General features: G+C 40.5%; 1 protein-coding gene, 1 long non-coding RNA gene and 1 pseudogene across 2 annotated transcripts; 2 read left to right on the plus strand and 1 right to left on the minus strand.

Annotated features, from left to right (window-relative positions):
- Nucleotides 1–9,347: 9,347 nt before the first annotated feature.
- Nucleotides 9,348–42,600, minus strand: LOC131486747 (guanylate cyclase soluble subunit alpha-2-like). Its single transcript, XM_058686627.1, has 2 exons — nucleotides 42,539–42,600; nucleotides 9,348–10,059 (listed from the first exon to the last, which is right to left on the minus strand). The coding sequence occupies exon 2, from the start codon at nucleotides 9,975–9,977 to the stop codon at nucleotides 9,507–9,509; it is 471 nt and encodes a 156-aa protein (XP_058542610.1). The 5' UTR covers nucleotides 9,978–10,059; nucleotides 42,539–42,600; the 3' UTR covers nucleotides 9,348–9,506.
- On the plus strand, nucleotides 32,756–33,533 carry LOC131486746 (RNA-binding protein Musashi homolog 2-like; annotated as a pseudogene).
- LOC131486749 (uncharacterized) lies at nucleotides 36,982–40,692 on the plus strand. Its single transcript, XR_009249431.1, has 3 exons — nucleotides 36,982–37,160; nucleotides 38,316–38,612; nucleotides 40,319–40,692. It is a non-coding gene; the product is annotated as an uncharacterized LOC131486749 (long non-coding RNA).
- Nucleotides 42,601–62,248: the final 19,648 nt, after the last annotated feature.

Raw genomic sequence — 62,248 nt, forward strand, 5'->3', positions numbered from 1 at the left:
ACCCCAGAATTTGGCTGAGGAGAGTATATGGGTTTGGAACCACTGAGTGTAAGGAAACAGTCACTTTGTTAATGGCCCTCAAATCCTGTACTGGTCAGTATCCTCCTCCTCACTTCTTGACTGGCAAGAGCGGGGTATTCCAAGCTGATTGGCACTCAGTTAGAATACCTGCTTCTCTGAGTTTGGTTAGGTGCTCTTGTATACCCATTCTAGCCTGAAGTGGAAGGGGGTACTGCCTTTGTCTCTGAGGTTGGGCTCCAGGGATCAGGTCAACAATGATGGGGGCCCAACTCCAAGCTAGTCCAGGTGGGTTATCTTCAGCCCATACAGAGAGGAATGTAAGCCTGAATTCTGAGGGGCCACAGGGTAGGGCCTGGGCACAGAATAGTCTCTATTCTTCTTCCCTTGGCAGCGTAATCACCAAGACCAGGGTTTCCTTCTGCCTTGGGTTTAATTGGAGGCTAGTGTGTTCAGTGGGTTCAAAAGTTATCTGGGCTCCAAGTTTGGAGAGCAGATCCTGGCCCAGGAGAGGAATCGGGCAGTCAGATAAGTAGAGGAAATCATGCCGGACCTTGTGATCCCCAAGTTCACATTGATGAGCTTGACAGAAGGGCTGTTGCATTGCCCATGTCCAAGTAGCCCCAAGTATGGTTGCCGTCTTTTGGCTGTAGGGCACCACTGGGGAACTAACAATGGAGTATTCAGCCCCAGTGTCAACCATGAAAATTATTGTTTGGCCCCCTACCTTCATTTTGTCTGTGGGCTCATGCGGGCCAAGAGAGAAAGAGCCCGGTCGCCCTCAGTCCGATTCTATCCCGGCCAGACCAACAAAGTTCTCGCCTTGAAGATCCTCCTGATATTGGCTGGGTTTTGACGTCCCTTCCAATTCAGACATTCATTCTTCCAGTGTCCTTTCTCTTTGCAGTATGCATATTGCTAAGGGGGCTCTGGGCTTCCCCCCTTTTAGTGGTTGGGGTCTTCCCATCTTTGTACCATCTGTTTCTTTTAGTGCTGCTGTGAGAAGGGTGGCCTTATTTTTTAGTCTTCTCTCCACTTCTCTTTTGGCTGCAAATTCTCTGTTCATGAAAACTATTGGCAACCTCTATCAGCTGAGTGATATTCATCCTGGCAAAGCACTCCAACTTCTGGAGTTTTCTTCTGATATCTGGGGTAGCCTGTGCCACAAAAGAGGTATTTACCATTTATTGACTTTCTGGTGCCTCAGGGTCAAATGGGGTGTATACACAGTATGCTTCACATAATCTTTCATAGTAGTCTCCAGGAGACTCCCCAGGGTGCTAGGTGACTGATGATATTTTAGTCATGTTCATGGGCTTTTTGGCTCCAGCTCAGATTCTCTGAAAGAGGGCTTCCTAGTATCATCAGATGTGGGCTTGTCCTTCTTCTGTGGTGAAATCCCATGTTAGGCGTTCTTCAGGTACAGCAGCTTGAGCCCAGACAGCAGGGTCATTAATCCCCAGAGGTGCGTGATCTTCTAGGTACTGTTCGTGTTTCTCTCATTCTTCTTCTTTCTTCTGTATTAAACAGAGTATGGAGTACCTGTTGACAATCTTCCCAAGTTGGTTGGTGGGTCTGGAAGAGGGACTCCATCAAGTTGACTATTGCTTGTGGCTTTTCAGAGTATGGTGGAGTGTTATGTTTTCAATTGAGGAGGTCGGTTGTAGAGAAAGGTTGATAATACATCATGGAACAACTGGACTGGACTGTTCCATCCTCATTATGTCTTTCAGGCTCTCTCATCTCCCTTACAGGCATTTGGAGAGCGTTAGATCTGGGTCTGGGGTGCAGTCTGGCTGCTGGCCCCGGTGGGGGAGGTTTCTCTGGGTCTGAGAGGGGCGGGGAGATGGGCGGTGGCAATTGCTGCAGCAGTGGCTGTGGTGGCAGCAGAGAGACAGATGGGGGAGGAGTTTCAATCTCAGGGGCAGTGGGGAGGGAGCTTGAACAGTCATAAGGAGGCAGAAAGACAATATCTTCCTCCATGTCTCCTTTAAATATTAGAGGAGCAGTGCATCGTTTCTTTGGCTTCCTGTGTGAGCCTCCAGATGAAGTGGCAAAAACCTTTGCCTGGCTCTGTTTGCTAAGGATGAATCACACCCAAGGCAGGGGATTTTGGGCAATTTCAAGCCAGGAGTTGATGTATGGAAATTTATCAGGGTGGCCTGGGTTCCCAGTGACTATTAGCCAAACCCGCTGCACTATTTGAGCATCTAATATCCCTTTTGGGGGCCATCCTACATTGAATATGGGCCATTATAGTTCACAAAAGGTCCTTAACTTCCTGGGTGTCATTTTCACCCCATAATCACCTGAAAATCCCTTTTTAAAATATTTGAGCATGACATCTAAAATCATAGGTTTACTCTGTTTTGATCCCATTATTAATTTCTTTCTCATGTTCAGTGGCACAACGACAGACAAAGGGAGGGTATCCCCTTGGATGAAAGGACCAGATACTCCACTGATCGTGTTTCTGAGGGAAACTTTAGGTGAGGTTTGGCTGTTGTGGACTCAGCTTTGTGACTTGCAATCAGAGTCTGATCCGATACTGCCCTAGACCTTATATGCTCACCATGACACAGGAGAGCCCATTCAGACTCCGTAGACTTTTGGGGACCTTAAGAGTGCCTGCCTGTGAAGCGACAAACTCGAACTCAACTGGCAAGCCTGGCTGAGCTGTACATTCACATGCAGACACACACCAGAGTCTATTACACTCCCTCCTGCAAAATTTTCTACCTGTGAGACTATTAAGGCTTCTGGGGATTGATTAGGTCCCCCTTCCACCCTTTTGGGTAGGCCTGACTATTTTATTTATTTATTTATTTATTTTTAATTTTTTTTTTTCAACTTTTTTTTTTTTATTTTTATTTTTTATTTATTTATTTTTGGGACAGAGAGAGACAGAGCATGAACGGGGGAGGGGCAGAGAGAGAGGGAGACACAGAATCGGAAACAGGCTCCAGGCTGTGAGCCATCAGCCCGGAGCCTGACGCGGGGCTCGAACTCACGGACTGCGAGATCGTGACCTGGCTGAAGTCGGACGCTTAACCGACTGCGCCACCCAGGCGCCCCTGGCCTGACTATTTTAAGGTCCCGGCCTTACTGGTTCTGACATCGGGTCCAGGTCCTCACCTTCCAGGTCTCTTTGAGTCTGGTGGGAACAATGCAGCAGGGCTGGCCTGAGGTGAATGAGTGGGAGACTGCCGAAATTCAGGCAGGACGGGTCTTCTCCCTTGTGATCCCTTGCTCCGTCACTGCCTCGCCATTCTTCCAAACCAGTGGCAACAATGGGCCAGTGTGGTTGGGTTTCCTAGTCAGGGAACCAAATATGTTATGGAACCATGCTGGAACACTGGCAGAAAAACCAGGCAGCACTCAAAAATCTTGGTCAATCGGAGATTTATTTAACACTGGTGGGCTCAGAGGAGACTGTTTTTCCAAAGATCTGAGCCCCAAATGCAAGTGGGGAGGGTAATTTATAGCTGTCAGCTTCCATATCTGTGGGGATCTTTGTGCATGCAGCAAACAAAGGAAGAAGAACACAGAGGAGGGGTCTCTAAGCTAGAGACCAGAGTTTGTTTGAGCCCCATCGGCCATCTTGGGCATACTTTATTCACCTATCCAACAGTAAAATGGGCACTTGAGGCATGGAGGTCACTATACTGAATATATACTTCACCATGTAACAAATACCTTGTCCTCTTTACAGAATACAGTAACTATACAGTAGCATGGCACTATGCAGGCATTTTAACATTACAGGCATTTAAAGATTGAAAGAACCAGAATGAGCCTCAGCAATACCAGCGTCAGAATCCAAATTTGTCCAACCTACTTTAAAAGGCAGTTTATGGGCAGGAAGCAGTTCCAGAGAAAAGACAAACAAGCAAACAAACAAACAAACAAAAAACCCACAAAAATTGAAGATCTCATTTATAACTACAAGAGCAAAGCAAACTGCAGATAGTTGTGACTCAAAGACATAGTTACATCTCTGTTGTATAATGCTAATTTATAGAGAAAGACCTAATGTCATTTTTTCCATCATTAAAATTATCGTCCAATATTTGAAATTGTCTAACAGAATGTGTCAGTCTGAAGAGAGAGAAAAAACCTCACATTTTCCCACACTAACCTGAAATGAAGTCAAGTGATGTATTCTTGGTAGGTGAAATTTGTCTTTCAACAATGTCATTACAGCATGGTAAGATTAATAAATATATTTTCAACTTTTCAATCATTGTGTCAGAAGAAAATGGGCACATGTCTAGGAAAGATAAAGAAGGCTGGAAGCTGATCTGATCACAGAAAATCAGAGGTTAATTCTGTATTCTTTTAAAATTATTTCCCAGAATTTGTTTTGTGACTTCTAATTAATAAGACAAATGTGAGGATATTTCTAGGGATTGAAAAAGAAATGTGTTACTGTTCATGCTTTTCCTCAGTTCCAACTCTGGGAACACAAGTGAAAATGCCATTTCTCTGTTGTAGGGATGATGTATTTCAAAACCTGGACTCCTTCCACAATATTATTAAAGTTCGTTGAAGCGTTGCTACTAGGAAAAAAAATGTCAAAAGAACTCATGTTATTTATTGTTTCTCAAATCCACTGCTATTTCAGGTTGTGCCTAAGCTAACCAACTGGTTTTATCTTGGAAGCCACTGGCACAGTAGAGCACTATAACGTGTGTACATAAAAGGTATTAGTAGACCCAGGTAGTAAAAACTTGATTCCAAACTCTAGTGACTCTGAAAAGGAGACTCGGGATTTTAAAACAAGAACAGTTTATAAAGAAAAAAGCAGATCCCCAAGTCATATTTTAGGGAGATGTTATACCAGCAGGTTTCATATTTCTTTAAAATTATTAAACCTACTGATGTCCAGTACCTTCTTTTCTAAGGCCATAAGTGAGGAGAAGAACAGATAGGAAGGAGGTTACAAGTGTGAAGAGCAAAAATAATAATCATGGCTTACACTGAAGCTGAAGATAGAAAAATTTTACATGGATTGTCATTTAATCCAAACAAAAAAGTGTTTGAGGTAGGCAGCCTAAGCTGTCAGAGAATTACTTTAAATTGGTCCTGATAAGAGGATGACTCTTCATGGTTGAAAAGTCAGATTCCCCTCTGCTTCTCTTTGAAATTGCCTGAATTCATTGAATCAAAGGGATGATAGCAACTTTCATGACCCATGGACTTCCTATAAATTTACACATGTTAAAGATGACTTAATAAGGAGTATAAATACTAATTATTCATCTGAGTTTCTTAATTTCCAGATGAATTAACCTGAGGCTCAGATTACAGGGATTTACTAAAATCACGGGTCTGAGACGCCTCTCGCCCAGGCTACCTCCACTTTCCCACACACTATTACCTTATAATGTGGAGAAGGAAGCCATGGGCCATTCGTCCAGTTTCTAACAGCCCTCTTTACACACATGGCCCCTTTCATACAAAGAAGCTTTGGAATCTATGTCAATACATTAGATTCACAGGACTAGATGTAATGCCCCAAGCTGCACATTGTACTACAAGAAATTTCCTCTAAAAATCACCAAAGACTGATGTGAAAAACTTCCAAATTCTCCAAATAGTTAGATTTGAATGACCTAAAGATGCATGCACAAATTAAAAGAGATTCATAATTCACCCTTAATTACCAATACTGAATCTGTTCTTTTTTTAAATAATGAACTAATTCATTCATATTTAATGCCTGACATCTGATAAAGAAACGTGATGAAAAGAAAGTGAGCTTTAAGGAAAGATAAAAACACAGAAATGCCACATGGGCAGAGAAGAAAAGAGAGAGAGGAGACTATGTAAGGCATAGGTGATCACTTAGAAGATGCAGAGGGAGCCAAATAGAGGGACTCCAAGTTGGATCAATCCACCTGGAAGAGTCCCTCCTGACCTCTAAAGTCTGCTGAATTGAAGCCTGCCACTGATGACTGCATATGATGCCTCTCGGTGACATTCTCCCTTCTGGTCTCCATAACTCATTACTGCACAATCACGATGCAAGTTCTCTGGAACTAGGATGATGGCTTTCTGATCCATTAGTATTTCACCAAACTGCACACAAACACATTCTGCCTCTAATCATATGGGTAAGCAATGGCTGACAACAGAAAGTGACAAAGATCCTGTTTAGCAGAAGCATTACAGTTCATTCTGCAAATGATTTACTGTCATTCAGTTACACAATTAGCTCTTGGTTTTCACTTCTTGGGTATTTGACTTTTTTTTTTTTTTTTCTTGGATGGCCGGCATTAAGTGCACAGCCAAAACAGTGAAATTATCATGAAAGCCTTCACCTTTGGACCAAGGAATATCCTAAATTATTTAAAAACAGCACTTTCTTGAGGTGCCTGGGTGGCTCAGTCTGTTGAGTGTCTGACTTTGGCTCAGGTCATGATCTCATGGCTTGTGAGTTGAAGCCCCACATCATGCTCTGTGCTGACAGCTCAGAGCCTGGGTCCTGCTTTGGATTCTGTGTCCCTCTCTCACTCTGCCCCTCCCAGGCTCACGCTCTCTCTCTCTCTCTCTCAAGAACAAATAAAACATTAAAAAATTAAAAAAATAAATAAAAATGAAAATAGCATTTTCTTATCAAAGCCCCATAAAAAATTAGAAACTTCAGACAACATGGAATTATTCATCAACAAGAAAGAACACCTATTATGGGGAAAATAGTGAGTAACAGGTCAAATTTATCAAGAGAATCCTAATTTTTAACCTTGGTTTTCTTCTTTCCATGTGTTAAGAAAATACAAATTTGGGATATGGAAACATAGTAACTCAAAAATGTTATTCACCTGGTTAAGACTCCATGCCATAAAGTTACTGACCACAGTTCCAAATGGGGCCAAAAGAACTTCCCAAATGTCCCCTTCTGGGAAACCCAGGTGAATAAGCAGAAATATAAGCCTAAGGATGAGAGGATTGCTGTCCTATTCTAAGTAAAAATCCTGCCTATTGCTTTATTTTTAAGCTGTCACTGCCATGTTTAAGTTATAATGGCATTTCATTCATAAGCACATTTTCCTATTATCGGAACCGGTAGGGGGCCTTGACATGTGAATCATCATTTCATTATGTCTATTCCTCACACTGGTATGCAAATTAAACAGAAATACAAGCCAGATGAAATAGAGGGGGGAAATCTGAAGCAATAACTATAAATTGAATTAATTTTTCTAAAATCTACAAAATATATAAAGCAATTAACATTGGTAATAACATATTCTACTTCAGGCACATTTTCAAAAATATTAAGTTCAATTTTAAAGGCCAACACTGCTCACACCCTTCTAGCCAAACACTTCACTTCTGTAAAACAGAACTGACAGTTTTAATATTCTCTAAATTAAAAGGACAGAATAATTCCAATTTTAAGTCAACTAAAAATATGGACAAAAACATACACTAAACAATTTCCCTCTTTTGCAAAGAGCTTCAAGAAAGGGTAGCAATCATTGAACATATAAATATATATAATATATATGTAAGAAATATTATTAAAACACCATGTGTAATCAAACAGAAATAATAACAATTCATTCAGACTAAAATATCCAAGCATGCCAAGTTGGATTTTTCAGGTTTATACTTAGATGCTTTCGAATCGCTGAATCTAAATGTTGACAACAACACTGGATCAGTTTTCTAAATCACGGGATCCAGTCATCCTGAATAAATGGGTATTGTTCCCTATCTCTCAAGTATTTTGTTTAAAATGTTTCCATTGAATTTCAAAAATATAAAAAGCAGTTCTAAAACGAATGCTGCAGAAGATCCTCAAAAATGTCTTTGGCTCTGCTTTCAGGGGGCTAGTCCCTTATTTATTTCTCATGGCAGGCACACCACAATAAATACATGAGTACTCATTCACTAAGGTTTTTTAAAAAAATTTTTTAATGTTTATTTATTTTTGAGAGACAGAGAGACAGAGTGCGAGTGGGGGAGTGGCAGAGAGGGAGGGAGACATAGAATCTGAAGCAGACTCCAGGCTCTGAGCTGTCAGCACAGAGCCCAACGCAGGGCTTGAACTCATGAACCACGAGATCATGACCTGAGCTGAAGTCAGATGCTTAATTGACTTAGTGACCCAGGCACCCCTAATTCACTGAGATTTTAATCATCTCTGTAACTAATCTTTCCTTTAGCCCACAGCAGCCTGTTCATTTCCAAAAGTCAACAGCTTTCCCTAAAATGCTTGTGAACAAGCTGAATCACCTAGAAGAACTTCACTTTACTTTAAAAAAGTTTTTTTTTAACATTTATTTTTGAGAGACAGAGACAAAGCATGAGAGGGGAAGGGGCAGAGAGTGAGGGGGACACAGAATCTGAAGCAGGCTATAGGATCTGAGCTGTCAACACAGAGCCCCACATGGGGCTTGAACCGGGAGATCATGACCTGAGCCAAAGTTGGGTGCTTAACCAACTGAGCCACCCAGGAGCCCCATACTTTTCTGGTCACAAAATACCAAAAAGCTCTACTGGAAGTTGATACACACAAAGGTCTACTGCAGAAGAGTATCATTTATATCATTTATTTTTGTATTTAAAATAATAATGACTAATTTTTCTTCACATTTCTACTTAAATGTTGACTTCCCCTAAAAAAAAAAAAAAGCTTTACCCATCTTTTCATTTGTTAATAACCAAGATTTTCCAAACAGGGATTCAAAGAAATTGATAATTCCTAGTGTTGACACTGTTCTCCAAGCAGTGAGCCTGTTCTAAAGGAATGAGTCCCTGTGTCAATGCTACAATCTATTGAGAAAAGCACTCGTGAGCCACTTAATTTCCAACTCTTAGAAAATCCATTATTCTGCACACTGAGACAAAAATAGGATGCAACCAAGACGTTCCTAGATTATGACATTTAGAACAGAGCATATTCAAAGTGGAGCTAGCTTTCCACCCATAGTTATTTAAGGAGAAGGTGAGCAGGCCCCACACTGTGGGAATCCGCCTTTCCATTTCTCTCCTGTTTGCCTTCAATTGGTGGAAATATTCATGGCTTTACAGGATCAGGTTCTTGGTGAGTCCTATCATTTTTGTAATTACTGTGGCTGGTATTAGTAAGTGTCTTCCTTTTATATGCTGAAATAAACTAATGGAAGAGGCAGACCCTATGCAAAATGGCTGGGAATAAGGCCAAATCTTTTTCCATACATTCAGGGACCAGTAATTTTCTAAACGGCCCTTTAAGCTCTGTAGCCTCAATAATTACAACTACCGCCGCATGTAATTTACAGAAATAATTATGCACTCTTCCAGTCCCCATCACCCATCTCAAGCCCATGGCCACTCACCTTGTCTTTATTTTCAGTGCCAGAAGCCTCAGGCTTGGTTCTGATCACAAACGGGGTGGACAGTCACAACAGGACCCTCTCAAAGGCGGCACTGACCTTTGGAGAAACGATCTCGAAGCAGTCCTCAAACCTGAGCATTTTGTGGCTGTTGCACCACAGCTATTTCCGCAGGCCTTCCCCCAGCTGTAGGATGGACATGTGGATGTCAAACATCAAATTGGAAAACGAAGGCCCTGCAGAAGGTACTGATGCTGATTCTGAGGTCCGCAGGGACTTGGGAGGCTCCCCGGGGAAGGTTCTTCCTGGTGTTAGTATTGTCACATTCTTTGATGAGGAAGGTAAGACAGCTACAATTGCCTGGGTTCTATCGGAGCACAGTTTCTCATTGGCCACCTGCTCCATGGCCACATCAAGCTGGTAGATCTTCTTTCCTGCAGCCTTGATCATGCCCAGCATTGCAAAGCCCACAACGTGGTGAGGACGGAAGTAGTGAAGCAGAAGGGTGCCCTCCAGGAGCCCCTTGCACAGGAACGATGGGGACACCAGCGTGGCCTGTTTCCCAAAGGAAGTTCTGATGTGTTCCAACAAAGCATCAAAGCCATTACAAAAGTCCTGCAATGTGCCACCCATGGCTCAAAGGACTCATTCTCATCAAAGAATATATTAAAGAACTCCTCACCAAATCTTTCTTGAACTTCCTCAAACTTCAAACCTAGAGGTAAATGGGAAGCAAATGTTAGTCAAATGCAATAAAATAATTGAATTTATAGCTTTTTAAAAAATGCTCATCAAATGAGATAACTAGTGAGTGAAGCTAGAGAGATATTTCCCTTGGGCCCAGAAATTCTCAGAGAGATTAATTCATTTTGAATTAGAGAAAGAAAATTTCAGTTCACCTTCTGGGGGCTTCTAAGATGTTGATGAGCATAAGCTTCCTTTAACTTTATGTTTTTTTGTTTTTGTTTTTGTTTTTAAGTAGACTTTATTTTTTAGAGAAGTTTGAGACTCACAGCAAAAGTGAGCACAAAGTACAGATATTTTCCATAGAACACTCTTCCCACAAATACACAACCTCCCCCTTCACACACACACACACACACACACACACACACACAAACACACACACACACAATCAGTCATGCACTACAGTGGTACATCTGTTACAATCAATGAATTACAATGACACAACACCATCACTCAGAGTTGGTAGTTTACAGTAGGGTTCACTCTTGGTGTTGTATGCCCTTGGGCTTGGACAAATGTGTAAGGATACGTGTCTACCATTACAGCATCACACAGAGTAGTTTTGCTGCTCTAGAAATCCTCTGTGCTCTGCCTGTTCATGCCTCCCACCTTACCTCAGCCCCCTGTAGCACAAACTTTCTAAATGCTGCTAATTTAGCTGCCCAATTTTCTTTTCAATACCCTACTCCATTTGCTACAATTAGCACAAACAAGATCTTTTTCTTAATGGTTTCCCTCATAGGTAAAGAAACTTTCCAGAAGCAGCTATCAAGTTGTTTCTCTATCGGGCCCATCCACTATTACTATCTGACTTATCAAAATTCTTCTGTTAAGTGGGAAATGTCAACCAGAGAGGGAATTTATGGTACTTGAGCAGAGAAAGGTATCGGATTATCTAGTGTCAACAGAAGGAATGAAGTTAGAATCCCGGGAGAGAGGGACAAAACAAGAAACTAAAATGGCAGAATGGTGGACTGATTTGCATTCTTTGACCCACAAAACTGAGAGTAACCAAGAGTCTGGAATCTCACCAGAAAGGGTTAAAAGTCTTTGTCTTCCTGGTCTACATTCACTCCCACTTGACATGGCAAAAGGAACTCTATCTTACAGTAATGGAGGTAAATAAAAAGTAAGTATATACACACACACATACACACAACACATTATGTAGAAACTAGAACCAGTCACACGTGATCTAGTTAGAGCCACCATTAAGGACGATCTGAGGGAAAATATGGAGGGAATTTACGGTCCATACAGGAAGGATACAACACCTGTGTATGAGCTGAGTGTGTACACTAAAGGAAACTTCTATACAGAGTCAGTCTGTTGCTTCTCCTTTGACTTTGGCTGAAATCAACATATGTAAGTTCATATATTCATATTTTCTTGCCCTGTCTACTCCATCTCATAAGGAGGTCCTGAAGATAAGGCCTGACTGGGAAAGAAACAGAAGGCCACTCTGCTAGTGTCCTGTCCAAGGGCAGAGCCATCTGGGCTGTCTAGGGCTTGGTTTGCTATCTATTCCTACCTTTATTATTCCCTAAGCGTTCTCCCCATGCAGAAATCAGGGAACAAAGCAGAGTCAACACTACTATTTGAAAAACACAGCCAAAAGACATCAAATATTTTTTGAGACAGCACTAGAGAGTATAAATTTTTTGATAGCCAAGTGAAGAAGTCAGTTGGACAAAAAAAGTTCTTAAAATCAACGTGAAATGAAAAAAAAAAAAGTAGAAAACCTAAGAGAAAAAGAGTCATTTTATTAAGAAGAATTTCATATTAATTTTAGTTTCATAGGTTTGATATTTGAGTCAAGCTGACAAATTCACCTATCAAGATAAAAACATGAGCGCACATCTTACATGGTCATGGTACAAGATTGCCCTTCAACGTAGGCTGCAATCACGAACAGTAAGACCAGCTCAACTGATGATAATAGCATTTATCTGTCCAGTTCTCCAGTGTGGAAAAAAAAAGGTGGACGACACTCACTGCAATTTGGCTCCTGTCCCAATGGCTCCACTGAAACTACTTTTGCAATTGCTTAAAGCAATACATACTGTTTCATCCCTACCTTAGTTAACCTGGTTTGTTGTTTTTGTTTTAATTTGACTGTACTGATCATCTCATTCTCCTAAATCTCCCTTCTCTCGGCTTCTAAAAATATACCCTGTTGGTTTGATTACTGACTGTCTGAAGACTCCTTCCCTAAAATGTATTCCTAGACCAAATCCTTATATCAGCATCGATACATAACCAAAAAGTCCTAATACAAATTAAATGTATATCCCTTCAAAGACAGTGTTCTTGGTTGTTATTAAATTTTTCAATTATAAAATTCTAATTAAAACTAAATTCAAAATAAATAAAAATTCCTATAAGCTGATTATACTCCCTGAACTACAAAATTCCATGGGTCACTAAAACATCCCACGAATTGCTTCTATACTTTGAAGAGTTTTATCTTAAAAGGACAGAGAGTCTTTATGCAAAAAAAAAAGAAAAAAAGAATTTCTTCTAACTTGCTTTTTGTTTTATAACATTGAAAACACCCTCAGAGGTATTAAGAACAGAGATTAAACATAATAAATAAGTTTATGTTCTATTTTCATTGCCAGAATCCCAAAAAATAATCCAGAAAACAACTCACCAGGAGCACAAAATAAAAACTATTCTGTGAGTACAGCATTCTATCCACTAGGAATCCCTGCTGTCTTACAAAGCACTTCTGTACTTAAGGGTAAAGAAGAGTTGTTAATTCTCAAGCAAAGACACCGAGGTCTGCCAGGGTGCTAGAGTGACTTATACCAATAAAGAAAAGCTAGAATATTTTGAATATTACACCCAAATACTATACATGGTAATTCTATAAAATCACAGTACTCAGTTAACTAATAAAGATCTTTGGGGGGTGCCTGGGTAGCACAGCCAGTTAAGTGTCTGACTCCTGATTCTGGCTCAGGTCATCATCTCATGGTTTTTGGGTTCCAGCCCAGGACCAGGCTCTGTGCTGACATTACAGAGCCTGCTTGGGATTCTCTCTTTCTGTCATTCTCTCTATGACCCTCCCCCACTCAATCTCAATCTCTCTCTCAAAATAAACATTAAAAAAAATTTTTGTTCTCACAATTATTAAACTGTACAGTATCATAAAAGACAAGAAAGTTCTTCAAGTTGTAAACATGTAAACTTTGGGAAAGATCACTGTAACTTTTACAAATAGTTTCATTTTAAACCTCATCTCAAAATTCAGAAAGCACAGAGAAAGTAGTTCAGCTGAGACAAGTGGTACAGTTCTCACTTCCAATATCCCACTTATGAGGATGCAAATCCCCTACTTACAGCAAATCACATGAAACATATAGACCATGCTCATGTGTTCATGTCAGAAGATGCTATGACAGTTTGACCTTTGGGTCTATAAGAATATGTTCCTCTAGAGGCAAAACTTAAAATAAATCTGCTTTCATTAACAAGTTAAAATTTTAAATTATTGTTGGGGCACCTGGGTGGCTCAATTGGTTAAGCATCCAACTTCAGCTCAGGTCATGATCTCATGGTTTGTGAGTTCGAGCCCCACATCGGGTTCTATGCAGACAGCTCAGAGCCTGGAGCCTGCTTCAGATTCTGTGTCTCCCTCTCTCTCTGCCCTTCCCCTTCTCATGCTCTGTCTCTCTCTCTGTCTCTCTCTCAAAAATGAATAAAACTTAAAAAAAATTAAGTTACTGTTAATTCACTTCTTTAGAAAAATGAGTAGCCTAAATGTGACATCCTTTATCTCAAAATGTAATAACCTATCCATTGATGACATGAATCTTTGTCCTTCATTTGCTATCCATCTGACTTCACATCGTGCACCTCTTAAGGACAAAGACATGAGCTCATTTATGTCTGCACACCCATCACTAGTGTAATGCCTGGAACATGGACACAAAGATTTCATTCATAGAAACTAAGCTTTCAGGGTGCCTGGGTGGCTCAGCCACTTAAGCATCCAAATCTTGATTTTGGCTCAGGTCATGATCTCACAGTTCCTAGGTTCGAGCCCCATATCGGGCTGCCAGCACAGAGTGTGCTTGGGTATCTCTCTCCTTCTGTCTCTCTGCCCCTTCCCCACTCATGTTCTCTCTCTCTCTCTCTCTCTCTCTCTCTCTCTCTCTCTCTCTCTCTCTCTCAAAATAGATAAAAACTTTAAAAAATCTAAGCTGGGGCACCTGGTTGGTCAGTCGTTTAAGTGTTCACCTTTAGCTCAGGTCATGATCTCACAGTATGTGAGTTTAAGCCTTGCATCGGATTCTGTGCTGACAGCTCAGAACCTGGAGGCTGCTTGGGATTCTGTGTCTCCCTTTCTCTGCCCCTCCCCTACTCACATTCTGCCTCTCTCAAATGAATAAAAGCATTAAAAATAAATAAATGTTTAAAAAATAAAACTGAGCTTTCATCTAAATATTTGTTTGGTAAATATAATCAATCTTTTAAAGCTACACTTGTGCCAGGACACCTGGGTGGCTCCATCAGTTAAGTATCCAACTTCAGCTCGGGTCACCATTTCCTGGTTTGTGACTTTGAGGCCCACATTGGGGCTCTCTGCTCTCAACATGGAGCCTGCTTCAGATCCTCTCTCCCTCTCTCTCTCCCCCTCTCAAAAATAAACATATAAAAAATAAAATACTAAATAAATTTTTAAAAAGTACCTTTAAAACCAAAGTTGTGCCACATTTAAGGGCACCTAGACACCTAGACACATTCTTTTCTGATATGAGCCTCTACAGATAATTAATTCACAGTGTGATTAGGCTGTGACAGAGGCAAATGGGAATACTTATGGACAATGGAGAAAACAAAGTATGACTCTCTCATCCACAGGTTTTCCTGTTTGCCTCCGTTAGAGCCTAACAGAGGCATGGGTTTGAGCCCCATGCCTGTGATAGTGTCTGATGAAGAACTTGAATAAAAGTGGGTGTTCAAAAACCCAACAAGGAAGGCACAGTCACACTGACAGATGGACAGTAATGGAATACAGATGAACCAGAGAAGTGGGAGAGCCCAGCATGGTCAGGGATGGGCAAACTGTAAGTGGATAGCATCTGGGGAATAGGAATGAGGGGGTGAGCTATTAACTGATGGGCAACACCGAGCCTGGACTTTTGAGCACCAAGACCAATGTCAAAGGCACCAGCCAGAGATGCTATAATGTCTTTAAAAGCCTACATTGACTGAACTAGAGAGGTCCCAGTGAGAAGAATGTTAAACAATGTGCCAAATATTTTCATAGATGACTTTAGACTTTAAAAAATTCTTATCAAGTAGATATTTTTAATTGTCTTTGTTTTACAGGTGAAAAATGTTAAGACATTTGCCCAAGTTCCACAACTATATGTAGCAAAGGTAGGTCTCAAGGTGAAGTCTGTCTGATACCACATCTTGTGAAATAAACACAGAGGAAAACATCTGTGCGAGGGAAGAAATGCACATCTTGCCCACTGTTATTTAATCAATACCTAGCATTTTGCCTGTCATTTAGGAGATGCTATACACGTATTAGCTGGATGGTCAATGAATTAATGTATCACTGAAGTCAACAGAAAGCAGTTATAAGGAGCAGTCAACAGCTATCAAATGTCACAGTGAAGTCAAGTAAAAGAAAGACAGAAAACTGTAAAATGGATTGGTCAGCACTTTGGGGACCTTTGACAGTAATTTTAGTGGAGGAGTGGGGCAGACTACTGGGTGTAAGGGGTTAAGGAGTGTGTGACAAGTAAAGAAACAAAAAGTTTTCAGCTGAATTAATATTATTGGAGAGCTAAAATTACTTCCTTTATAAAACTGTAACAAATATGACCACTATACTTGGAAAAGGAAATATTACCTTCATTGAGAACCAAGTAATTAGAGAGAGATAGCACCAAATACACAGCATTGTACATTTGGGGTCCTGGGTCCTCTAGGGGAAGATGTATCAATAAAAGAGTACAATTAGTGTTTTTTAGATCCAGAGACCATCCTTGCCACCCAGGAAGGGCACGGGTCTCCATTAACACAGGAAAACACCAAAGCAGCAAATGTATCCTTATGTGGACCAAATATCAACTGAGGAGGTGAATACCTACCAGCTACTCACTTCTGTGAGCTGCAGATGCCCCATAATTATCTTTTAATTATTTAGCTCCATTAAATTCACATTTAAGTAATGTAACTCAAGCACAACTATATCTCAAGTCCATATTGTAAAAAGATTCCAATATTTTAAGGAGATAATCATCCTCTTAGAGAAACCATTTTTTCAGCTTTCCTTCCTCCGCTATCAATGACATATAATATTGTATAACTTTAAGGTGTACAAAGTGTTCTTTTGATACATTTATATATTGCAAAACAATTACTCTCATAGTGTTAGCTAACACTTTCAATACGCCACATAATTTTGTGTATATATATATATATATATGTAATTTTTTTTCTTTTTGGTAGTGAGAACATTTAAAATCTACTCTCTGAACAACACCCAAGCATATAATACATAATTGTTAACAATGATCACAAAGCTGTGCAATAGATCCCAAGAACATATTCATCTTGTAACTGGAAGTTTGTACCCTTTGACTAACATCTCCCCAGTTCCACACCTCCCAGACCCTGGGAATCGCCATTCTGTGAATTTGGCATTTTTTAGATTCCACATAGAAGTGACAGCATATAGTATTTGTCCAGAAACAATACTTTTATCAGGAAGACCCTAAGGTTTTTGTCAGCTAGTTTGAAACCCAGATGACACTTTAATAAAAATATTATTCTAGTGTCTTGCAAATCTATAAAGAAATGACTGAAGTTGGTCTCGGCCTCCCAGGGGAGACTTACCAGTAAATACTATATGCATATGTCTAAATAATAACAAAGGAGAAAGGCTCAAAAGAAATGCCACTGGAAGTGGAAGGTATTATGCTGAGGGAAATAAATCAGTCAGAGAATGACAGATATCATAGGTTTTCACTCGTATGTAGATCTTGAGAAATTGGACAGAAGACCATGGGGGAAGGGAAGGGGGAAAAATGGATACAGAGAGGGAGGGAGGCAAACCACAAGAGACTATTAAATACAGAGAACAAACTAAGGGTGGATGGGGCACAGGGGAGAGGGGGAAATGGGTGATGGGCATTGAGGAGGGCACTTGTTGGGAGGAACACTGGTGCTGTATGGAAGCCAAGTTGACAATAAATTATATTCATGAGAAAAAAAAAAGAAATGCCATTGCCTGAATTGTAATTTTAAAGAAAACTGTTTTCAATCTGATCTATCAATACAGTTTCATTCGAATCTCTGTTGGGGTGATATAAAACCTCTGTAGTTTCAGGATATTCTGGAGTTAAGTAAGTAAAAGTATAGGTATAATAGTGAAAAGAAAGATCCTTATCAATCTTGGCCTTAATCTGTGAAGAGTTAAACAATGAGTTTCTACTATTTTAGAAGCAAATCATTCTCCTTTTACTGCATTTGTGGCACCTCTGCCCCCTCCAAAAGGAACACAACTATGTCATATATTTACTTTTAAATATAAGTGAACCAAAATTAATTGTTTCAAATTTTATGATATAGTTAAAGAAAAGAGTATACACTCAGATTTTTTTTTTTTTAAATAGGGTTTTAACACCTTTGAGCTAACAAAGAATTTGCTAACAGGGAACTCTCTAATATATTTAAGATTAATTACTGAATACCCAAAGAAGTAGGTATTATCAAAAGCATATTAAGTGCTTCAGGGACATTTGTGATGGTTAAGTTTAAAGTTTTTAAATTGGAGAATATGCTAAGATATACTTTAAAATATGCATAGGATATAAATTTTGATAGAAATATGGCATAATGGAGGTGAAGCTAGACTCTTTATAATCTGGGCCACATTTACAGTCTGCGATACATTTTTCACCAAGAAACCACATCTAAAAAGCAGAGCATCCTATGGAAATGATGAAATAGAGACTGTCGAATGTTGTATGATTGGAAATTTTTAATATGTAAATTAAGAGATTAATCTAAGTTTTAAAAAAAGAGCATCATAAAATTACACTCCAATATTATCAGTTGTTTCTCTTCCCTTTCAAACAGCAAAGCCTATCTGTGTACCTTTCTTATAAAATACCAGATATTCCCTTGTATTATATATATTTGTCTGGATTCCTCTGTTGACTCTAAAACAGATTTAGTAGGACAATTAATGAAAAGTACAACCTCTAAAAACAGTGTGATCTAGAATGAGAAGAAAAAAAACAATGGAGGAAGAAATATAAACCAAAAGAACGTCCCCTAAATTGTAGAAAATCCTGAATCTTCAGATGTAAACAAGTTCCAGCCAGATTTGATAAGGGCATGCACACACACACTCTAATGTTCTCTCTCTCTCTCTCTCTCTCTCTCTCTCTCTCTCTCTCTCTCACACACACACACACACACACACACACACACACACACACAAGCTCATTACAAAGAGGAGCTGGCCAAGCACCTGCCTCAGCTCTATACCCAAAAACCTGCATTTTTGCATTGCATAAATAGGGCAATGGCTCACAGGCTTTGACATCTTCCCACAGAGAGCTGCTCTCATCATTTCTCATGCCTGTACTTCTCCCAATCTTTCACCTGGTGGCTAAGAAGGTTGGAGAGGGAATCACAGTGCAAATATGCATGGACTCTGGCTTCCGTTGATGACGACTGTCCCTGCTCAAATTGGAGGCCACCGTAGCGATGGCAGGAGAGTTTCATTTCCACAAGGAAAGATCCTCAGAGGGCTTACTCGGAGCCATTAATCATTGCTAATGCCTCTTTGATTGCTACGCCTCTACAATTGTTCAGCTGTGTGAGTCACCCTCCTGAACTGCTGCAACCCAGTCTTGGGAGCTATGTGTCTGACCAATTTGTACAGAAATTATTAGGTTTTGGAATGAAAGTTGTGTTATAGTAAAGAAATAAAATTGAGGAGAATCTGAAAATTTTTTACCACTTTCCAAATGATATAGGTAAAAGTTAGCCAAAGCTAAACCTATGAGTTTCCTTAGCCAAATATCAGACTTTAAGTGTGACAGAAATTATCACATCATACGTCCATGATGTGGCTATTACAGTAGCATATGGCAGCCTATAGAGCATGCATGAAGAAGCAATCCTAGTACTTTTGTACTTCTGGAGGACAATAGCATGGAACTATGTATGTGTTTATTTACAAAATAATTTGTAGCTACACTGTTTCACACAAGATCAGTGACATGAAGTCATTAGATGCCCTGGAACTGCACTAACCCGTCTAACCTCCATCAAAATACAGTAGTCCTCAGGGTGCCTGGGTAGCTCAGTCAATTGAGCATCCAACTATTGATTTCAGCTCAAGTCATGATCTCATGGTTCGTGGGTTCGAGCCCTGCATCAGGCTCTGCACTGACAGTGTGGAGCCTGCTTGGGATTCTCTCTCTCCCTCTCTCTGTTCCTCCCCAGCTTGTGCTCTGTCTCAAAATAAATAAATATAGTACATACTAAAAAAATATAGTATTCCTCATAAATAGTCATCCTTCGTCTACTTTTACACCACCCATGATGAGGAAGTCCTGAAGCATGCTCTCCTGATAATATCTCTAGTGATCACATAATTCCTTCCTTCTTCCACAGAGAAACAATCTATTCCTATCACTTTATTATATTCTATTATACCCTCTGTTTTCCCCACAAAAATCTGTTAAAGTGCCTGAAAATAGCTCACAGGCTCTCCTTTGTCTTCTCATCTTGTTTTCAAAGAACTAATTCAAAATCCATTAAAGGCAGCTCAAAAGAATGATCTTAAATGGATGTGAAAGGCAAGAGTACATGAGAAAAAAGATACAGAACAGGTGTGATTTCGAAGGACACTATAAGTTACCAGGAGGAAGGGAACAAGAAAGCGGCAGAGATAAAAGAGATCTATTTCAGATAAGAGGAGCTGACGTGAGATGCTTTGACTCCAGGTTTCAGCCCTGTGTGTATATGTGCTCTAACGTGGGAAAATAGATGTCTGTATTTACTCATCCTCACTAGAGTATAGACTTCAAACTGTTTTTCAGTGTCCTATTTATTTGCCCTGACCCCATCCACACTTTTCATACTCCGTTCCCTTTAGATCATACATATGGAAGATGCTAGGCCAGGTAGGGAAGCAAGTGAGGACTATGGAAAAACAGTACCGATGGCACACGCATGGACTGAATGAATATCCTCTATGTCTTCTCCATCATGGGTAAGGCCACTGTATGAACAGATGAACAGAGACTGTTCATGTGTGTTACCATTTCCACGGGAATCTGACAGGAACTCTGAGCTACATTTGTCACACCACATCTGGACATATTCCACAAATAGAACACAAGGGCAAGCCTCAGACACATGAAAATTAACAAAAACGGCCAGTTTTTTAAATCAGGAGGGGATACCATCTACATTTGAGCTCCTCTGTTATTGTAAAGGAACCAATAATCTCTTTGGATTCACGGTTTCTTTGGGGAAAGGGTTATGCCCTTATTATTTCTTTTGCTTTTGTGACATAGCTGTGTTCATTTTTTTCTCTGTCCCCTTTCAGTTTTTGTGCATACCCATACACATATTTTACAAAGCTGGATTCACAGTGGACACAAAAACACTTGGTTTTTGCCTATTTTTCTTTTTGTGTAATTGTTTCTCTCTAGCAGAGGGGGTATTTGTAGCTGTCGGTGCTCAGCAGAGGCTTGCTCTAGAAACTGCCTTGAGCTAAATAAGGCTGCCTGACCCAACGTCCCTTCCCCAGGGCAACCTGTATCCAAAGACATGAGCTGTAATGCAAAGATGAGTCTTCCTGGTCTCCATGGAGGGCAACTGTGAAAAGCTGAGCAGAGTCCTTTCCTGTGACAGCACATGAACCCTGGCCCCACTCCTTTCTTCACATCCTCACAAGGAAGTAGTCTGGTGAAACTATAAAGCTGTAAACACATGCTACCTAACTTCCAGAAAAAGGGATGAATGGAGGGTGGAGCTGCGAGCCACAAAGCCTTATTCTCAAGACTTGATATCTACAGAGGTTTGCCTGGTGTGTCATCGGTCCTAACTAAGGGTTCCTGAGCACAAATCTTCATCTGAGTCTGTTTCCTGGGGAAATCAGGCTATCACAACATCATAAACATTCTCCCATGCCACGGTGTCATCTTGCCACACTGTTCTCATTGCAACAGCTGCTTAATGTCCTCGGAAGCAGATCATATTTTAATTGACCATTTCCTCACAGTAAGACGGTTGGTTGTTGCCAATATTTTGTCATTATAAAGAGCATTCAATAAACACCATCGAGCCATTATTTAAAGTTTCTTCTTCTTGTTTTGAATTATTTCTTCACAATAATCTAAGGTGTCAGCCATTACCAAGAGGATGGAAAGGTTTCAGATTACTGATACTAAAGCCTTATAAGTTGTAATATGGCACACCTAAGTTTAATAGGAAGATACACTAAGGAATTGGGGCAGATTATGTTCTACATTATAGTGTCTTTGACCCAAGGCTCCGAACAGAATGCTTCAGAAGCCCAAAGAGAAAAAGATAACAGAATGCTCTATAATGAACTTATATAGCATTCCATTATACTTGGCTGAGTAAATCAGAGCCTACACAAGGTACCCAGTGTACAATAAATATTTGTTCAGTAGATGTGTGAATGAATAAATGAATATTTAGGTTGCTTTAAATTTTAACTGAAACATGAGGGGGCTCATTAATATAGAAATGTAGATAATGCAGAAAATATGGACTGGACACTAATAAGTCCGTGGCTTTAAGTTCTTAAATTATTCCCATTCCAAAGCAAAAGTGATGGTGGTGGTAACAGGGAGAGCCCACATGGGTACGTGTTAGATCCTCTTTTATGCACAACTTAGCAGAGGGACCAACGAGGAGAATTTAAGGAGGAATAAAATAATTGCTAATAAAAGCACTTTGTCAACCAAAAACCAGTAAGCCAAGTTTGTCATTATCACAATAGGACACATACAACAAATTCATGCAAAAGAATGCCAAAGACTGGATTTTAGTGAAAACCCCCATCTTTATATTCGGGGCAGATGAGGAATGAAGACAGTAAGCTGAGCACAATCTACCTCTGAGATGCACTGGCAGATCCTGGAGACATAACCTAAGAATCATCTCCTGTTCTTGTCTCTTAAAATGTCCCAACAAGAATCATTTCTCAAATTAGTCTGACCTCATCAGTACCTTGTGAGCATGCCCTACTATCCAACTCATGTCCTATCACTCAGACCCTCCCTGGGGTTATCACAAGAGAGCATAGGAGGACAAAGAAGGGGACACTCTACCTGTTTTTGAGGGGATAGAAGAAAAACAATGGGACATAGAAGGTGCAAAAGGAAGAAAACAGACCAAAGGCTTAATTTCTTCCTATAGATAGCTTAATAGGTCAGTTTAGGGGCAACTTGACCCAAAGGAGATATAAAACAAAAATGTCTGTATTCAGAGCTCTTCATTTTCCTATAAACGTTTATCCCTGCCCTATTACTCCTTAACTCCTAAAGAAAACTAAAGGTTCTATGAGAAATCTTTGTTAATATTTGAAAGCAAACAAAAAAGCATTATCCAAACGTCAACCAAATCTAGTACTTGACAGGAAGAAGATATTACAGAGCTGTAAGATCTTGAACTTTCAGTCAACAAAAGATGCCTGGGAATTCAAGCTTGTGCAGCCACTCTGGAAAACAGTATGGAGGTTCCTCAAAAAACTAAAAATAGAACTACCCTATGACCCAGTAATTGCACTACTAGGCATTTATCTATGGGATACAGGTGTGCTGTTTTGAAGGGACACATGCACCCCCATGTTTATAGCAGCACTATCCACAATAGCCAAAGTATGGAAAGAGCCCAAATGTCCATCGATGGATCAATGGATAAAGAAGATGTGGTATATATATATATATATATATATATATATATATATATATATATATATGTATATATGTATATATATATACATACACACGATGGAGTATTACTCGGCAATCAAAAAGCTTGAAATCTTGCCATTTGCAACTACATGGATGGAACTGGACCATATTATGCTATGTGAAATTACTCAGTCAGAGAAAGACAAAAATCATATGATTTCACTCATATGAGGACTTTAAGAGACAAAACAGATGAACACAAGGGAAGGGAAACAAACATAATATAAACCCAGGGAAGGGGACAAAACAGAAGAGACTCGTAAATATGTAGAACAAACTGAGGCTTACTGGAGGGGTTGTGGGAGGGGGGATGGGCTAAATGGGTAAGGGGCATTAAGGAATCTACTCTTGAAATCACTGTTTCACTATATGCTAACTAATTTGGATGTAAATTAAAAAAAAACCATTCTTTCCAAAGCACTTATTTAGTGTGGTGTAGAGAAAGTCATAAATGAAAGAAAAAACAAAAACAAAACCAAAAAAACAAACAAACCAAAAAACCCCCCTGGCTTTTCTCTCCTCAGTCCATTCCCAGGACTTGCCAGAATATTGATTGCTATTTCCTTTCTAGCTTTCAGAAGGATGTCAATGGTCAACAGAGTTTGCTTTTTTATCCCAGTGACAATGAAATGGTTGGCCTGGTGCCCTAGAAGGCAAAGAGATACAGTTTTTTTGTTTTTTTTTAAGCTTTGTGACCATGGCCACCTTGTTGCAAGTGCAAACCTTGCAAAGTGGGGGATCTTCTTTTAAAACAGTGAGCCAATAAACTACAATTCTGTTGCCAGGAGAACTGAGCCAACAGTGAAACTTACTAACATCCCTGTTTGACTTATGAGAATGATCCAAATACATAGATAAATAAGACAAGAATGAAACCAAGAGCAGGCAAGCCTGTTTGTGGTAAGATATACTCTATCCCCCAAATCCCTATTTTTCTTGCATACTAAAGTGGAAGCAGCCATACCGGTTTGTGAATACCGCTGTTACTTAAATTTCTGCCTCCCATCAGTAACTAGATTCAGCCCACCATTTAATTAAAAATTGTGCCCCCTAAGGATCAAGATTGTCAAGTATGTCACAGCATGAAAATGCATGTGTGGACGTCAGATTGGAGGGGGGTGGTTAAGAATACGTAGGGAGACATGAAATGACATTTACCTGCCTTGTATGTTGGCTTCTGATCCTATACAAGTTTGAAATTTGAGTATAATTCACTTAAATCCCATTATTTCTATACAACAATTAGGGCTTTAAAGAATTACACAGAGATGCATTTAAAATGGATATGGTTCTTAGGGTACCTGGGTGGCTCAGTCGATTAAGCATCTGACTTCAGCTCAGGTCATGGTCTCACAGTTCGTGAGTTTGAGCCCTGTGCCAGGCTCTGAGCTGTCAGCACAACTTTGTCAGCCTGCTTTGGATTCTGTGTCTCCCTCTCTCTCCCCCTCCCCCACTCATATTCTGTTTCTGTCTCTCTGTCTCTAAAATAAAATAAACTTTAAAAAATGGATATAGTTCTTGAAAAGTATTCCATCTGTCCAACAAGAAAGAAAATGAGTATCAAGCATGTGCCAGATGCTCTGACCCACTATGAATTGCAACAAGTGAGCCGTGGTCATTTTAACTATGTGTGGTAATTGTCACAGGGGTTTTAATCACCTTTAAATAGTTCACTCTATTAGCTCAGTTGAAACACTAAACAGCTACTTAGCATGATGTCCTGCTTAAGGTGAAGATTCTGTTTAACTAACTGTACATGCTGCTGTAGACAGAGGCAGAAAGCACCTAAACACAGAAACACTTTAATAGCACATTGCAATAGTATCTAATCACTGATGACAGACTGTGAAAAGTCATTTACCGTAGGTATTTATTTGTTATGTTTTTTAAATGTTTATTTTTGAGACCGAGACAGAGCACAAGTGGGCAAGGGGCAGAGAGAGAGGGAGACACAGTATCTGAAGCAGGATCCAGGCTCTGAGCTGTCAGCACAGAGCCCAATGTGGGGCTTGAACCTATGAACCGAACTATAACATCATGACCTGACATGAAGTTGGTCACTTAACCAACTGAGCCACCCAGGCACCCTTCCTATCACTAGAGGCATGAATCACCTGCTCTGAGACCAGTTCCCTGCAGTATTAGATAAATGGAGTGGGATTATGTTCAGACACTATTCAAATTTCATCTTCAAGGTCCTTAGCACTGCAACAGATTAATAAGCAAGACCACAGAACTGGAGGAAATACACCTCATAGATGGGCTCTACTCTGCACACTCATTACATGTATAAAATTTGGTGCTTTCATGAGTGACGTTGGGGGAAAAACACACTTAAATATAAAAATAGACTACAAGCTCTTATTCATGTGTTTTAGTTTAGGTTTGGATTTTTTTCTTAATTGGGGCTACCACCAAGTAGAAATACAAAGTCCTTTTGGGCTTACCTATCTTAATTATCATTTTATTCAACAGCTTTTAGAACTATTTGATTTTGATATAATTTCAAACTTAGAAGATAGTAGCAAATAGTACCAAAGTAGGAATAGTAGGAATAGTACCAAATAGTACCAATAGTACCCAAAACTCCCATTTTCTTTTATAAAGATTCATCAATTTGTTAGAAATTTATCCCTTCTGTTTTATTCTCATTCTCTCTCTCTCTGTCACACACACACACACACACCACACACACACACACACACACACACACACACACACACACACAATTTGAGAATTAAGTGGCAAAGGTCCTTCCCTAAATACATCAGTGCATATTTCCTGCGAACAAGGATGTTCCCTTACAAAACCACAGTACAGTTTTGAAGATGAGGAAATTTAACTTTGGTACAATATTATCTAATCCACACTCCATATTCCAATTCTGTTTATTGGCCCAGTAATGTTCTTCATGGCTCCTTCCTAGCACAGGATCCAATACAGGATTATTCACTGCATTTGTCTTGTATCTTTAGCTTTCCTTCCTCTGGAACATTTCCTCACCTTTGTCTTTCAAACAATACTTCTTTCAAACAATACCTACCCTTCCAGGCCCCCTGCCTTATTGGTGTGGTTACAAAGGACTAATATAGCACCTAACCACTAGATACCCACAGTCAAGGTGGAGAGAAAGACCTGGAGACGATTCGGAAGCACACCATGAAATGTGCTGTAATAGAAGGATAAGTTAGGTTCCTCCCATTTTTATCAGTTCAAAACCCTTGTTCTCTAGACCCTTATTTGTTTTCTATCTTCATAAGAAAATACATTTATAGCCAGAATCATCATTAGCCAAAGTTATTTGTAAAATGTCTTTTAGTTCAAGGAGTTGGCCAAAGTTATGTATGTATGTATGTATGTATGTATGTATGTATGTATATGTGTGTGTGTGTGTGTGTGTATGCATAAGAGGGTACTATATGTATATAATACAGTATGTAAATATGTGTACATATATATGTGTATATATGTATGTATGTATACATGTATGTATGTATATGAGGGTACTATATGTATATAATACAGTATGCATATATATATATATATATGTATATATACATATACACACATACAGTAGTTTATGGCAATACATGCACACACAAACACACACACACACACACACACACCAAGTTGCCTTTTCTTTCCTTTCCTTATCTTTTCTTTACTAAGAAAGAAACAGAGATGGTTCTTTTAAACAGGAGATGTGCTAAAATTGGTATTTTTAGAAACAAAAAAATGTGACCTGGTAAAAAGAACCATGTCTCTTTATAGTTAGAAAAGCTATATTCAGGGGAAGAGCCAAGATGGTGGAACAGCATGGAAGTTTTTTGTGTGTCTCCTGTCCATGAAATACAGCCAGACCAACACTAAACCATCCTACACAACTAGAAAACTGATTGGAGGATTAACACAACAATCTGCACAACCTGAACCACAGAATTCAGCAGGTACATGGTGCGGAGAAATGAACTTGGGGAGTGAGAAGCTGCAAAAGGTAGGGAATCACTTTTGTGGACAGAGAGAGGATGGAAACTGGGGAAGGGGGGAGAATACAGGAAAAGTACCCCTCCCCAAAAGTAGCTGGAGAGAAAGTGGAAAATTGGAAATAGTCGCAGGGACTAAACTAAACAGGGAGAAAGGAGAAAGGAGAGTGTTTAAATTCCATTAAGACTGTAAACAAGGGGAGCACAAAGGCTGCAGCTCTGCACCTTGATACCTGGCAGTGCTCTGGTGGGAAGGGCGAATCCCCAGGAACAGAGTGGGGTCCAGGAGGTTCTTGGGCCACTTGGGGAAAAGCGGTTCCACTGCTGGAAGAACATTTGGTAGAGACTGTTGAAGCCACCTGGTCCCAACAGACCCCAGAAGGTGGCCACATTCGCTGGTGCTGGGGCAAGGTCATTAAGGGTGAAGCCTGATGCCAGATGTGTGTTGTGATTTTCTGTCATCCCTGAAACACTGCTGCTACACTATCTCCCAAACATTTTCTGGGGCCAGGTGGCAGCTGGCCGCAGTCTTGGGGCACAGGCAACAATAGGGTTCAGCGGGCGTTTCTGGGTGTTGCCGATATTTGGCCACTATTCATTCGGCCATTGCTCAGTGAGACCCTCCCACAGAGGGCTGGAATGGGTCAAAGATGCAGTCCTTCAGAAATACGGGGCCAGAGAAAACAGCCGCATCTGAGACAAAACTTGGGAGAGAGGTACTGCCTGGGGTCTGGTACAGAGAGTGAAAAAGCAGGGAGTGGGCAAAAGCTGAAGACAGAGGATGCGTGCACAACTGCTGATCCTGGAGAACAGACTGGGTAGCTGGGTAGCGCCATTTTCACTGCTTCTGCGCATGCCCACCTACGAGCTCCACAACAATCCACCTCAGTAGGCTAGCAACACCATCTAGCAGAGAACTGAGCCATTACACTGAGCCCTGCCCAACTGGGCCAACCTTGCTCTTCAAGAAACAAGTCTCACCGCTAGCTTAATTTATGAACTATAAAGACTTACATAGACTGACTTTTAGGAGAAAATGAAGCAATTTCAGTCCTACTTCAATCTGTTAGCAGGTTCATCTATTCAATTTTATTTCTTTTTCCTTTTTCTCTTTTACAATCCTTTACTTTTTCTTGAATAGAGAAAGAGAAATAATTCATTTTTACTTTCAATTTTTATTAAAAGTATCTTTCTTTAATTTTTATTATATTTTTTACTTTTGTGTAAATTTTTTCAAATTCTACTTTACTTCCATAATTTTATTTTAGTCTAATTCAGTGTATTCACCTTTTAAAAATTTTAAACAATTTCTTTTTTTTCTTTCTTTTTCTTTTTTTCTCTTTTTCAATTCTTTTCTTTTTCTTGAATGGACAAAGAGGAATACTTGATTTTTATTTTCAATTTCTATTAAAATATTCTTATTTAATTTTCATTACTATATTTTTTGCTTTTATGTAAATTTTTTTCTAATTCTATTTTATTTCCATAATTTTATTTTAGTCTAATACAGTGTATTTTTTCAAATTTTCATGATTTCTTTTTTCCTTTTTTTCTTTATCTTTTTCCTCTTTTTATTTTCTCTTCTTTTTTCTTAAACAGAAAATGAAAAATTTTATTTTTAATTTTTAATAAAAATATTTTTCTTTAGTTTTTTTTCTACTATATTCTTTACTTCTGTGTATATTTTTTCAAATTCTAGTGTACCTCCATCATCTTATTTTAGTCCACTTCAGTGTATTCATTTTTTCAAATTCTCAAAAAATTTCCTTTTTTTTCTTTTTCCACCCCTTTTTTTAATCTAATCTGTCAAACCACTTTCAACACACAGACCAAAACACACCTAGGATCTTGCATCATTTATTCAATTTGTGTGTGTGTGTGTGTGTGTTAAATTTTTTTAATTTTAATATTTTTAATTTATTTTTAAAATTTTAATGTTTCTACCTCATTACTTCCTTTTCTCCCTTCAAAATAACAAAATGAAGGAATTTCCCCAAAAGAAATAACACGAAGAAACGACAGCCAGGGATTTAACCAACACACATACAAGCAAGATGTCTGAACCAGAATTTAGAATCACGATAATAAGAATACTAGCTGGAGTCAAAAATAGATTAGAATTCCTTTCTGCAGAGATAAAAGAAGTAAAAAATAGCAAGAATGAAATTAAAAATGCTATAACTGAGCTGCAATCACAGATGGATGCAGCGGCAGCAAGGATGGATGAGGCAGAACAGAGAATCAGTGATATAGAGGGCAAACTTATAGAGAATAATGAAGCAGAATAAAAGAGGGAGAATAAGGCAAAAAAGCATGATTTAAGAATTAGAGAAATCAGTGAGTCATTAAAAAGGAACATCAGAATCATTGGGGTCCCAGAAGACAAAGAGAGAGAGATAGGGGTAGAAGGGTTCTGTGAGCAAATCATAGCAGAAAACTTTGCTAACCTGGGGAAAGACACAGACATCAAAATCCAGGAATCACAGAGGACCACATTAGATTCAACAAAAACTGACCATCAACAAGGCATATCATAGTCAAATTCACAAAATACTCAGACAAGGAGAGAATCATGAAAGCAGCAAGGGAAAAACAGTCCCTAACCTACAAGGAAAGACAGATCAGGTTTGCAGCAGAACTATCCACAGAAACTTGGCAGGCCAGAAAGGAGGGGCAGAATATATTCAGTGTGCTGAATCATAAAAATATGCAGTCAAGAATTCTTTATCCAGCAAGGATGTCATTCAAAATAGAAGGAGAGATAAAAAGTTTCCCAAACAAAAATTAAAGGATTTTGTGGCCAGTAAACCAGTCCTACAAGAAATTTTAAGGGGGACTCTGTGAGGGGAGAGAAGATTAAAAAAATTTATATATATATATATAAAGCAATAAAGATTAGAAAAGACCAGAGAATACCACCAGAAACTCCAACTCTACAAGCGTCATAATGGCAATAAATTCGTATTTTTCAGTTCTCACCCTAAACATCAATGGACTCAATGCTCCAATCAAAAGACATAGGGTAACAGAATGGATAAGAAAACAAGATCCATCTATATGCTGTTTACAAGAGACCCACTTTAGACCTAAAGACACCTTCCGATTGAAAATAAGGGGATGGAGGACCATCTATCATGCTAATGGTCAACAAAAGAAATCTGGAGTAGCCATACTTATATCAGACAATCTAGACTTTAAAATAAAGACTGTATCAAGAGATGCAGAAGGGCATTATATCATAATCAAGGGGTCTATCCACCAAGAAGACCTAACAATTGTAAACATTCATGCTCCAAATGTGATAGCACCCAAATATATAAATCAATTAATCACAAACATAAAGAAACTCATCGATAGTAATACCATCATAGTAGAAGACTTCAACACCCCACTCACAGCAATGGACAGATCATCTAATCAAGAAATCAACAAGAAAACAATGGCTTTGAATGACACACTGGACCAGATGGACTTAACAGATATATTCAGAACATTTCATCCTAAAGCAGCAGAATATACATTCTTCTCCAGTGCACATGGAACGTTCTCCAGAATAGACCATATACCGAGACACAAATCAGCCCTAAGTAAGTACAGAAAGATTGAGATCATACCATGCATATTTTCAGATCACAACGCTATGAAGCTCGAAATCAACCACAAGAAAAAATTTGGAAAGGTAACAAATACTTGGAGACTGAAGAACATCCTACTAAGGAATGAATGGGCTAACCAAGCAGTTAAAGAGGAAATTAAAAAGTGTACAGAAGTCAATGAAAATGATAACACCACAACTCAAAACTTCTGGGATGCAGCAAAGGCAGTCTTAAGAGGAAAGTATATAGCAATCCACGCCTTCCTAAAGAAGGAAGAAAGATCTCACATACATAACCTAACCATACACCTTAAAGACTTGGAAAAAGAACAGCAAATTAAACCCAAAACCAGCAGAAGACAGGAAATAATAAAGATTAGAGCAGAAATTAATGCTCTCAAAACAAAAAAAAAAAAAAACCAAAAAACAAAAAAACCAGTAGAACAGATCAATGAAACCATAAGGTGGTTCTTTGAAAGAATTAACAAAATTGATAAACCAATAGCCAGTTTGATCAAGAAGAAAAAGGAAAGGACCCAAATAAAATCACGAATGAAAGAGGCAAAATCACAACCAACACAACAGAAATAAAAACAATAATATGAGAATATTATGAGCAATTATATGCCAATAAAATGGGTAATCTGGAAGAAATGGACAAATTCCTAGAAACATATACACTATCAAAACTGAAACAGGAAGAAATAGAAAATTTGAACAGACCCATAACCAGTAAGGAAATTGAGTTAGTAATCAAAAATCTGCCAAAAACCAAGAGTCCAGGGCCAGATGGCTTTCCAGGGGCATTCTACCAAACATTTAAGGAAGACTTAACACCTATTCTCTTGAAACTGTTCCAAAAACTAGAAATGGAAGGAAAACTTCCAAACTCTTTCTATGAAGCCAACATTACTTTGATTCCAAAACCAGACAGGGATGCCACAAAAAAGGAAAACTATAGACCAATTTCCCTGATGAACATGGATGCAAAAATTCCCAACAAGATTAGTAGCCAACCGGATCCAACAATACATTAAAAAAATTATTCACCACACCCAAGTGGGATTTATATCTGGGATGCAGGGCTGGTTCAATATCCGCAAAATAATTAACGTGATTCATCACATCAATAAAAGAAAGGACAAAAACCATATGATCCTCTCAATAGATGCAGAGAAAGCATTTGTCAAAATACAGCATCCTTTCTTGATTAAAAACCCTCAAGAAAGTAGGGTTAGAAGGAGCACACCTGGAGATCATAAAAGCCTTATATGAACGACCCAACGCTAATATCATCCTCGATGGGGAAAAACTGAGAGCTTTCCCCCTAAGATCAGGAACAAGACAGGGATGTCCACTCTCGCCACTGTTATTCAACATAGTATTGGAAGTCTTAGCCTCTGCAATCAGACAACACAAAGAAATAAAAGGCATCCAAATCGGCCAGGAGGAGGACAAACTTTCACTCTTCGCAGATGACATGATACTCTATATGGAAAACCCAAAAGATTCCACCAAAAAACTGCGAGGATTGGTTCATGAATTCAGCAAAGTTTCAGGATATAAAAGCAATGCACAGAAATCGGTTGCAGTCCTATTCACCAACAATGAAGCAACAGAAAGAGAAATCAAGGAATTGATCCCATTTACAGTTGCACCAAAAAGCATAAAATATCTAGGAATAAATGTAACCAAAGAGGTGAAAATCTATACACTGAAAACTGTATAAAGCTTATGAAAGAAATTGAAGAAGACACACAAAAAAATGGAAAAATATTCCATGCTCCTGGATAGGAAGAACAAATATTGTTAAAGTGTTGATACTACCAGATGGGGGTGAGGAGGAGGAGGGGGAGAGGTGGGGATGGGGGGGGTATGTGGAGCAGCCAGGCTGAGCTCAGTGGAGCCCATGTGTGTGGCTTCCTGTGCTCCGCCACTGGCTGAGAGATTGGGAGGAGCCCGAGGAAGGGAGGAGGAGGAGGAGGGGGAGGAGGGAGCCGGAGATCTCGGGCTGGTAGCCAGCTGCGGCTCTGCTCCGATCCCTGTGGGGCTCGGTTTTTGGGGGGGGGGGGCGGGGGGGGCTCAACTATGGAGGCAAATGGGAGCCAAGGCACCTCCGGCAGTGCCCACAACTCCCAGCACAACCCCGGTGACATGTTTATCGATTGACTGAGCTGGCAGACGTCACCAGATAGCCTTAGAGACTATTTTAGCAAATTTGGAGAAATTAGAGAACGTATGGTCATTAGAGATCCCACTAGGAAATGCCCCCGAGTCCGGTTTCGTCACGTTCGCAGACCCAGCAAGTGTAGATGAAGTATTAAGTCAGACCCACCATGAATTCGATTCCAAGATGATCGACCCCAAAGTTGCATTTCCTCGTGGGGCACAACCCAAGATGGTCACAAGAACAAAGAAGATATTCGTAGGCGGATTATCTGCGAACATGGTGGTGGAGGACGTAAAACAGTACTTTGAGCAGTTTGGCAAGATGGAGGATGCAATGCTGATGTTTGATAAGATGACCAAAAGGCTCATAGGGTTTGGCTTTGTTACCTTTGAGAATGAAGATGTAGAAAAAGTCTGTGGGATTCATTTCCATGAAATCAATAATAAAATGGTGGAATGTAAGAAAGCTCAGCCTAGGGAAGTTATGTTCCCACCGGGGACAAGAGGCCAGGCCCGGGGACTGCCTTACACCATGGACGCATTCATGCTTGGCATGGGAATGCTAGGCTACCCCAACTTTGTGACTATCTATGGCCGTGGCTACCCTGTATTTGCTCCTAGCTATGACTATCAGTTCCCAGACTATTTGCCGATTTCACAAGATTCACATAAATTTCCCATAATTTTTATCAACTAGATCTTAAGAGAGGCATAACAAAGTGGGGTTTGCTACCATTACTAGACAGAGGACACAGTCCCGGTCGGGGCCAGCCCCGCCACTGTCCATGCCTGCTGAGAGTGTCCTAGCTGCCCATTTGAACCAATGTTCTTTTACTCTTTTTTAATTCTCAGAAAAGACTCATGTCCTCATTGCTTCAGTCAGTTTAAAAAGAAATTTTTTTTTCTTGTGCAGTCTCCTGGCATTTTGCTTCTTGTGCCCAGCGTGAACATTCTTCCTACTTACCCCAACCTCCCACCCTCACCTGGAATGTAACAGGATCAGAGGGAAACTTCTTACAAACTTTGTAGAGCCTCCTCAGGGGAGTCCAGGAAACAGGCATAAAATTACTTTGAATATTGACCAAATAAGCTTCTTGGGGCATTCCTTGGGGTGGGCTTTTAGTGCTGATGGCTCACGGGGGTTGAGGATATGTGACTTGGAGCACGTTATGTCCTGTAGTGGACATTACCAAAAGTGAACACACACACACACACACACACACACACACACACACACACACCCTATTCCTGTAAATACTAATTGAACTGAATCTGGAAGAAAAACTGTATCTCAAAAACCAGCATTATCTGGTTGTTTTTGTCTTTGGGGGCCAGTCCATCTGTGGCTATTGCCAATAACTTATGTACATCTGTCTTTGAGAAGGGACAGTGGAGTCACCTGGGCACTGCTGTGTCTCGGGCACTGTGGGCACAGATCCATGTCAGGCCCCTCCTTCCCCAGAACCCCCATTCTCACCTCCCTGCCCACCCTGGCCTTAAATTCCCTGTTGGCATCATGGCCCCTTGGCCCACTGACATAGGAGGGGACAGAACACAGAGGGTCTCTTCTGATCTGATTGGCACCCCTGATGGTCACCTCCCCAGAAGGGCTTGCTTTTCCCATGATTCTGATCCCCTCCCTTTCTGCACTTGAAATAAAATACCCCCACTCTCTTAGATTGAAGTACAGCACAGCAGGACCTTCAAGAGTCGTCCCTTTGTTTATGCGCATAGTTTGTGAGAAATGACCCACATGTTTCCACTGGATATTTTTTTTTGTGAGCAGATCCATCTGTTTGAATGTCACTGTCCTTGAGAACCAACATGTGTAGTTTTGCTCATCTCATTAAAGATGCTTGATGTAATAATTGGTTAGCCTCCTTTGATTTTCCTGCAGGCTTTTTCATGAGTGCTATTTTTTTTAAACATATCTGTATGACTCCCCCTCCCCCACCCTGTATTTTGTTTTGCTATGAATTGCTTTGCTTTGGTGAACTTGTCCTAGTATTCTTGCCTTGCAGACATTACAGCCATTGTGAATTTTCTTCATCTCTGTAAATAGTTTATCTGTGCTTCTCCCTAATGATGCTTTATTTTTCTCCCCCTTTAAGCAACTGATGTAGGAAAATAGTTTATCACAGAAAAAAAATGTTGGTACTATCCAAAGCAATCTACATATTCAATGCAATCCCTATCAAAGTAACACCAGCATTCTTCATAGAGCTAGAACAAATAATCCTAAAATTTGTATGGAACCAGAAAAGACCCGGAAGAGCCAAAGCAATCTTGAAAAAACAAAACCAAGGCAGGAGGCATCACAATCCCAGACATCAAGCTATACTGCAAAGCTGTAATCACCAAGATAGTATGGTACTGGCATAAGAACAGACACTCAGATCAATGGAACAGAATAGTGAACCCAAATTGAACCAAAAACGTATGGCCAGCTAACCTTTGACAAAGCAGGAAAGAATATGCAATGGAATAAAGACAGTCTCTTCAGCAAGTGGTGCTGGGAAAAGTGGATAGCAACATGCAGAAGAATGAACCTGACCACTTTCTTACAACATACACAAAAATAAACTCAAAATGGATGAAAGACCTAAACGTAAGACAGGAAGCCATCAAAATCCTCGAGGAGAAAGCAAGCAAAATCCTCTCTGATCTTGCCCACGCAACTTCTTACTCAACACATCTCTAGAGGAAAGGGAAACAAATGCAAAAATGAACTACTGGGACCTCATCAAAATAAAAGTCTACAACACAGCGAAGGAAACAATCAGCAAAACTAAAAGGCAACTGACAGAATGGGAGATGATATTTGCAAATGACATATCAGATAAAGGGTTAGTATCCAAAATCTATAAAGAACTTGTCAAACTCAACAGCCAAAAAAACAAATATTCCAGAGAACAAATGGGCAAAAGACATGAATGGACACTTCTCCAAAGAAAACATCCAGATAGGCAATTGACACATGAAAAAACGCTCAACATCACTCATCATCAGGGAAATACAAATCAAAACCACACTCAGATACCACCTCACACCTCTCAGAATAGCTAACACTAACAACTCAGGCAAAAACATATGTTGGTGAGGATGTGGAGAAATGGGATTTCTTTTGCATTGTTGATGGGAATGGAAGCTGGTGCAGCCACTCTGGAAGACAGTATGGAGGTTCCTCAAAAAACTAAAAATAGAACTACCCTATGACTCAGCAGTTGCACTACTAGGCATTTATCCACAGGATAGAGGTGTGCTGTTTCGAAGGGACATATGCACCCCCCATGTTTATAGCAGCACTATTAACAATAGCCAAAGTATGGAAAGAGCCCAAATGTCCATCGCTGGATGAATGGATAAAGAAGATGTGGTATATATACACAATGGAGTAGTACTCAGAAATCAAAAAGCATGAAATCTTGCCATTTTCAACTAAGTGGATGGAACTGGAGGGTATTATGCTAAGTGAAATTAGTCAGAGAAAGACAAAAATCATACGGTTTCACTCATATGAAGACTTTAAGAGACAAAACAGATGAACACAAGGAAAGGGAAACAAAAATAATATAAAACCAGGGAGGGGGACAAAACAGAAGAGACTCATAAATATGGAGGAAAAACAGGGTTACTGGAGGGGTTGTGGGAGGGGGGATGGGCTAAATGGGTAAGGGGCACTAAGGAATCTACTCCTGAAATCATTGTTGCACTATATGCTAACTAATTTGGGTGCAAATTTTACAAAATAAAAAAAAAAAAAAAAAGAAAAAAAGAAATTTCTGCCTTGTCAGCACTGTCATGGTAATCCACTTTGGTGAGTTACAGACCAGGGGGAGTCATGAAGCACAAACGTGAGGAGAGAGGCTGGGGGTGGCACTCTGGACATCAGTATGTTATTACCACTTTAAAAATGAGAAAACTGAGGCCCGTTTTTGTTACATAATGTGCCCTAAAGCATTCAAAGGCAGAATCAGACTTTAAATCTAGGAAACCTGGTATGTGGTAAGTCTCCTCCCAAAGCATTTTCTCAGCCCTCTGCTCAGAGATCAGGAGGAACACAACATAATGGCAACAATGACATCAGAGGGAGAAAGTCATCATAAAGCAGACTTTCCTCAATCTGGGGTGCCTTTCAATTCTGACGGCAATCCCGGCCTGTCCCCTACTTACCCCTTCTGGTTCTGATTGTTCCTTCCACCACACTGTCCAAGAAGCGAGTCCAGCCCCTAGAAGCTGGAGTTACAGAAAGACTAACACAAAGATGTACACTCAGTGCCCCTTTTCCTCATATTGAGGGAAGAAGACTGTGCTGTATGGACAGGTGAGTGTGCTTGTGCAGAGTTTATATAAAAAAAATTTAAAAATAAACTTACCACAAACTCAGCCTGACACACAGTAGTAGAACATTAAGCATAAAGGAGAAACTAAACAAATCAGTAAAATTTATGCTATGCAGGAAAGGCTCTTGGATACTACAACTGTAATCAACCCTGGAGATTATTTCTACCCCTCATTTTAAGCCCCCTTCCAAGCATAATCTACTCTTTTACCCACTAGACACATACTTCTATGTATATACCTCCAGAGAGCAACTTTTTCATTTATTCACACTTCCCAATGGCCCCCCAAAAACATGTTAGTCCCTCCTATGTACCAAGAAATTACAGAGGCATGGGATTAATAGAAAAGAAAGTAATTTAGATAAATAAACAAGATAACATCGGCTATTATAAATTCTATGAAAAGGAATACCAGAGAGGAATAGAATACAAAATATATGGGTTGGAGATGTAAGGGGGGGATGGAGGGCTTCTCTAGATTGGGCGGCCATGGCATGTTTTTCTGAAGATAACGATGTTTAAAAAGAGACCTGAACATTAAAAAAGAAAAAAAAAAAGTAATCCACGCACCCATCTGGGGACAGTCCATTTCAGGAAAGTGGGATGGTATGTGCAAAGGTCCTGAGGCTAAGTAGGAGTTGAGAAGCCCACAGACGCCTGGCAGGGAGGGCGGGGAGTGACAAGAGGGAGTGGAAGAAGATGGAGTCAGAGAGGTAAGCAGAGCCCAGATCACAGGCAAAGTTCAGATTTTACTCTATCACAGGAAGCCATTAAATGATGTAAAGCAAGGATTTCACAGTGTGATAGCTGGCCCAGCAGCGTCAGCAGAATTATCTGGAAACTCATTAGAAACTCCCCACGAGTGCATGGGAGGCATGGGGTCAGAGTCCTGCAGGTGAGGTCCAGGTCTCTGTGTTTTAACAAGCCCGCAGGTGATTCTGATGCACGTTAACAAGTGAGAACCATTGGGCTGAAATGAGAAAGGGACATAATCTCATCTGATTAGTCACCTTGCTGTGGTGGACACAACGTTGAGGCACAAGAGTAAGTGTCCAGGCCAGAAGCCGCCACGGCAACAGTGGGGATGCAGAGGCTTTTCCACATGGCATGAATAACTTGAGCCCTCCTTTCTGCAGCCTGAACGGTCTCTGAATAACTGCGTGAACCAGAGAATGAACAAGCTGAGGACTAGAACAAATGTTTAAAGATAAAGTTCCTGGGGCACAGAGAGGCTGTCTCCCCAACAGAGGCTCGTGAGCTCCTCCCTTCCATCCTCCATCTGTGTGAGCCTTTCAACAGCTGCTCCCTGCATTCATGTCTCCATCTCAGAGACTAAAAAAGCCTCAGAGAGTTTCTGTGAACTACTTGTAAGAATTCATCAAGGACCAGCAGGCAGTCCTGAAGTTCTGATAAATAAAGCAGGTCCAAGGGCAGTTTTATTTTTTTTTATTTTTTTTAAATCTTTTTTGTTTTTATTCCAATCATGAAAGTCTCACAAGCTTATTGCAAAAACTTTAGAAAATACAGTACAAATAATTTATACCTTAATACTATATTATTTTCATTTTAACCTGTTCTTGTACTCACAAGTTTGTTGTTGCTGGTTCCAATTATTACTTTTCAGTTATGTATTTTAATTTTAGACATTACCTGATCCACAGATTAAAAGACTTGGAAATCTCAAAGTTCTCACTTCCTCTCTGATAACTTCCTTATTTTTGGAAACAGAACATACGTGATTTATGGCTATCACTTGTTGCACACATTTTCTTACAGAAGTTCTAGATTTAAGCAGAGTCACTAATAATCTTCTGGATAAAGGTTTCTGCCACTCTGAGTTCTAGGTAAGAACTCATTACATAATTTGTTGAATTATTGCAACAATTAAATTTCAACATGTAGTTTGTTTTTTTCCTTAACAGAAGTTAGTTGGTGATGTACTGCTCAAGTTCTCTCCTATTTGAGAAGGCCTGCTTAGCGCTTCTATCCATAAAACAGTATTTGGTTAGCTATGATACTCTTTTTTTTTTTTCCAATATGTGAAATTTATTGTCAAATTGGTTTCCATACAACACCCAGTGCTCATCCCAAAAGGTGCCCTCCTCAATACCCATCCCCCACCCTCCCCTCCCTCCCAACCCCCATCAACCCTCAGTTTGTTCTCAGTTTTTAACAGTCTCTTATGCTTTGGCTCTCTCCCACTCTAACCTCTTTTTTTTTTTTCCTTCCCCTCCCCCATGGGTTTCTGTTAAGTTTCTCAGGATCCACATAAGAGTGAAACCATATGGTATCTGTCTTTCTCTGTATGGCTTATTTCACTTAGCATCACACTCTCCAGTTCCATCCAAGGGCAGTTTTAAAGGACAAGAAAGGGAGGCTGGGAGGCCAGTGGTTAGAGGGGACTTAAGAAATTCACAACATAAGGGCTGGGACCCTTCTGGACATGGATGGAGCTAGAAAGTTATGCTAAGTGAAATCAGTCAGAGAAAGACAGATACTATATCATGTCACTCATACGTGGGATTTAAGAAACTAAACAAATGAGCAAAAGGAAAAACAAAAGAGACAAACCAAGAAATAGACTCTTGACTACAGAGAATACACTGACACACTGGTGGTCCCCCAAAGGGAGGTGGGTGGGGGATGAATAAAACAGGTGAAGGGTGCACTTGTGATGAGCACAGGGTGATGTATGGAAGTGAAGAATAACCATATTCTACACCTGAAGCTAACATAACACTGTATGTTAACTGCACTGCAATTACAATTTTGAAAAAAAGAAACCCCAGGAGGGCTAGCTTATTATTCGTCCCGGGCTTACCATTCATCCGGATTCATCCTCCCAACTCAAGGCTCCTTAAAGCTGAATTACTTCAAGAAAAACCTTGGGCAAAGCCCTATTTCAGAGATTTGGAAAACCATCGCTCTCCCAACCTCACCCTCTGCCGGAAACATGTAAACTAATACTCAGGATTTGTTACTAATTGCCTGACATCCTTTTAACTGGAAGAAACACACTCCTTTTCAGTTAGAGATAAAAAGCCTTTAATTGTGTCTTTGAAAGAGGTACAACAGGCAGGTGTGAATACTGAATTCAAATGTTAGTCATAATAGATGCTCTCCTTTTTCACTATTAAAGAGAAATAGGAAGAAAGAGAGATGGGTGGGGACACTGGGGCCAAGAGAAGAGGGAAGACAAAGTCAAGAAAGGCCAATGTCACAATACTGCCACCAACATCTCCTCTCTTTTCGCGTGCCCACGAATAAAGGCAGCGGGCACTGGTACTTCCAAGTCTTCAGAAGGCAGTCCCCACTCAGGTGAAAATGTGTTAACGGGTCTCTTTGGAGACAACTGGACATCAGGATGCCTCTTTATCAGAGACACATGCACGGTTTTCCTTACACTGTCTCTAAGAAACAGAACTACCAAAGACTATTTGGAAACCAAGAATAACCACAGGCTATGTCTACATGGACAGAGGGAACAAGAGAGGTGAGGCAGTGGTTGAGATAAAAGAGAACTCCCTCTTACTAATGGAAAAAAGAATTTTCTCCTGATTATGGTAACATAGTCTAGGTAACCACTCTGATCACAGTTACAAGATTCCCTCTCCAATGTGCCCTGAAGACGTAAGTTCAGTTCACAAATGAGACTTTCATCAGTTACCATTTCATTTCAAAAGAGGCCATTTGCAATTCCACGAAATGATTTGTCTTTGGTTACTGGTATTTTCTTTAAAATATTAAAAACAGGGGCTCCTGGGTGGCTTGGTCGGTTAGGTGACTGACTTTGGCTCAGGTCATCATCTCACGGTTCATGGGTTTGAGGCTGCATCAGGCTCTGTGCTGACTGCTCAGAGTCTGGAGCCTGCTTTGGGTTCTATGTCTCCCTCTCTGTCTGCCCCTCCCCTGCTCTCTCTCTCCCTCAAAAATTAAAAAAAATTTTTTTTAAATACAATTCAAAAAATAATAATGACACTAAACACAAGAGCAAACAGGTTGTAGTGTTCACCACATACAAGGAACTGTGCCAAGTATATTGACTAATTTGATCCAAATACCACACTTTGGAAGCAGCAAATCCAATGAGAATGATTAAGTTTTATTTTAGAATATGTGGGGAGAGATTAATTTGACATCATTTGCCTCCATTAGGGTAAACCATTTAAAGTCACTAATGGCCTCAAACTAAAAGCCATCTCACGAGTTTAAATAATATGTTTCTCCTAGTACCACACTTTTGAGTACTCATGTGACAAGGTTTCAAAGCAATTCCCTCTGAAATGACAATTAACATAATTATCCAGCACTTAAAACATATGGCATTGTACTAGGTACCGAGATTATGTTTCCACTAAATCTTCTTTTCTTCTGTTTTGGTTTAAAAAAATAATCACAGTGCATCCTACTAGCCACAAATATAGTCTCGATCCCCAGGGCAATGACTATTGGCCCCAAACGTTAAATGATGCTTGATGACCTTTCAAAAGGTACTAGGATTTGAATGTTAGCGCCTCAAAAGTGCTCACAATCTTATACAAATAAATGATGGCAGCTCAGAGACAACATTAACTATGTGAATTATAAATATGCACTGTCTTTCATGTCAATGAGTTTAACTCCTCCGTTTTAAGCTAGACTGCATCAGAAGGTGAATTTAGCCTTCTGCATTTCCAACTGCTTTCTGCCATAGGCAGTTGTAAGTAAACCATACACTTATCTGGAGCTTTCTATTTACAGAATACTTCCACTGAAATTATCTCATTTATTCATAGCATCTAATGTTCAATTAGCTGTTACCATCGTCATCCTCCCTTATAAAACAGATTAAAGTAACTTTAAACTTCTATGCGCTGGTGAGGCCTTGAGTTCCTGTTCCTTGATTTTGTCTTCTTATATTACACCGTATCCAAATGATGTCAAGGAAAGAAAGATTAAAGAACAATGTGGAATGTGGAACTCTAAACCAATACCTCTCCCTGAACTCTATTAGGCTTATAATGACTCGGAGTCGACTTTCCTAAAGGATTCTAAAATCCCATTTAAAGTCTCTCAGGTTGGTACCATTAAACCTGACTGTATTACGAAGGCACGATTAGGAGATTCAGTGAGGAGAAGATGGAAAGAACACAAGAAGAAGAAAAGTTAAAAAGGAAAGACAATACCAAAAGGGAATTTCATTTAAAAGGATTAAACAAAAATAAACCAAAGGACGTCAGTCCAGGGGTCCCAAGGAGTGGCCCCACAGCCACTGTAAAGAAGACTGACTTGGGTGGCAGGAAAGTGCATGCCCAACAGCTATGTTTGAGTAATTATCTTTAATCTTCTCCAAATAATGACCAAAGTCTGCTTTACTTACCCAATAACTTGGTGCTCATAATACTGCAATGTCCTCTGGAGAGTCTGCTGTATTGTCTGAGGCTGGAGAAGAAGAAAAAAAATAAAAATATATTATCACCACATCAGTGTCTTTCCCTTTCTGAGCATCAGAGGCAGATATGGGTCTTCTGATTTATCTCCTACAAGTTTTCACTTTAAAATATTAACTCATTATGCATTTTGCCATGTATTTTCTCCACAGGAAGTAATATGAGGTACTCAGCAATTACCCGGAATTTCCCAGCATTTCAAGGGTGATAGCATTTCCTAGCCATATTTTTTCAAATTCTTTTGCACCAGCCCTTAGGTTCATTACAATACTCAATATTTTTTTTTTTTTTTTTTTTTAGAAGACATCCGGATGGCCAACAGGCACATGAAAAGATGTTCAACGTCGCTCCTCATCAGGGAAATACAAATCAAAACCACACTCAGATACCACCTCACACCAGTCAGAGTGGCCAAAATGAAGAAATCAGGAGACTATAGATGCTGGAGAGGATGTGGAGAAACGGGAACCCTCTTGCACTGTTGGTGGGAATGCAAATTGGTGCAGCCGCTCTGGAAAGCAGTGTGGAGGTTCCTCAGAAAATTAAAAATAGACCTACCCTATGACCCAGCAATAGCACTGCTAGGAATTTATCCAAGGGATACAGGAGTACTGATGCATAGGGGCACTTGTACCCCAATGTTTATAGCAGCACTCTCAACAATCGCCAAATTATGGAAAGAGCCTAAATGTCCATCAACTGATGAATGGATAAAGAAATTGTGGTTTATATACACAATGGAATACTACGTGGCAATGAGAAAGAATAAAATATGGCCTTTTGTAGCAACGTGGATGGAACTGGAGAGTTTGATGCTAAGTGAAATAAGCCATACAGAGAAAGACAGATACCATATGGTTTCACTCTTATGTGGATCCTGAGAAACGTAACAGAAACCCATGGGGGAGGGGAAGGGAAAAAAAAAAAAGAGGTTAGAGTGGGAGAGAGCCAAAGCATAAGAGACTGTTAAAAACTGAGAACAAACTGAGGGTTGATGGGGGGTGGGAGGGAGGGCAGGGTGGGTGATGGGTATTGAGGAGGGCACCTTTTGGGATGAGCACTGGGTGTTGTATGGAAACCAATTTGACAGTAAATTTCATATATTAAAAAATTAAAAAAAAAACAAAAAAAAAAAAACAATACTCAATATTTATTGTGGTTGTCTACAACAAACCGAGGCCTTGAGGGCAGTGGAGGCGAGGTGGACTCAAGAAACAAGGGCCATGCCCAGATCAAGCCTCACCTCCTCAAGGACTCGAGAGTTTTCAAGCAAGGATGCTGAGGCCTCCAAGAGGGGCCACAGGTGCTCTGGGCAACAAAATGGGGTCTGCGGCAAATACATAACTAGTTCCCAGCCGAATTGTATAATCCTTGCCTTTCTGGGAGAGCTGAAGATAGTTTCTTACTCCCAGGTCAACAAATTTTTCTTAGACTTATTTAGGCAACAGAGCCTGGGCTTCAGGTTTCTGACCCAGGTAGCCACGAAGATCCCTGAACATAGACTTTATTAAGAAATTGGGGTAAGAACCAAATAAGAAATTAATTTTTGGAGGAATCAGCCTCCAAGTGTGCAAGGAAATGGGTACAGGGCAAATGCCTTCAACAGCTGTTTTTCATTTACACCGGGTGAAGATGAACAGGAGGCCTCATGCTGGCATGGATGTTTCTTCTCTTCAGCACAGAATCAAAGCACAGTAGATAGAATGTGCCCAAGCAAGAAAAATCACTCCTGAATCGAGAAGCAATGGAGCTGTTGAGAAATCTAAAGAAGCAGCAGACACAAAAATCCCAGTGCACAAGAAAAGTGTGCTTTAAAAACTCAACCCACGGCCAAGCTAAACCAAGTCATTATCAGTCAGTGGCCGGGTACCCCTGGGAGCTGGGCCTCTTGCACTGGCTGGGAAGCTTGTGAGCTAAGATAACTTTCTCTTTGGCAACATGCCCTAAAAGCAGTGACTATGCACACAGGGATTACCCTTCCAATAACCTCTGGTCACAAAACGTGGAACAGAACGCAGGAACTAGAGCGCCTAGGGCCAGTTAAGACCAGAATGACCTCATTTGTACAAAAGGGCATTTCTTCCCTGCACCAGGAATTTCCCAGTTATTAAAAAGCACATATTTGTGAGAGGGGTTAAGCCTTTAAAAAAAACTTTTTTTTTTAACATTTATTTATTTTTGAGACAGAGAGAGACAGAGCATGAACGGGGGAGGGTCACAGAGAGAGGGAGACACAGAATCTGAAACAGGCTCCAGGCTCTGAGCTGTCAGCACAGAGCCCAACGCGGGGCTCAAACCCACCGACCGCGAGATCGTGACCTGAGCCGAAGTCGGACACTTAACCGATCAAGCCACCCAGGCGCCCCGAGGAGTTAAGCCTTTTAAAGAGCTGACTTTTATCTTTTGTGAAACCATTACTTTTTTTCCCCCCCCAGCAGGAGTTAAATTTATAGTTTCCAACTACATTAAAAGGGAAACGTTCTCTGGGAATATCCAACAGAGCTCCAATGCCAGAAAGCATTTATATACTTCCTGTTGCTTGCCAGAGCTGGTGGGCACATTCTCATGGTCTAAACTGCAAGCACAGAGGGTGATTGGAGACTATCTTCTCATGGTCAACAAGTAAAGGATGACTTCAGCACAGAACATCTCATCACCATGGATTCACAGAGTCCTCTTCAGAGTTTGCCTGATTGCTCACCCAATGGCTCTTATCGGTGAGAGATGTCTTCACGTAATCTCGGGGTCTCTCTTGACCTGAATAAAAAAGCCACGTGTGGGCCAAAGCCGTCCACGGGGGTGACTTCTGCCTTACCACTCACAAGCCACATGACTTTGGGCAGTTTACTTAAGCTCTCTAAGATTCCTCATGTGTACATTATTTTTATGGAGATTAATTGAAATAAAGCAAAGTCTTCAGTGCACAGTAGATACATAATAAATGATAGTTACAATGATACTCGGCTGTAAAACATGGCTTCTACCCTCAATAGTCTCATAATCTAGTGGAGGGGCACAAGATTTAAGTCACACCACCCAGCCCAAGAGTGTGATGTTTTGAGATCCTTACCGCCTAAAAATTCAATACAGCTCCTACCACTGTTAATCATAAGAGGGTGCTGATTCCAGTAGACAAAGGAAACAACAGAAAAATGGCAGTTTCATTTCCAATGAAAACTTCATATCAGTCCAGAGATGGTTATAGAAGCAGAATTCTGAAAATTAAGATTGAGGATAGTCCTAGAAAGCAGGCTTACAAGTGGGAAGGACACTGAAGCCCCATAGTTGAGATCAAGACCTGAGGCCTTAAGATTTACAAAGAATAAGAAACCATGAACCTCCTTCCTAGGACACAAAGAATGGGCAACAGGAGAACCAGTTGGCCTAATCATTTTATAGCCAAATGCTGAAGGATCTGAGAGACAAGGGTGGGGAAAAAGATGAAATCCAGTATTCCTATCATAAAAACAACAACAACAACAACAATAAAAGAGGTCTATGATTCTTCTGTGCTTACCCCAAGCTAAGATAGAGATAGGAGCCTCTCATTGTTCCTGTTCAACCCCAAGAAGCAATGGCTAAGAACATAGAGCTGGAGACACAAGGCAGCCATCTGGGTCCTGCACACAGATCATCTGGGGCAGACAGAAGGTACTCAATGGCTGCCATCACATGGCCACAAGATCTCCTTCATCTCCTGTTTCATGAAAAGCTTCACTCTGCTTCGGCAGCAGTACTGACCCTTGCACACTAAATGTTATGCTCACTTAAGGTCATGGGATCCAAACATCCAGCCATGAAACAGTCCCAACAGAGCCAGAGAAGTGGTCCCCGAGGAGTGGGAGGAAGCAGTTCCCAGAAGCTGGCCCTGCAGAGGCGGCAACGCAGTCCCTGCCATGGACATCTGCACCAGATGGGATCAAGGTAGGAGGCAGGGAAGCAAGACATGCGTGTGTGTGCCCATGAAACACACTCGTCATCATATAAAGCACATGCTCACCTCGATTTTACAGATCAAGAAGTTGAGGCTCAGATTGGTTCAGTAAAGAACCCAAGATCACAAAGGTAGGAAGTGAATAAGCCACTAAAAGCCAGGACTGGCTTCAAAGTGTACCCCTCTTTCTATGAGATGCCTTGAGGGTCCCTCTCATCTTTAACATTCTGGGATTTCTATATTGTTTGCTAATATTGACAGCACTTCATCCTTCCAAAAACAAACAAAACTTCATAGCTAATTTTAGTTTTTTAATGTTTATTTATTTTTGAGAGAGAGAGAGACAGAGACAGAGACAGAGCATGAGTGGGGCAGGGGCAGAGAGAGGCATAGACAGAATAGGAAGCTGGTTCTAGGCTCTGAGCTGTCAGCACCGAGTCTGACAGAGGGCTCAAACTCACAAACCGTGAGACCACGACCTGAGCCGAAGTAGGACACTTAACCACCTGAGCCACCCAGGTGACCTTGATAATTTTAAAACAAGCTTCTCATTTCTGCTTTATGGCACACACCCATAGGCTACAGAATTAATGGAAACCCTAGGCCGCCCTTTAAAGAAATGTCTGTAAATAGCCATGTCATTTTATTTACTTAAATATGAGGAAATTACATATCAATGTCAGCAATTAAATGATAGAGATATACACTTAATTACTAACTCTCTAGGCCAGTGGTTTTCTATTCTGTCTGTACATTAAAATCACCTTGCGGGGGGTGCCTGGGTGGCTCAGTCGGTTAAGCGGCCGACTTCGGCTCAGGTCATGATCTCGCGGTCCGTGAGTTCGAGCCCCGCATCGGACTCTGTGCTGACAGCTCAGAGCCTGGAGCCTGTTTCAGATTCTGTGTCTCCCTCTCTCTGACCCTCCCCCGTTCATGCTCTGTCTCTCTCTGTCTCAAAAACAAATAAACGTTAAAAAAAATAAAATCACCTTGGGGAACTCTAAAAATACCAATGCCTGAGTTCCACCTCCAAATTTTCCAACTCAAATGGTCTGGGAGATCCAGTTGCTTCTAATGTGCAGTCATGGGTTGCATACCTGTAGCTTAAGGTATAAACATGATGATCAAGACCAATAACACTCGACAAACCTTATCTTAACTGAGTAAGTCCACATTAATGAGAACACATTCTTTATTCAAATATCAAGAGAAGTAAGCTTCTGAGAGGTGTTCATACATAACTGCCAAGTTTAACACAGTTCCATTTATTAACTGTCACTAATGACTTATACTTAATGTGAATTTCTTAGATAAATAAAGAGCTATATTGCTTGAGGCATAAATAAAGGATGTTTAAAATTTCCATATAACTCAGTCCCAGGCACTTATGTCAGCAATGCTGGGACACATACATACAACATAACAGCTAGTATGACACTCCCTCTATGAGAGGCACTGCTGTAAGCTCCCTGCACACGAACTCCCTTGTTCGTCACATCAACAGCATGACATAGACATGGGTGTTATTATTTTACAGATAAGAGAACTGAGACACACAAAATTGAAGCTGCCCTATGTCACACAGGTAAAAAGAGGCAAAACCAGTACTGAAGAGTAGGTAATCTGCTCCAGAGTCCACGCACAAAGCCTCCAACCTACACTGCACATTACACTTAAGACTTTGGATCTGGTTGTACACTTTACAGTTCACGTTTTTTAACGCGTGCCGTGCCAGTGGATCTTCCACCAGTCACAGGGGCCTCCAGGGAAATAGTCAGGCTGGTGTTATTGTCACCATTTGACTGAAAAAGAACCAAAGTTAGAGATGTTACAAGTCCTCTTTTGCAAACAGAACATCTCTCCCCTTAGAAAGTGTTTCCAGTAAGAATTTTTTTTAACGTCAACACACAATTAAAGAACCACATGGATTCAAATTGTCTGCTTCTTGAGGACATATTTAAAAATCTTGACACCAAACCTGTAAGGACAAAGAAAGACATAGGCAAAATCAGGAATAAAGTCTTGCCTTGGACACACGTTTCCACTCCTCCTCTCTCAACTCTTTGTCCTCCTCTGGCTCACCCCTTCCTTACACCCTGGGCATCTAATATCTTCAGCTGCATTCTGATAGGCTCAATCGCTTCCATCATCATGTAAACTCCCTAAACAGGTCTCCAGTCATCATCATTGCACAATCTACTTCCTTTTCTCCTCAAAATTTTAAATACCTTTAGTGCTCTTATCTCAGGTGGTGCTCAGAAGGAGTCATGCCTCCATTTCCTCAAAAACTCGATCCCTGGTCCTAAGGTAGAGGAAGATAAAAAAGGAGCTTCCCTACATTATAAAATATGGTCTGACCAGTAATAGTGGAATTGTGGTAAATAGGCTTATCAGTAAGAGACAAACTGGGGGCAGAAACCACTTCTCATCTAAATCACACCACAGGGACCTCCATGTTCTCCACAAAATTATTTCACATAGTAGTACATGATATGCCAAATTCCATCATTTAACATGACCAAAATCATAACGTCAGATACCCTATCTTTACGGCTAAGCCTGTAGACACCAATGGATCAAGTGAGATGATTGGTGTTATTAATAAAACTAGTCAAAACAATAAGTCACTTCTGACAAACAGCTTAACTGCTTCTGAAAGATATGTGATTGCAGTAATCATCAATCTTGCTAAATATGCAGACAAAATATTCACTTTTCCAGCCTCTGACTAAAGTTATTACATATACTTCCCCAGAGAGAGAAAGAGAGAGAGAGAGAGAGAGAGAGAGAGAGAGAGAGAGAGAGAGAATAGTGGCAAATTATGTATAAAACATTGAGTCAAGACCTCTGTATTTCAAGCCCAGCTGTGCTACTGATTTTTTTTATAAAATTAGCCAACATCTCTTCACCTGGGAGAAGGAAACTTTGAGGAAAAAAATGCTTCCATTTTCCCACGTGAAAAACACTTGCAAGAAGTTCCTAGTTCTCAGGGTCATTTGAAGTAAAGCATTGTCAAGTTAACCACTTGAAAACAGAGGGTCAGATCACACTGAAAACTCAACCATCTCTCAGGAAGCTTGGCAGTACCTTCATCGGCTATGTGGTGGGAACCACCTGACCCCTTTCATCAGCGACTTGGGGTGAGTCGCCTGTACCCCTCATCATTGTCCTGCACCCCTTCATCGGCGACATGGGAGTATACCACATGCCCCCTTCATCGGCGATGTGGGGGCGGGGGGGCCGCCTAATGCAACTGATTTCTGTGCATTGATTTTATATCCTGCAACTTTGCTGAATTCATGAATCAATTCTAGCAGTTTTTTGGTGGAATCTTTAGGGTTTTCCATATAGAATATCACGTCATCTGCGAGAAGTAAAAGTTTGACCTCCTGGCTGATTTGGATGCCTTTTATTTCTTTGTATTATCTGATTGCAGAGGCTAAGACTTCCAGTATTATGTTGAATAACAGTGGTGGGTGTGGATGGACATCCCTGTCTTATTCCTGACCTTAGGGGGAAAGCTCTCAGTTTTTCCACATTGGGGATGATATTAATATTGGGTCATTCATTTATGGCTTTTATGATCTCCAGGTGTGCTCCTTCTATCCCTACTTTCTTGAGGGTTTTTATCAAGAAAGGATGCTGTATTTTGTCAAATGCTTTCTCTGCATCTATTGAGAGGATCATATGGTTCTTGTCCTTTCTTTTATTGATGTGATGAATCACGTTAATTATTTTGTGGATATTGAACCAGCCCTGCATCCCAGGTATAAATCCCACTTGGTCGTGGTGAATAATTTTTTAATGTATTGTTGGAGCTGGTTGGCTAATATTTTGTTGAGGATTTTTGCATCCATGTTCATCAGGGAAAGTGGTCTATAGTTCTCCTTTTTCTTGGGGTCTCTGTGTGGTTTTGGAATCAAGGTAATGCTGGCTTCATAGAAAGAGTGTGGAAGTTTCCTTCCATTTCTATTTTTTGGAACAGCGTCAAGAGAATAGGTGTTAACTCTTCCATAAATGTTTGGTAGAACTCCCCTGGAAAGCCATCTGGCCCTGGACTCTTGGTTTTTGGCAGATTTTTGATTACTAATTCAATTTCCTTACTGATTATGGGTCTGTTCAAATTTTCTATTTCTTCCTGTTTCAGTTTTGGTAGTGTATATATTTCTAGGAATTTGTCCATTTCTTCCAGATTGCCCATTTTATTGGCATATAATTGCTCACAATATTCTCTTATTATTGTTTTTATTTCTGCTGTATTGGTTGTGATCTCTCCTCTTTCATTCTTGATTTTATTTATTTGGGTCCTTTCCTTTTTCTTTTTGATCAGACTGGCTAGTGGTCTATCAATTTTGTTAGTTCCTTCAAAGAACCAGCTTCTGGTTTCATTGATCTGTTCTACTGGTTTTTTTTTGTTGTTGTTGTTTGTTTGTTTGTTTGTTTTTTTGTTTTGGTTTCAATGGCATTAATTTCTGCTCTAATCTTTATTATTTCCTGCCTTCTTCTGGTTTTGGGTTTTATTTGCTGTTCTTTTTCCAGCTCCTTAAGGTGTAAAGTTAGGCTGTGTATGTGAGATCTTTATTCTTTGTTTAGGAAGGCCTGGATTGCTATATACTTTCCTCTTATGACTGCCTTTGCTGCATCCCAGATGTTTTGGGTTGTGGTGTTATCATTTTCATTGACTTCCATTCATTCTTTAGTAGGATGTTTTTCAGTCTCCTAGTATTTGTTACCTTTCCAAATTTTTTCTTGTGGTTGATTTTGAGTTTCATAGCGTTGTAGTCTGAAAATATGCATGGTATGATCTTGATCTTTTTGTACTTACTTAGGGCTGATTTGTGTCCCAGTATATGGTCTATTCTGGAGAACGTTCCATGTGCACTGGAGAAGAATGTATATTCTGCTGCCTTAGGATGAATTGTTCTGAATATATCTGTTAAGTCCATCTGGTCCAGTGTGTCATTCAAAGCCATTGTTTTCTTGTTGATTTTTTGATTAGATGATCTGTCCATTGCTGTGAGTGGGGTGTTGAAGTCTCCTACTATGATGGTATTACTATTGATGAGTTTCTTTATGTTTGTGATTAATTGATTTATATATTTGGGTGCTATCACATTTGGAGCATGAATGTTTACAATTGTTAGGTCTTCTTGGTGGATAGACCCCTTGATTATGATATAATGCCCTTCTGCATTTCTTGATACAGTCTTTATTTTAAAGTCTAGATTGTCTGATATAAGTATGGCTACTCCAGCTTTCTTTTGTTGACCTTAGCATGATAGATGGTTCTCCATCCCCTTATTTTCAATCGGAAGGTGTCTTTAGGTCTAAAGTGGGTCTCTTGTAAACAGCATATAGACGGATCTTGTTTTCTTACCCATTTTGTTACCCTATGTCTTTTGATTGGAGCATTGAGTCCATTGATGTTTAGAGTGAGTACTGAAAGATACGAATTTATTGCCATTATGATGCTTGTAGAGTTGGAGTTTCTGGGGGTGTTCTCTGGTCTTTTCTAATCTTTGTTGCTTTTAGAATGTATGTATGTATGTATGTATGTATGTATGTATGTATTTCTCTATCTATATATATTTTTTAATCTTCTCTCCCCTCACAGAGTCCCCCTTAAGATTTCTTGCAGGGATGGCTTACTGGTCACAAACTCCTTTAATTTTTGTTTGGGAAACTTTTTATCTCTCCTTCTATTTTGAATGACAGACTTGCTGGATAAAGAATTCTTGGCTGCATATTTTTATGATTCAGCACACCGAATATATCACACCACTCCTTTCTGGCCTGCCAAGTTTCTGTGGATAGGTTTGCTGCAAACCTGATCTGTCTTCTCTTGTAGATTAGGGACTTTTTTTTCCCTTGCTGCTTTCATGATTCTCTCCTTGTCTGAATATTTTGTGAATTTGACTATGATATGCCTTGTTGATGGTCAGTTTTTGTTGAATTTAATGGGGGTCCTCTGTGCTTCCTCGATTTTGATGTCTGTGTCTTTCCCCAGGTTAGGAAAGTTTTCTGCTATGATTTGCTCACAGAACCCTTTTACCCCTATCTCTCTCTCTTCCTCTTCTGGGACCCTGATGATTCTGATGTTTGTCCTTTTTAATGAGTCACTGATTTCTCTAATTCTTAAATGATGCTTTTTTGCCTTAATCTCCCTCTTTTATTCTGCTTCATTATTCTCTATAAGTTTGCCCTATATATCACTGATTCTCTGTTCTGCCTCATCCATCCTTGCTGCCGCTGCATCCATCTGTGATTGCAGCTCAGTTATAGCATTTTTAATTTCATTCTTGCTATTTTTTACTTCTTTTATCTCTGCAGAAAGGGATTCTGATCTATTTTTGACTCTAGCTAGTATTCGTATTATCGTGATTCTAAATTCTGGTTCAGACATCTTGCTTGTATGTGTGTTGGTTAAATCCCTGGCTGTCATTTCTTTGTGTTCTTTTTTTGGGGGGTGAATTCCTTCATTCATCATCATGAAGGGAGAAAAGGAAGTAGCGAGGTAGAAAAATTGAAATTAAAAAAAATTAAGATTAAAAAAATATTAAGATTAAAAAATTAAACACACACACACACAAATTTAATAAATGATGTTAGATCCCAGGTGTGTTTTGGTGTGTGTGTTGAAGGTGGTTTGACAGATAAGAGAAAAAAAGTGGTGGAAAAAGAAAAAAAAAGTAAATTATTTGAGAATTTGAAAAAATGAATACACTGAAGTAGAATAAAATGAGATGATGGATGTAAACTAGAATTTGAAAAAATATACACAGAAGTAAAGAATATAGTAGAAAAAGCTAAAGAAAAATATTTTTATTAAAAATTAAAAATAAAAATGAATTTTTTCTTTTTCTATATTCAAGAAAAAGAAAAGTAATGAAAAAGAGAAAAAAGAAAAAAGAAAAAATGAGAAAAGGAAATCATTTGAAAATTTGAAAAACTGAATACACTGTATTAGATTAAAATAATATGGAAGTAAAATAGAATTTGAAAAAAATTATATAAAAGCGAAAAATATAGTAAAAATTTAAAAAAAAATATTTTTAATGGAAATTGAAGGTAAAAATCAATTTTCTCTTTCTGCATTAAAGCAATAGAAAAGAAACAACAAAGAGAAAAAAAAGAAAAAGAGAAAAGAAGAAAAAAAGGAAATCGTACGAAAATTTGAAAACGTGAATACACTCAAGTAGACCAAAATAAAATGATGGAAGTAAAATAGAATTTGAAAAAATTTACACAAAAGTGAATAATATAGTAATAAAAAATAAAGAAAAATACTTTTAATAAAAATTGAAAATAAAAATGAATTTTTTCTCTATCTGTATTCCAGAAAAAGAAGAAAAAAAAAAAAGAAAGAAAACTGAATAGATGGATCTGCTAACAGATTGAAGTAGGACTGAAATTACTTTGTTTTCCCATAGAAGTCAGCCTACATAGTGCTTTATAGTCCATAAACTAAGCCGGCAGTGAGACTTGTGTTCTTGAAGAGCGAAGTTGGCCCAGTTGGGCAGAGCTCAGTGTAACAGCTCTGCTCTCCACTAGATGGCGCTGCTAGCCTACTGGGGTGGATTGTTGCAGTGGTTGTAGGTGCGTATGCGCATGCGCAGGAGCGGTGAAAATGAGCCACCCAGCTACTCTGTCCTCCTGGATCAGCAATCGTGCACCTGTCCTCTGTCTTCAGCTTTGGTCCACTCCCCGCTTTTTCACTCTCCATGACCAGGCCCCAGGCAGTACCTCTCTCCCGAGTTTTGTCTCAGATGCGGCTATTTTCCCTGGCCCCCTACTTCTGAAGACTGCGGCTTGGACCTGTTCCGCCCCTCTGTGGAACAGCCTCACTGAACAATGGCCGAATAAGCTATGGCCGAATATGGCTACACCCAGGAATGCTTGCTGGACTGTGCTGCTGCCGGTGCCCTGAGACTACGGCCAGGTGCCAGCCCGCCACAGAAAAAGTTCGGGAGATAATATAGCAACAGCGTTTCAGGGATTATGGAAGATCACATCACATCACACATCTGAAACCAGGCTTCACCTGTAACGACCTTGTTGCAGCACCAGCGAATGTGGCTGTTTTCTGGGGTCTGCTGGGACCAGGTGGCTTCAACAGTCTCTACCAAATGTCCTTCCAGCAGTGGAACCGCTTTCACCGTGTGGCTCAAGATCCTCCCGGACCCCACTCTGTTCCTGGGGATTCACCCTTCCCACCAGACCACCAGCAGGTATCGAACTGCAGAGTTGCAGACTGCGCTCTCCTTGTTTGCAGTCTTAATGGAATTTAAACTCTCTCCTTTCTCCCTTTTTAGGTTAGTCCCTGCAGCTGTTTCCAACTTTCCACTTTCTCTCCAGCTGCTTTTGGGGAGGGGTGCTTTTCCTGTATTCTCCCCCCTCCCCCAGTCTCTGTCCTCTCTCTACTTGCAAAAGCACCTCCCTTCCTGCACCTTCTCACTCCCCAAGTTCACTTCTCTGCGCCACGTACCTGCTGAATTCTGTGGTTCAGGTTGTGCAGATTGTCGTGTTAATCTTCCAGTCGGTTTTCTGGGTGTGTAGGATGGTTTAGTGTTGGCCTGGCTGTATTTCATGGACGGGAGACACACAAAAAACTTCCATGCTGTTCCGCCATCTTGGCTCCACCCCTGTAATTTTTTTATTGGCTTAACTCTACATCTCCTGTTCATTAGTCTGCATCCGTGGCTTAACTGGTGCTGAATTCCTGACCAGACGTAACAATGTCCAAATAACCCCGGGGAATTTGTCATCTGACTTGGCACCTCAGCCTCAGGTTATCGGTTCTGCCTGTGGCTCCTCTCCCTCATCTAAAGAGCTGCTACCATAACGTGAGCCTCACATCTTCATAGGATTGGGTCTAAAAGGCAGGAAATGTCTCATTGTCATCCGTGAAGAGAACTTCCCAACAGACCCCACAATGTTTCCCGCAGCTTCTGTTGACTCAGATCAGACCCCTGACATTAACAGCCACTGTGAGGAGTAGACCCATGGTAGGCAGCCTGACGAGGGTGGGGACATGGCATCGAGGGCGCCCGGCCACCTGCCATCACAGGTCCGCATCATGTGCACCCCTTCCCACGCTGGACATTGTGACCGTGTGCACTGTTTACTATGAACACTGATGCAGTGAGTGTCCTCATGACCACATGTTGAGGAACATGCTTATTCTCATCCTTAAGAGCATTTCTAGAAGTGGTTCACAAAGATTAAAGAGTTCTAGAGCTTTGAGAAGAAAAGGCCATGCGGTTTCCACTTCCAGCTAGTGTTACATGTGCGACCATCCGTACGCCCTCTACCTATGTTCTTCCTGGTCAACTGTACATATTCTTCCCTTTTTTTTTAAATTTAATCTTTGCGAATATAAGTGAAAAGTGATGTGTTGTTTTTAAATTTGTATCTCTTTTATTGCAGATGAGATTGATACATCGGTGTTTTTATTGGCTGTTTTTATTCCTTCTTCTGAACCACTTGTTAATCGTCTTTGCCTGTTTTCCTTCACTAAATTAGCACTTAAAGTGGTAGCATAATATATAAGATGCCAAGACCATCACATCGATGACATAATCTGTTACACAGCTGTAGTGCATATCTTGGGGAGTTAAAGTCTTATTATTGTGGGATATCAAGAAGTGAAAGGATTTTATTATTTTTGTTACTAAAATTAATAATTGTAAATTGCGTAAAATTAGGTACTTTTCTTAGTAAACAACACAATTGGAGTGTTTTGTAATTTTTTATTTTATGAAGCATGCCAAAATACTCCAAGCAGAGTAAATAATGTGTTTTCAAATGATCAAGTAACATATAAAATAGGAAACCTTGTTGTCCCTTAGCATGAATGTAATAGTGATATGAAAACCTGTCATCTGTCTTGTCATGATAATAAAGCAAATAACGTCAGTGAATTTTTATGAGCCAGGCACTGCGCTAGATTTCATGTTTTGTTTTTCTGTTTCTCAAAGTTACACATGGTTTACAGAGTCTAAAGGATCTATAGGCTCATTTTTCTGAGTGAGAAATACCACCCCTTGACCTCATTCTTCCATTTCCTATCCCCCAGAGCAAGCTCTTTTTGTTATCCATTACCATATTTTCGAATAACATGCTTCTGTTTTACTTGATTTTGCAATCATGGGCATTCTTTTAATTTCTAGTTTCAAAAGCTTGTTCTGTTTCCAGTCCATTATATATTCCCTTCCTGCCTCCTCTTCCTAGCATAATCACATTGTGATTCAGTTCTTACATTGTTGACTGATTCAGAACTTTTACATTATTAAGATGTAAAGCTGTGCCCGCCGAGCGATGGCTATTCTTGACCTAGACAGCAGTTTTCTTTCCTTGACAATTGACTTTGTTTGCATAGGTTTGCAGGCACTTCTTGCTAATGCTGCCCAAAACTCTACGAGATGCATGTTCACACATATCCGTGCTGTCCACTTCATCCATTTTCTGGAAGACACCATGTCTGGAGCAGTCTGTTTTGTCCGGTCAGGACTTGTGCCTTCTGTAGCTGGTGCCCAGCTGGTGTTCCTGGAATCTCCTCTTACTGTCCCCCCAAGGCATCCCTTGCCTCTCCCTCTGTTAGACTCCCTGGTTTCCCATTTCCTCCACCTCTTGTTTTGTAGCATATGCTGGTGTAGGGGACATCGGAGATGTATTTTCTGAGACTTTATGTGAGAAAGGGGCAATCCCCTTATGCAGGTGGTGTAAGGGATTCAGCTGCTGCTTATACAGATTACTCCATTCCCTGCCACTGAAGCCCAGTGTTTGGTCCTGACGATTGTTAAATCCTGGGCTGGGCTGGACAACAGTGCTGTTGCTTCATAGCCTTGTTTTGCTGAGTCCAAAATCATTATTTGCATTACACCATATACTGCTCAAGGCAGCTTCATTGGTTTCTATGAATAGAAACTTATTCCCTGCATAGGAACTGACAGGTTGATTTGAAAAATGGATCGACATATGTATGTCTGCATATTCATATACCCATTGCAGTTTAGAGCTCAGGAATCAGATATATATTTTTTTCAATTAAATTTTAAACTATCCTTACAACTCAGTATCAAACTCAGAAACCCATAATATTTGGGTAACTCAGTAGACCCTCACTGGCTGAACTATTGTCATCTGAACTTGATAACAAAATAGGTTTATACATGAATACATGGGTATATACACCCTTGCTCAAAAATATGCCTGAAACAATTCCATCTGCTAGTATTCAATCAAAGGGAATATAAAGGGAACTAGTTTCATTTTATGGGGCAAATAAATATGCTATCATAGTGTTTGTGAATTAGCAAAGTCTTTGGACATACGTCCAATTAAGATCAAGTGGCTTCTTTGTCTTAGAGTATCTCTATTAGAATAGCTATCTTCCTTTGCAAGCACCTCACAAGTATCAAGCTATTCAATCCTCATAATGTTATAGGGTAGGTTATAGTATCATCCCCATTTTACTGCTGGGGCAAGAAGGGCACTGTGGTATTGAACAACTTGTTAAAAATAATGCATCCATTGAATAGTGGACTCAATATTTCAAACCATATAGGCTAGATTCAGAGTCTGAACTCCACTCTGCAAAACTCATTGGTAGGCTGATGAAAGTTTTAACAGCAAGCCATCCTGGGGCAGGGATGATGTGGTCCAGGAGCCTTTATATTGGTAGCTTTTGCTGATTTTGTGAAATAATGCCACTTGTGTAACTCAGCTTCTAGGTTTAACTGCTATTTTGCCATATTAATTTCAAATTGCCCCTCCTGCATGCATATACAGGTGTAGCTGAAGACCTTCCACCCCTGTCACCCCTTTGCCTTCCCTCTCCAGTGATAACCTCTGTCACTTGTAATTTTATTCATGTAACTACTTAAGTATGCATCCATCCTGGGTGTGTGGTGTCATGTACTTCTATCCTAGATTTTCCTATTGGGACTGAAACATCAGTTTGGGGTCTCTGTGTGTTATTTAAAGTGGCAAGGGTGTTGAATGAGGAGCTCACTGATCTCAGACTTCTCAAAGGAGATAATAGATACCCTGAGGGGTAGGTGGTGCTAACAGTTACACCTGCACACCTTCTGGAGGCATTCATTTCATCTAAAGTTTGGGAAAGGCTCTTAGATAAAAGCAATACAGATCTAGTAAGAAGTGAACAAACTTTCCTACATTTTAAGACAGAAGGCAGAGGAGGGCTTCAGATGATTTTCCCAGCCTACAAGTATATAGTCACTGTTCTTCTAGGGTCATTTTTTTTTTTTTTTTTTTTTTTTTTTTTTTGTGGAAAAGTTGGAAAGGAACCAACATGACAAAGAAGGAAGAGAACATTTCTGGGACATGGAAGCAGAAGTCGAGCTTAATACTCAGTGTGCTGTCCCTCAGGAGAGTGCCCAACGTGCTGGGAGTGAGGCCAGTCTTGCGGCCTTGACCTGGAGCCCCTGGGCTCAGAACCTGGGTGATCCTGGCCGGCCCTCACCTTTTTCTATTGATATTTTGCACCCTTCCTGTGTTCTTGTTAGTGTTGGAGGGGCAAGGAACCTGTCCATCTGGCTACTCTTTCCCCCTTCTGACTCCATTCTCCACCCGCTCAGGACACCAGAAGCATGTTCACTATAGACGCTATGTTAATCAGAATCCCTTTTCCTTGTTGGTGTTGGCAAGTGCGAGGAAGACTGGGTGGGAAGGGAACTCTGTCAGGGTGTTGATTCCCTGCTGGACATTGGTTTGGAGATGAGGCAGCAGGCCTTCTGTGCACTTCCCTGTGGCTCCTCTTCCTTAGGAAACCAGTGACCCTCCTGATGAATCCTCAGGAGGTCAGTAGGAGCCTCATTATGTCACAATGCTTACCTCCCGTCAGATCCTGCTGTGGGCATTTTATCATCTCACATCCTGACAAGCGGAAAGTGAGTCTGATACAAGAAGTTCTGAGAAGGAGATCACATTCCCAGAACTTGTATCACCGTATCTTGTTTTAATTGTCCTATTTGATTGTTAGCTACTCTTATTGTTAGATTATTAGTTATTATTAGAAATGATTATTGTTCATTTCTCACCATGCTTAATTTATAAATCCAACTTTAGCATAGGTATGCTTGTATAGGAAAAAACATAGTATTAAATTATCAAATTAAATTGTTATTAAATTCATTAGTTATTAATAGAGATTATTATCTCTAATTTATCAATCGAACTTTACATATGCATGTATAGGAACAAACATGGTGTCTATAGTCTTTGTAGTATCTGTGGTTTCAGGCACCCACCTGGGGACTCTGGACATATCCCCACGGATAATGGGAGGCTACCATAGTCATATTCTGCTGCATCACAGCTCCACACATGACCCTCGTCTCCAGATAAATCTTATGGGATCAGGAACCACTTTCCTTGCACTTTATTCTTAGTGGAAACATCTTGCCTTTGCTTAGCGCGGCCGCTTTGCCCTCTCTACCATCTCCTGGAGGTTCCCTTAGCCTTCCAGCGATCTTCACTCACTGCTTGAGCTCCTTGAAGTAGCGAGTTAATGCGGTTCTGGCTAAATTTTCAAATGACAGCCAGTTGTGCTGAAAATGAAATCTGACGTAGCTGGAGGACCTGTGGATTCTGCACCTCTTCCTACCTGTCCAGTGCCTGCTTCTTCCCACTCCCTTGGTCCAGACACGTTGTTCTTCCTGTAGCACTGCAAACATGTGCACGCTCGTGCCTCTGGGCATTTGCACCCATTGTACCCCCTTCCTGGCCTGTCTTTACCCCAGATCTCCTGCCTGATGGGTATTCAGATGGTAGCTCCTCAGAGAAACTCCCCAAGTATGCTTGGTAAAGTCTATCAAATCGTGGTAAGAGGGATTAATGCTACTGGAAATTACTGTGTATTGGCTTAGCTGCCATCTTCCTTCCCGCTCAATGGTAAGTGTCAATGAGGGAAGGGGTTTTTTAATGCCTGTTTCTCTGGCACCTACTAGGTGCTCAACTAACATGTTTTCCATATAAATGCCTCTTTCATGGCTCTGATGACAAGCCTTGATGTTGTCTTTGACTTCTCCCTCTCTCATTCCACTTCAGGAATTCTCCTGAAGAAATCCTGTTGGCCATTCCTTCTAAGAGCATCAGAAATTCAATTCTTGCCACCCTGTCCAAGCCACCACTTTGTCTGAATTACTCAGCAGCCTAACTGGGCTCCTTCTGCTTTCTTTCTGCACTCCAGTCTCTAGCAAGCCCTGACCATGCTTGGGGCTGGGTTGTCCTCTGCTATGGGGCTGTCCTGTGCATCACAGGACCTGGGGCAGCAGCCCTAGCCTCATAGAAGCTGGTAGCATTTCTGGCCATTGTCAGATGTCCCATGATGGGGGGTCCTATCGCCTTTGGCTAAGCAGCCCTCCCACCAGAGAGCCTATCAGAGCATTTGCTCAGGACTCTTCAGAGACTTACATTAGCATCCTGAGCCTGCATCTGACTTTATTTTCACCCCCAATCACTCCTGTTTGCCCCTTGTTGGGTCACAAAGTCACAAGGTATCCCCTGGAACGTCCTTCTCTGGCTGACCCTCCACTCTCTGCTGTTACCTCTCTGGAGAGGCCTTCCTTAAGGTCCCATCTCCACTAGCTCCCCTTGTTCCATTGTGTGAAATCCATGAAAGTGGACTGTGACCGGTGCCTGATGAACCACACACCCAGGGCCAACCTCCCAGTCTCCCACTCCCCAAACTTCAGGCTTTGTGAGCCTGGCTTTTGCTCAGATGATCATAAAGCATGCCTGGCACATTAACAAACAGGACCTGCCATCATCCTCGTCTGTCTGATCCCCACTCCATCTTTCCATTACCGACCCTTGCCTTCTCTGGCAAGACCAAACCAGTCTATTAAAATCTCACTGCTCTTGTTTCTCATGTAAATTATGATGCAACTTTGTGTAATTCTTGATCCTGTCTCACCATGTTCATCAGCATGTGTTTGGCTTTGTTGCAGCAACTCCCTCTCATCTCCGTGGTTGGCATACAAAAGCCTAGCCCTCACACCACATGCGGAGGCTCGCTTGTCCTCCATCTGGTGGCTTGGGATCCAGGATGGTTCCACCAGTCAGTACCTGACTTCCAAGGAGAGTTTGTGTTGTACCCAACTCCTGAGTGCTTCTGCCTAGAGAGGACCCCCTCACTGCCACTGAGGGCTTATAGGCTGAAACAACTGTGTATGCCCCAGCCACCTGAATCTGGAGGGGCTGGGTAAATCATGGGGGAGGGAGGTGATCATGGAAATCTGGCATCCATAAAAGACATTGAAACAGTCCCCACCTGGTGGCCTGAACCCCCTGGGACCATGCATCATGTTTGCCCTATTCTTTTCTGGGTCCTGTGTGCGTCGTCAGTGCTAGACCCATAGGTGGCTGGAAAATGATGTTTGCCTGGAGAAAGCCCCTCCCACTTTGGGCGGTGGTTCTGTACCCTGACTGCCATTTACTTTGTCATCTCAGATGGGTCTCTTCACCTTTTGTACCTTAGTTTTCTGTGGGCTGTGGGCGGTGTTACCCAGTCTGCAGACTTGTTAAGAGACTCAGATGTGAAATCCATGTGAATGCTTTGCAGACAGCTGGTGCACAGTGGGTGCCCAATAACCCACCCCCGACATGCTGGCCTTCGAAATGGCTCATTGCTTGTAGAATACACCGAAAACTAATGTGAATGCTTTCATTTGACAAAGTATAG

The sequence above is a fragment of the Neofelis nebulosa genome, chromosome 10, assembly GCF_028018385.1.
Source record: "Neofelis nebulosa isolate mNeoNeb1 chromosome 10, mNeoNeb1.pri, whole genome shotgun sequence".
In the NCBI taxonomy this organism is placed as follows: domain Eukaryota; kingdom Metazoa; phylum Chordata; class Mammalia; order Carnivora; family Felidae; genus Neofelis; species Neofelis nebulosa.

Coding starts and splice junctions, on each gene's coding strand:
- LOC131486747 (XM_058686627.1), bottom strand. CDS start 9,977: ATGGGTGGCACATTGCAGGACTTTTGTAATGGCTTTGATGCTTTGTTG.